Below are 72,089 nucleotides of genomic sequence, written 5' to 3' on the forward strand. Positions count from 1 at the left end.
GCATTTCGGGGTTTTTAGCTTCATTTTGATTGCAGATATTTAAAGAGGAAAAAAAGCCAATTTTAAAATGCTCATAACTCCTTAAATATTGACATTTCGGGGTTTTTAGCATCATTTTGATTGCAGATATTTAAATAGGAAAAATAGCCAATTTTAAAATGCTCATAACTCCTTAAATATTGACATTTCGGGGTTTTTAGCATCATTTTGATTGCAGATATTTAAAGAGGAAAAATAGCCAATTTTAAAATACTCATAACTCCTTAAATATTGACATTTCGGGGTTTTTAGCATCATTTTGATTGCAGATATTTAAAGAGGAAAAATAGCCAATTTTAAAATGCTCATATCTCCTTAAATATTGACATTTCGTGGTTTTTAGCATCATTTTTATTGCAGATATTTAAAGAGGAAAAATAGCCAATTTTAAAATGCTCATAACTCCTTAAATATTGACATTTCGGGGTTTTCAGCATAATTTTGATTGCAGATATTTAAAGAGGAAAAATAGCCAATTTTAAAATGCTCATAACTCCTTAAATATTGACATTTCGGGGTTTTAGCATCATTTTGATTGCAGATATTTAGAGAGGAAAAATAGCCAATTTTAAAATGCTCATAACTCCTTAAATATTGACATTTCGGGGTTTTTAGCATCATTTTGATTGCAGTTTCTTAAAGAGGAAAAATAGCCAACTTTAAAATGCTCATAACTCCTTAAATATTGACATTTCGGGGTTTTATAGCATTATTTTAATTGCAGATATTTAAAGAGGAAAATTAGCTTATTTTAAAATGCTCATAACTCCTTAAATATTGAAATTTCGGGGTTTTTAGCATCAATTTGATTGCAGATAGTTAAAGAGGAAAATAGCCAATTTTAAAATGCTCATAACTCCTTAAATATTGACATTTCGGTGTTTTTAGCATCAGTTTGATTGCGGATATTTAAAGAGGAAAAATAGCCAATTTTAAAATGCTCATAACTCCTTAAATATTGACATTTCGGGGTTTTCAGCATCATTTTGATCGCAGTTTCTTAATGAGGAATAATAGCCAATTTTAAAATGCTCATAACTCCTTACTGCAACTTTGAAAGCCCTTTGCCTTCGAACGATTTTTAACAGCTTTTATGAGTACAGTCACGTTTGAAGTGCTAGTCTGTGCACAGATGATTTTTGCAAGCACTTCAGGTTACAGATATGATTTTAGGGCTCTATTTTTACAAGTGAATTTGTCTTAAAGCCAATCTGCCTAGAAATGAGCTGCAAACAATTATTTTCTCCATTTATTTGAAAATAACGTTGAAAATCTCAATTTGCAATCAATTAATTCCCTGCCAACCACTGTGAAATGTCAATGATGATGATGCGCTTCCAATCCACACCGCTGGGTACTATTACCTACAATTGTGGTTCCTGATACTATCGGCGTGTGGTTAGTTGGATTGCCGGTGTTATTGTTAATGCAATGCAATTGCTTTGTTATTCGTTGTTGTTGTTGCTGTAATTCTGTTGCATATACTCCTCTATGTGGTCTCTGTTTTTACTTGTATATATGAGTGGATTTCATCTCTCTCTCTCTCTCTCTCTCTTCCTAAAAAACGTGCATTAGATTTATAAGAATATTTAACAATAAATTATTTGTAATGTTTTCTTGTTGTTGCCGCCACAGCCTCTTGCCTTCCCACAAGGCACTTTGCCGCAAATGATTGCACTTTGTTGTGCTCTTCACCAAAGCAGAGCGTAGCTATTGCGTAAATTTTCGATGGGCAATAGCGTCGACACCAACAACAGCAATTGAAATCTTGTTACTGTGGCTGCTATTAAATGCTTGTTGACCAACAAACGTTTTAATTTATTATTCGAAATTGTTGAAGACCTATTGCCTGTTCCAACAAAGCCGCTGACTGGATATATCAAAGCATTAAATGCCCATAGCTCGGCCTCAAACAATTTTCATTGTTCTATTGATTTCGTCATAATTTACTGTTAATTTATTAAAATGCATTACTTAGAACGTCGAACATGAACATGAAAATGGGTGTGAATAATTTATTTCAATTCCATAGTTTGTTTGACTTAGAACACGTTCTAACGTTTTTCATGATTATTATTTCTCACTAGGTGAGTATTACGATCGGAAACTTTAATAGCACTATTTAAAAAATTCACGGTCGTCTCAATGACTGTAACTTTTTCAAAAATTAAGAAAATGAGAAAGTTTTTCTTGTTTTAAATTAGGTACTTTATTCACTTTTTAAAACCCTAAAACATAAAACCAAAATTTATTTTTGTATAAAAAAAACAACAGTATGTGTTTTTCTTTTCGTTTTTTAAGTACTGCCCAAAAAAATTTAAAAATGGCTAGAAGCAAATACAGTACCTGAATAAAACAGTAAATTATCAGTGACTATCAAAACAACATATCACAGAAATGATTCCCGAGAAGTATTTCATACAGATTTATGTGATTTCATAATTATTTCTGTATACTAAGTCGGTTTTTTGAAACTGGATTAGTAGTAACAGTCTATAACGGATGAAGGCCGTGAAAAACTTCAGCCCGTACTGATCCACAAATTGTGAGAGAAATAAAAAACAACTATTTAGGAGTTCAACTGGATTGGTGAGAGAGCAATCATTGTATATAAGCTCGAGATCAGTGCGTAGACGAGTAGTGGCAGCTGGTCTGCATGCTCGTAAGACATCAAAAAACCATTTATATCTGAAAAAATCAAAAAAGCTTTCGGAAACGATAATATTAAGTGGAATCAAGCTCAATGGAAAAAACATTATTTCTGGAATGAGTCTACGTTTAATATTAAAGGCTCAGACGTGAAAAATTTTAGGGTGAGCAGACAAAAAAATGAAGGACTCAAGCCGCAGTGTTGCAAAGGTACAGTGAAGCATGAGGGAGGGTCAAAAATGGCGTGGCGCTGTTTTTCTTTCTATGGATTTGGGCCTATCCATAAAATAAAGGAAGTTGTGGATCGGTTTGTTTACAAAGATGTGTTGGACATCACGTTGTTCCCTTACGCTGAGTAAAATATTCGGCTGATTTGGGTGTTTCATCATGACAATGATCCCAAACTTGTATCAAAACATTTCAAATATTGGTTGCGGGAGTCAAAAATTGATGTTTTGTTACGGCCGGCACAATCACCTGACCTAAACTCCTTAGAAAACCTTTGGAGTATCGTAGACAGGAAGATCAAGAGATATTCGGAAATAAATAAGCACAACATTTTCTAAAGAATCCGGGGTGCCTGGGAAAGCACACCCAAGGATCAAATTGAGCGTGTTATAGATTCAATGCCTCGTAGGTGTGCAGCTGCTATCAAAAATAATGGTTATGCTATCGACTACTAGCCAAAATTTAATTATTTTAAAATAAAAAATAAAAAGTTGCTTTAGTTTTGACCAAGCAAAAATTGTGTCGTTTTAGTTTTCCAAATTTTTTTCGTTCAAAATTATTTTTGTATTTTTATTTTTAGTTTCTTAAAAGTGAATTAAACCCCTCATTTAAAACTGGAAAAATAATTAAGATTTGTTAATTTTTGTAAAAGTTACAGTACATTTATTGTCTTTGCGATTTAAGTTGCTTTAGTTTTGGCCACCAGTGTATTCTGCATCAGCGTAAATTTCTAAGACGATCCGTCTATTTGTCTGTCCGTCTGTCTGTTGTAATCACGCTATCTTTCGAACGAATTAAGATAGAAGGCTAAAATTTCGCACACATGTATAGTTTTCCAGTAGGCAGGTTAAGTTCGTGCTTTTTTACTTGTTTACTCTTTTATAGATATACCCTTGATATAACAAGCAGAAATGATATTAAGTTCAGTCATGTGAGAATGAACCATAGTCAGATCTGTCGCCAAAATGAAATTTGAATATTTCGTTATATGGGGCTATAACTATATTAAATATTGACCCACTGAGAAGCAAAAATGCCAAACAGAAAAATCCATCCAAGCTGATTTGGATGGAAATTTAAACCGAAACCATCAAAATACAAAAAATCAGGAGGAGCTCCACTTAAAAGTAGACGTACACTGAGAGCCGAAATTCGTCAATTTTCGCTGATTTGTTTGGAAATTAAGCCATAAACCTCCAAATCACCGAAAATCACAGATTCTAATTATATGGTTTTATATATATGCAGGGGCCGATATTTTCAATTTTTCACTACACAACTTCCTCCATAACAACTATCAATGACTGTGCAAATTTCAAAGCTTAATTTTTAATGGTGCAAGCTCCAACGTGGTTTCAAGAGTCAGACAGCTAAGCGAAATTTTTTAATATCCTCCATTTTAAGGCAGATGGTATCAAAATATATCTGACCTAATTTCAACATCAGATTTCAAAAATGTAAACATTAAACAAAACAAAAGTAACTGGGGTGTAATTTCACAAAGACTCAAAGTCCATTCTGCTGATGGCGACTATCAATGAATTTTTATTTTTTACAAAGGGAAAATAAAAAAAATTAAAGATAACCAAAAAAATGTTATCGAAATAAAGCTGACTGGCACATTACAACAAAATATCTATGTCGGTCAACTTAAACGTACGATTTATCGGCAAAGTGGGTATGTACAAATTTTTTAAAGATTTTCATATAAACTGATCGAAAAAAATTTTATTATTTGGAAATATCAATCATCAATAAACAAATACTCTAATCAAATAATTTGATATTTTTTAGGGTGGAAAATTTACTTTGGATCCTACTAAATTTGGAAATTAATTTGTTTTATACCCTACAACACTATGTGTTGGGGGTATTATAAGTTTGATTGGGCCAAAAATTATGTAACACCACGAAATATTGGTTTCCCATATAGGAAAGTATATATGGATCTTCCTATCTCGCCGAGATGAGTCGATCTAGCTATGTATGTCCGTCTGTCCATGTTAATTTGTAATCAAGCTACAGGTCGCAATTATGAACCGATCCTCACGAAATTGAAAATGGAGGTAGTGTTAGGGTCAGAATAGAATCCTATTGTTTTTGGAGATAATCGCACGATATTTAGGGGTTGAAATGGACCAAAAACAGAATATTTTCCTGATTTCGCAGTTGCTTTATAGGCTACAATTATGAACCAATCGACTTGAAAATTTACATGGAGTTAGAGTTCGGGACTGGGCAGAAACCTACCAATATGGGCGGCCCTCCGACGATAATTAGGTAAAATAGACCCTAACTTTTATGTTAGAAAATAGGAAAATTTCTACTAAACCGCTGATCACTTTTGACCATTAAAGTAATGCTAATAGCCGAGAAATCGGATATATAGCAAAATAGGTACAATATATATGTAAAAAAATTGATCTTATTTATTCTGCTTATAAATCAAGAACCATTGGGCCGATTTTCACAATTCCCATCAATTTGGAATGGTCTGTTGCCAGAAAAATAGAGATAGTATACCAATGAAAAAGTTATATCTTTTATTTCATTTTATCCATTTTTGTCATATTTTTTTTATCGCATGCGGTTTTTTCGATTTGACTAACAATTTTCAATTGAAAATTTTCTAAATTTTTACACCCCCCAACACTACGCTTTGAGGGTAATTATCGTCCGATCCTCACGAAATTTTGCATGGGGTTGGGTCGGAATTGAAGCCTATTGTTCTTTGGACGTACATTTAGAGGTTTAAATGGTTAAAAAAAATTAAGTTTTTCTAATCTTGTAGTCGTTCTATAGGCCACAATTGAAAACTAATCGACAGGGAATTTCGCATCGGAAGAGAGTTGAGGACAGGGAAGAAGTCTAGCATTTTGGATGATCATTGGATTATATTTAGCTGTAAAATGGCCCACAACTTTTGTGTGCAATTGTTTTGAATATTTAACAATACTACGGCTACTATGGCCAAATTCTCAGGGTCAAGAAGCTAAGGGTAACCTCTGGGCAGGGCTCTTTGACATTATTTCAAAAACGAAATATTTCAAAAAGTATTTGGATTTTGGATTTGGACTTCGAACATAGTGTAGTGTTGTGGGGTATCACATGGTGGTCCCCACCTTTGCTTACCTATTTAATATTGAAATTTGTAATACTATTTCCGATTGTGACTTTCTTAATTTCGACTTTTCAATAATTTTATTTATTTATTTATTTATTTTTTTTTTTTAAATATTTTTCCAGAGTACCAATTCATACATTACCCACACCTTGTGTTGCTCAGCGTTTCTTAACCCATTCACTTAGTCGCTTACTCATTTGTATATGCCCTTCTATACAATCACACCAAACGAAGTGTACAAAAAAATTTGAATTGCAATTAACTCATTTTCTTATCTTGAAAAAATATTTTTTGTTATTTCCTTTTCAGTAATTTCGTTTTGTTTTTTTTTTTCTTTTTTTCATTTCTTGTCGCGTCTTCTGTCTTAATGGGTGCCTTGTGTTGGTTGTTGAAATTCTGATAAGATACTGATAAGACCGAAGTAAAAGTAAACGTCTAACAGTTGGTTCTATGACTGTGCGTAATGGACATGTCTCAAATATTTATACATGCTTACAATGAAGACAGCACAGGCAGCGCAGATAATTTCATTAACCTTTTTTATTACACTGTGCAACAGAGTTCAAACCACTTCTAGGTGTTCGGAAAAATTTGGGAAGAAACCATTTGCGATTAATTTTCCTTTTTTTATAATCTCAGGTTAATGGCTAAGGAGGGAATATGTCATCTGATACGATCATAATGTGTCTCATCGAAATAAGTTTCAAACCTATATCCTCATATCGAAGTTTTTATACCCTCCACCATTCGGAAGAAACATTTTTTTTGTCAGTGGCGAATGTAACGATTCCGAACTTTAAATACAAAATTCGAAACAATTCCGGTGAAAAATACAATTCCGGTAAGATACCGTTGTATGGGGGCTATACTAAGACGTGGACCTGCATAGACAATTTTCCGTCATAGGTTGTAATACCCATTACGAACTTCGAATACGAAATTGGACGCAATTCTGGTGGCGCAAAAATCCTGGAAATACCGAATAACTCGGGGCAGCGTTATATAGGTACTATATTAAAACGTAGACCTATATAGACAATTGTCTTCCAGGGGGTAAAGTACTCAGAGGGAACTCCTTGTATGCAATTTCAGACTATTCCATTGAAAAATGTGGCTAGAATCATCAAAATGCCGAATATCGTGGACATATATAGAAAATTATTTTTCAGGGGGTAAAGTAGTCACAAAGAACACCTTGTGTAGAATTTCAGACAGAAAAATGTGGTTAAAATCATCAAAATGCCGGATATCGGGGGTAACGTTATATGGGGGCTATACGATATTGTGGACTATTATAGTCCATTCTTCAGACAAAAGACATATCGGTGGAAAATTTTAGCTTCCTATCTTAATTCGTTTTGACTCTACCGTAATTACAACAGACGGATAGACATAAGGACGGACAGGGCTAAATCGACTTAGAATTGTACGCTGATCAAGAATATATATACTTTGGTGGGTCAAAAATTATTATTTCGATAAGTTGCAAAACGGAATGATGAACTTAATATACCCTCCATATGGTGGAGGCTATAAAAATATTTATTGGGGCAACAGATATACCGCAATATTCCCCAAAGGTAAAAAATCGGTTGAATATGAAAAAATCTATTCAATTTGGCTGATATTACATATATGGTGAACAATAACCATACAATCGGATGAAGATGTGTATCGAAGAAATATAAAAATCTGAGCCGATCTCAATAAAATTTTTCAGATGTATTTTCGAGCAGTATTGGATGTCCGGTATCAAATATCATTGTTGTGGAGTCCATATTACGCACTTGAGGGACTTATAACCCCAAATCGGATGAAACATGTATATGGAAGCCATAGATTTATCTGTACCGATCATCACCAAATTTGATGTACTTGCTTCAAGACTGAATTTGGTCGGATGTGCCAAAAATTCACGCCATTTGGACTGATATTGGCCATTTGGTCCACAATAAACCTAAAATCGGATAAAGATATATCCTAATCTAAACCGATCTTTACAAAATTTTAGACACCAAATTCTGAGCTGTATCTGAAATCTGATACCAAAGATCATAGTTGTGGAGTGCATATTATGCATGTGAAGGACTTAAAACCCCAAATCGGATGAAATATATATATGGGAGCCATAGATTTATCTGTACCGATCTTCACCAAATTTGATGTACTTGCTTCAAGACTGAATTTGGTCGGATGTGCCAAAATTCACGCCATTTGGACTTATATTGGCCATTTGGTGCACAATAAACCTATAATCGGATAAAGATAAAATGGGATCTATATCCTAATCTAAACCGATTTTAGACACCAAATTCTGAGCTGTATCTGAAATCTGATACCAAAGATCATAGTTGTGGAGTGCATATTATGCATGTGAGGGACTTAAAACCCCAAATCGGATTAAACATATATATGGGATCTATAGCTATATCTGTATCGATCTTCACCAAATTTGATGTTCTTGCTTCAAGACTGAATTCGGTCGAATGTGCTAAAATTTAGGTAATTTGGACTGATATTGGCCATTTGGTGCTCAATTAACCTAACCAATTGGAGCTATACCTAAATTTGAACAAATTCTCACCAATTTCAATAAGGTTCGTTCTATGTTCTGGGCTAAACAAATATTGTTTGGAAAAGTTCGTCTCAATCAGTTAATAAATGGCATCTGCATATGGTTCACAAAAATGCATAGACAGACGGACTGACATGCATAAATCGACTCAGAAAGTGATTCTATGAAGATTCTCAAAAGTAACTATGGCCATGCTACAAACAAATGCACAAAGACATAATACCCTTAGCACTATGTGGTGTAGGGTATAAAAAGGGATGTATGGGTACAATCTTCTTAAGACTCACATCGATTTTGTCGATATCTGTCTCCAGATTGTGGTATACTATGTGAAATTCATTGTTCTTTATACCCTACACCACAAGGTGGTCAGGGTATTATGTCTTTGTGCATTTGTTTGTAACAGGCAAAAGGAAACGAGATAGACCCATAGTTCCTTTTGATGATCTGCATAGAATCACTTTCTGAGTTGATTTATGCATGTCAGCCCGTCTGTCCGTCCGTCCGTCCGTCCGTCTGTCCATGTATTCTTGTGAACAAAATGCAGGTCGCATTTATTATCCGATTGAGATTAAATTTTGCAAACAACATTTGTTTGGCCCAAGGACGAACCCTATTGAAATTGGAGATAATCGGTAAAAATTTAGATATAGCTCCCATATATATCTTCGTCCGATTTGCCTTTTATTGTGCACCAAACGTGTAATATCAGCCCGAATAGTATGGAATTTTGCACATACAACCAAATTAGGCCTGCAAACAAGTATGCCAAATTTTATTGAAATCGGTTCAGATATAGCTATAGCTCCCATATATAATGTTCATCCGATTTGTTATTTTTGTCCCCCGCAGCCGTAATATGCACTCTGTAACAGCAATATTTGGGGAAATATATCAAATGCAGCTCAGAAATACATTTGCTAAATTTTATCGAGATCGGTTCAGATTTGGATATAGCTCCCATATATAACTTCGTCCGATTTACCATTTATTGTGCACCAAACGTCTAGTATTTGTCCAAATGGTATGGAATTTGGCAAATACGACCGAATTTAGTCTAAAAGGTAGTATGCCAAATTTGGTGAAGATCGGTTCAGATATAGTTATAGCTCCCATATATATTGTTCATCCGATTTATTGTATTTGTTACCCACAACCGTAATATGCACTCCGTAACAACGATATTCAGGGAAATATATCAAATACAGCTCAGAAATATCTTTGCCAAATTTTATCGAGATCGGTTCAGATATGGATATAGTTCCCATATATATTTTATCCGATTTCAAATTAATTTCGCACCAAATGGGCAATACAAGTCCGAATTTAAAAGATACAAATGCTTCGGCATATTAAGTCCTTTGAATTTTAAATCATAATTATAATCATAGGGTGTATGATTGAATTCTCCCATAAAAACTTTTAATTATTAAGTGGAGCTCAGCTAAATTAGCAAAGTGGTGTAGGGTATCATAAAATCGGCCCCGCCCGACTTTAGGACTTTCTTTACTGGTTTCAATTAGTATTTTGCGAGATTTATTTATGTACTTATTCTGAACATTTATAATATATATTTTAAATAAAATCTACAAACAATCTCCATTATAAATTTGTTGTACAAAATTTACAATATTTTTTTTATTTAATTTAGAAATTTTTTATAAAAGTAATTTGTCACATATTTGTATATAACTTGACAAGTGAGAAAAATTTAAAACCATGAATACTACACACCTACATATATCATCGCCCATCTGTCACACTCCTATGTGTTATCATTGTCAACGAGATTACTGAACTTGACATGATGAGACGGAGCTGTTGCAGAATAATTGTTGCTACATGCGGTGCATTCACTGCCATTGTCCCTGCCATGGGAACATTCTTGAGCGTGACAACCACCGCCACCATTATTAGAACGATGATGATCACTTGATGTGGCCTTTGTGTTGCAATTGAAGAAGGGCATTTGTTGTCCGTTGTAGTAATATTGCCAAATTATGAAGGCTGGGATTGAAAAAAGGGAGAGAGAGAGAAAGAATTGAATTAAAAAGAAAAAAAATATGATGAAACATCTGCAATAATAATAATAATAATAATAATAATAATAATAATAATAATAATAATAATAATAATAATAATAATAATAATAATAATAATATAATAATAATAATAATAATAATAATAATAATAATAATAATAATAATAATAATAATAATAATAAGACTTCTTTCTTTGAAATGTCTGGAAATGTCCTTGAACAAGTATTTTTGAAAAAATAATTCTTAAAACTCCACGTTTAATCTTGACAATTTTTTTTTTACAATCCAAGTTTAATCCTTGAAAAAATATTCTTAAAATTGCATATTTGATCACTTAGGTGATCCTTTAAGAAATATTCTTAAAAATCCAACTATAATCCTTGAACAAATATTCTTAAAAATCCAACTTTAATCCTTGAACAAATATTCTTAAAAATTCACGTTTGATACTTGGAAAAATATTCATAAAATTTTACGTTTGATGATTTAAAAATCCACGTTGGATCCTTGGAAAAATATTCCTAAAAATCAACGTATAATTCTATTCGTAAAAATTCACGTTCAATCCTTAAAAAATATTCTTAAAAACCCATGTTTAATTCTTAAAAAATGTTCTTAAAAAATACTATTAAAAATCCATGTTTAATCGTTGAAAAAAAAATATTCTTAAAAATCTACGTTTAATACTTGAAAAAATATCCACAAAAATCCACGTTTAATCCTTAAAAAAATTTTTCTTAAAAATCCACGTTTAATCCTTGAAAAAAAATTAAAAATCCACGTTTAATCCTTAAAAGAATATTCTTAAAAATCCACGTTTCATCCTTAAAAAAAAATATTCTTAAAAATCCACGTTTAATTCTTGAAAAAATATTCAAAAAATCCTCATTTAATCCTTTAAAAAATATTCTTAAAAATCCACGTTTAATCCTTGAAAAAATATTCAAAAAATCCTCATTTAATCCTTTAAAAAATACTTTAAAAAGTTCACGTTTAATCCTTGAAAAATTATTCCCAAAAAATTCGATTTTAATACTTGAAAAAATATTGTTAAAAATCCACATTTAATTCTTGAAAAATATTCCAAAAAAATCCGCGTTTAATCCTTAAAAAAACATTCTTAAAAATCCACATTTAATCCTTGAAAAACTATTCTTAAAAATCCACATTTAATTCTTGGAAAAATATTCTTAAAAATCCACGCTTAAACCTTGAAAAAATCCTTGCATTTTTTAATCCTTTTTTTAATTTATTTAATTAATCCTTAAAAATTATTCTTATGAACCCATGATTAATCCTTAAAAAATACTTTTAAAAACCTATGTTTGATCCTTGAAAAAAAAAATTAAAAATCCACGTTTCATCCTTAAAAAAATATTCTTTAAAATCCACGTTTAATCCTTTAAAAAAATATTCAAAAAATCCTCATTTAATCCTTTAAAAAATATTCTTAAAAATCCACGTTTAATCCTTTAAAAAATATTTAAAAAATCCTCATTTAATCCTTTAAAAAATATTTTAAAAAGTCCACGTGTAATCCTTGAAAAAATATTCCCAAAAAATTCGATTTTAATACTTGAAAAAATATTGTTAAAAATCCACATTTAATCCTTGAAAAAATATTCCAACAAAATCTGCGTTTAATACTTGAAAAAAAAAAAAAACATTCTTAAATATCCACGTTTAATCCTTGAAAAAATATTCCAAAAAAATCCGCGTTTAATCCTTTATTAAATATATTTTTAAAAATCCATGTTTAATCGTTGAAAATATATTCTCAAAAAATCCACGTTTAACCCTTGAAAAAAATCCTTGCATTTTTTAATCTTTGTGGTTTTTTAATCCACGTTTGATCCTTGAAACAAATCCCTAAAAATCCACTTTTAATCCTTAATAATAATCTTTACAATCCACATTTGATCCTTGAAAAATAATCTGAAAACTCCATATTTGATCACATGGATTCCTTGAAAGTTAAGAAAACTATCGCCCAGACTAAACGGCCTTGGCTAGTATCTTGAAATTCTGCATCAGTCAGCCTTTGCAAGTGTCAGTTTTGCTCCATAGACGTAGGCCTGGTTTTTGGAAATTCGTTTTAAAAAGGTTCGAAAAGTACTTAAATTTACTAAAAATGGAAAACGTTGTTTTTGGAGAAACGAAGTGAACTAGAGCTATGAAATTTGGAATAAGAGTCATTGATGGAGTTCAAGATAGATGTACCAAAGGGTTTTTGAAAATCCGAACTTTTATGTCAAGAAAAGTTCAAAATTGGTACTAAACTTTAAAAGTGATACTTTTGATTTGGGGTGAACGGAAAAATATGGATTTTCGAATTTTTGTATTGGGATTCCTGTTAGTGGTAGGTTTGTGATAAAGAAGTGGTTTTGAAAATGAGTACAAATGCACGAAATGTACTAAATAGTACTATATATGGTATTAGGTGAACAGATAGTGCTTGAAATCTGTAATTTGATATTAAGGTCGTTGTTCATGTGTACCCTGTAGGGGATTTTGGAAATATGTGCAATAATTGTACCAAAATGTACCGAATGGTACTGCATTTGGTATTGGGATAGAGATAAAATCATGAAATTTGATATAGATGTCACTGTTTGTGTTTGGAGTTAAAAAATAGGAGTGGTCTTGAAATTTGTCTGAATGGTACTATATTTGGTATTTGATGTAGATAAAATTCTGAAATGTGATATTTAGATAATTGTTGGTATCTGAGGTTGAGATTTAAAGATGAATCTGGCAATGCGCCCAATGTTTGTACGAAAAGTACTAAATGGTACTAAATTCCGTATTGGGTAAAGGGATAGGGCGGGAGTCCTGAAATTTAATATTGAGATCTCCGTAAAGACATGGAAATGGCTTTGTAGATGTGTACTAAATAGTACTAAATTTGGTATTGAAATTAATATTGAGTGAATTTTTGATATTGTTGTTGAGTATTGCGCTGAAAAAGTACTGGGTGGTACTAAATTGGGTATTCGGTGAAGAGATAAGACTGAAATTCTGAAATTTGATAAAGATGTCACTTTTTGTATCAGTGGTTGAGAAATGTATTCTATAATTGTACCAAAAGTACTAAATTGTACTAAATTTGGTACTGGGTGAAGGAATAAAGCTGAAATCCTAAAGTTTGATATGGATGACACTGTTGGAGTCTGTAGATAAGATATGGAGGTGGTTTTGGAAATGAGTTCTTTAATTGTTCGAAAAGAACTAAGTTATACTAAATTTGGTATTTGGTAAAGGGATAGTGCTGGGTTCCTCAAATTTGATATTGAGGTCTCTGAAATTGTGAAATGGAGGTTTCTTTAAAATTTGTACTATAAGTGCACGAAAAGTACTAAATAGTACATAATTTTGTATTGGGTAAACAAAAAAGTCTGAAATTCTAAAATTTGACATTGAGCTCTCTGTTGGTGTTTGAAATTGAAATATGAAGGGGTTTTGAAAATGTGTACCATAATTGTACCAAAAGTACTAAATTGTCCTAAATTTGGTATTTGGTGAGGGAATATGGCTGAATCCTGAATTTGAATGACACAAAATGTGCCGTTAGGGGTTGGGATAGAGATGGGATTGTGAAATTTGGTATCGAAGTCACTGTTGGGGTCTAGGGTGGAGAGAAGGTGGAAATTCTAAATTCAGGTCACTGTTTGTTCCTGAGGTTTACATATGGAGACATTAAAATAGTTTTGGACAGATAAAGTGGATGCGACTCCATTGTGCAATGGTTTTACAATATCCTCCTCGGTAAACCTCACATTAGAAGATTTTGAAGCCTTTTTGGTGTAAAATGTAAAAATGTTCCTATTATTCTTTCCGAAAACGCAAAAACTTGAAAGACTTGAGACCTACGACCTACGTTTTCACGGGGCTTTAGAAATGTTTGGGAACTAGTTAACCTACCTATTGATAATCCACTGACCAATGACAGAATTGAAACAGCAATAATATAGCCAAGATTGGAGCTAGACTTCGGTGGAGCCGAAAACTGTTGGGCCGCCTCGTCATAGGATTCAACATTAACAATGCTAGCCTCAGGAGATTTCACAAGGATTTTTCTGAAATGAAAACAAGCCAATTTTTTTAATGTCAAAGAGGAACTCAATACACGAATTTCAATTTCATACTTACTCCTGCAGTTCTTTGGTTTCAACCAACTGCTGATCTCGGTAGGCATAAATCCATGCCTTACAAATCAAGCCATCCGTATCAGCTCTCATTTGCATCTGAGGTACATAGGACATTTTAATGATCCTTACCGCATAACCAGTTTTTTCACGCAATTCTTTGGAGATTTCAGACAAGCTTTTGCTAGAATTCCCTCGCAGCGTAATGAGAGTACAGAAGTCTGGGGAAAGACCCTTGACCACTATCACCGTACCTGACACCAAACCTTGACCATCTTGATCTGTTGCCAATATAATGAGCTCGGTTTGTTGTTGCGGCTGCAATAACATCCCCTTGGGATAGATTATACCCGTCTCTGGTTCAATATCAAAATACAAATTGTTACGCATACTATAACGTATTTTGCCATTTAAATTCAAATCCAAATCGGTGGCTTCAATTTTGATCAGATACTCAGGATATACGTCAAGTGGTACTTTACTGGCCGGATAACCAAGATAATCGCGTGAATATTTATATTTAAATTGTGGTGCATTGTCATTGATGTCATCTATTAGCAGATGTAACCACATTGTATCGGGTGAGTAAGATATGTCTTGGCTATAAATGTGTTCCAGGGGTTCTAAAGTTCGTGCTGATCGTGTGTGATTCAAAGGTAACGGATTTGGATTTGGTTGGGCGCCACAAATAAGTTTTAGTTGCACAATTATCTGGGCATCGGACATGTTCCGGAACATGGCATCCTCTCTGTCCACAGCCAAGAGATCCAATTTGTTTGTGGACTCATTGACATAGAGATATTCTAAAATTGAAATAAAGACAGCAAATAAAAAAGAAATTCCGATTTTGAACAAAGGAGGCCAGTTAAAATATTCTTTTAATAAAAAATGTCTAAAGAGTCACCTACCTTTTTCCTTTGGCCAAATATCGGCAATGTAAAATGTACAATTCTCATTAAATCGCATATCCCATAAACCATAGTAGCGTCTCTCCTCATCAACATGTTTAATCACCAAGGTTTTCTCCACCGTTACACCCTCGTAGATTTTGCACTGTTCCTTTTCACTGACTTTCAATACAGCCTGGGTTCTGGCCCATTCATGAGTTTCCAAATTTTCTGCACTAACATTGAACAAATAGTTACCAACTTCCAGGCTGCCGTACAACATCAATTCACCGGAAAATGGCTCAATAGATAACCGCTGGGCTAAGGTCTCTGAAATATTTTTGACCAAAGCTGAAGATTATCTTTCGATTATTTAAAAGAAATGAGTTCCTACCATTGCCAACCTCTAACATGTAATGGAACATGGCATTATTACTCTCACTGTAAGCTCTCACAGCACCCAGGGAACCAGTTGTGTTTGTAAACGTGGTGAACACATAATTGGTACTTGAAAAGGATGGCGGATTTAGTTCGGGCTTTATTGGGGCAGGACATTCTGAAACAAGATATATAAAAAATTTCGAAAAAATTTCATTACATTACATGTCATTAAGGATATATATGGGAGCTACATCCCCATCCAAACCGATCTCTAAAAAATTTGGCAAAACTAATTCCGAGCTCTATAAGATATCTGGTACCAAACATCATTGTTGTGGAGGGCATATTACGAATGTGAGGGACTTAAAGACCAAAAGGGATGAAAAATATATAATGGAGCCATAGCTATATCTGCACCGATTTTTACCAAGTTCGACGTAATTGCTTCTAGATTTAATTCGGTTGGATGTGCCAAAATTCAGGACACTTGGACTGATATTGGCCATTTGGTGCACAATTAATCCGAAATCGCTTGAAGATATATATGGGAGCTATATAGAAATCTGAACCGATCTCTATAAAATTTAGCAAAGGTATTTCTGTGATGTATCTGATATCTAGTACGAAATATAATTCTTGCGGAATGTATATTATGAATTTGAGGGACTTAAACACCAAATCGGATCAAACATATACATGAGAGCTATATTCATTTCAGGTTTCTGGTTGAGAGAAATATTTAGATATAGCAAGTTATAAAGAATCGCTGAATTGTTTCGCAAGTTATGAGAGATAAAAGTATTTAAAACTGTGACCCTATTGTGGGTGAGGTTTCGGAACGATTTGCAGACATATATATCATCTGTGTTAGCAAACATGTTTGTATGTGTGAAATTTGAAGAGATGCTTATTTCGTTTTCTTTGAGCGTTTTGTTTTTCAAAATCTTGAACCCTATGTGAGGCAGGTACCAGAAGAAATGGTCCGATATCTACCATCTTTATAAGAGATCTTGAGTTGATGGAAATATTGAGATATTCCAAGTCTGAATGGAATCGGATATTAATTTCGCGTTTTATGAGCCTCAAGGATATTCAAATTTGTTGACCCTTTTTGGGGGAGGTACCGGAAGGTCTGCGCCGATATATTCCATCTTCACAGCAGATATTGTGTTAGTAGAAATAATGGGATGTATGAAATATAAAGAGAACCGGATCCTTATTTCGGATTTTATAAACGTTTTTGTTATTCAAAACTGTGACCCTTTGTGGGGGAGGTACCAGAAGCAATGGTCCGATCTCTACCTTCTTTATAACAGACTTGTGTTGATAGAAAAATTGAAATGTGCCAAATTTGAACAGGATCGGATGGCGATTTCGCGATTTATGAGCTTCAGGGATATTCAAAATTGCGAACCATTGTGGGTTAGGTACCTGAAGGAGTGGACCGATATATTCCATCTTCACGGCAGAACTTGGGTTAGTTTAAATATTGTGATTTGCCCAATTTGCAGACAATCGTATCTATCTCTATGGGGGGAGGTACTTAATAGAGTGATCCATTTTCGCACCTGACCTAGCACTGGTTCAAGTATCGGGATTTCTAAAGTTGGATCAAAATCAGATTATCCTTTCTCTTTCTGTGCAGTATTTTTTTTCGACCCTTTGTGGGAGAATTAACAGAAAGAGTGGGCCGATGTTGCCCGTCACCGATTTCGATGTAAGTTTGATAATAATATTACGATATACCAGGTTTGGACCAAATTGGATTCTCACTTCGAGTGTTATCGTGCGCACCAGACAAACGGACGGACGGACAATACTAGATCGATTCCAAATGTCCTGAAACGGATTTGGTCCAAAGAGACCTAGGGTCTAAAACTGTTATTTCGACGAGGCACGTTTTGGCCGTATCAAATTATATATATACCCTCTATAGCCATATGACTGAGGGTATAAAAATTATAAATTTCATTTAAATAATCCGAATTTGTTCAATGTCCTTTAACGGATTATGTATATCAGATTCATGGTTTAAAAATGTACAATTTTTTAATATGATCTCTAGCAAGAGAAATATTTACATCCGTCAACTTCTTACCTTTTTTGGGGAGTTCTATGAAAATCATTAGAACATCAGCTACACTTGACGACGACCCCTTCAGCTTGGCATTCACATTCAACATTAAAATACTTCTTTCTTCCAAAATCATTTCCAGAATTGGATGTTTCAAGACCACATCAAGTTGCTGTGACGAGAGGTTCTGTTTCAGTTCAAAATTCTCAGCAACATCTGAAATTGAATAAAAATATATTTGTAAAAAAATTTGTAATTTCAAATTTAAGAGAGAGAGAGAGAAAAATCTACCTCCTTCCAATGAAAAGTCATAATTTCCCAAATTTTCCAAAGGTTTCAGATCAATGGCATCCATTGCCAAAATTTGGGTGTCATTAACCAAACGTAGCTTGCCCACAAGAGAGTGGCTGATAAAGACAGTTGTTACATTAGCACTTGTCGTTGCCGGCTTCTGAATAACAATTGTGGCATGCGCACTACGATTTCCCTCTTTGGCTTCCAATAATAAAATTATGGGCGATTTAAATTGGATATCTTTATCGATTTCCGTTGCCTTTAATTGAAGCTGAACTTGGCTATCGTTGACGATCAGAAGGCGAAACAAATGACTCGCTTCACCGCTTATATTAAACTCTCTTAAATGTGATGTGGTATTGGCATTGGCATGTGTGCCATCTGTTTGCAAACGAATAATTTCCAATTCCAATTTATGATCGGCCGTTAAATTGCCCGAATAAAGTGGTTTTTGAAATTTAAACATCTGTTGTTCAACGTTGTTGCTGCTTGTGTTCTCTGGCTTCTTTGGCAATTCCAAAACAATGTAGGTGATGGCCGCTAATTCTTTCCAGGAAGCTTTTAAAGTCAACTTAATATAGGCATCTGATCCAAAGGCGTCGAGAGTAAAATTCGGCTGAGTTCTAATGTGAACTTGAAACATCATATTTGAAACGCTAAACATATTTTGAGGATTTTCTAGCAGAGAAAATGTCATATCCTGTTTATACATAACGGGATAGAATATTATGGGCATCAGTTCCAGGTTTCCTTGTTCGTCAATGCGGCCGTCATAGTAAGTGCTCATGAAGTGGAAAAAAGCTGCAAAATAAAATTATTAAAAAATTTTCTTTAAAACAAAATGAAAATAACTTAAATATTTATATTTTTAATTTTCTAGGCCCCCATTATTTTTATACCCTACAACACTATGTGTTGGGGGTATTATAAGTTTGATTGGGCCAAAAATTATGTAACACCACGAAATATTGATTTCCCACATAGGAAAGTATATATGGATCTTTCTATCTCGCCGAGCTGAGTCGATCTAGCTATGTATGTCCGTCCGTCCGTCTGTCCGTCTGTCCGTCTGTCCGTCTGTCCATGTTATTTTGTAATCACTCTACAGGTCGCAATTATGGCCCGATCTTCACGAAATTTAGAATGGTGGTGGGGCTAGGGTCAGAATAGAACCCTATTTCTTTTGGAGATGATCGCCAAATGTTTAGGGGTTGAAATGGACCAAATACTGAAAAAATGTCGGATTTTGCAGAAGCTATACAGGTCGCAATTATAGACCAATCGGCGCGGAATTTCGCATGTAGCTAGAGTTTAGGGCGGGCAAGAAGCCTACCAATTTGGGTGGTCATCGGATAATATTTAGCGGGTAAAATAGGCCATATCTTTTTTGTTGAAAAACTTCAAAATTTTTCATTAAACCGCGAATATTTTAAGTCCCGGCGAAATCACAAAGCCATGAGAAGGTTACTTCTGATCTTTACAGTGATGTTAACATCCAACAAATCGGATATATAGCAAAATATGTGCGATATGTATGTCTATCAAAGAAGATATGCTTGAAAGATCTCACATATGTCGAGAACGGCTGAACTGATTTCGACAGTTCTCATTAATTCAGAATGGCCTCTTGGCAGGAAAGAAAAAACGTCTAAAAAATTGCATAACAATATCTCTCTAAAGATGAAAATATAGATTTTGTAATATTTTCTCATATTTTTTCCATTTTGTCATATTTTTGGCATATTTTCATTTTGAATTAAACATTTGGTAATATTTCTACAGCTAACAAAACTAAGTAGTTAGGATATCAGGATATCATATATAGATCGCATTTATGGCCCGATCCTTACGAAATTTTGCATGGGGATAAGATGAGGGTCAGAATAGAAGCCTACTCTTTTTGGAGATGATCGCCATATATTTAGGGGTTGAAATGGACCAAAAAACTGCAAAATTGTCAGCAGGTCGTAATTATCGCCCGATCCTCACGCACATTTGAATGGGGGTTACCGGACATTGCAAAAGCCAAGCAGTTTTGGATGGCCATCCAAAAATATTCAATGTGTAAAGGAGTTTGCCAACTTTTGTAGACAAAATACGAAATTGTCCATTCCAGTGACTTTTCGGAGAATTCACAAATACAGGAAAGATGCACTTCTGACTATTTTTTTAACGCTGATTTCGTTGAAGAATGTAGTCAAATGTCTGTATCTCATATAGATGCGTTTCAGTCAAAAACCAATAATAAATGTTAACCTTTTGCCACTTCTGAGAGATTATAGGTCTTTGGGAAATATTGGTTCCAGATCTAGGAATACCATTTACGTGCAACATCTACCAATAAATTGGAAATGAGCAAATTAGTTTAAGTTGCTATTATTCGAAAATTAGAGAACGAAACCTGATGGTTTTCTTTTATTATTTGTCACAATGTCTTGTGGAATTTATTCGAGTATCTCGCATATATAAACCGTATCGTTTATTATAGTGTTGTAGGGTATTCAACGGTCGGCCCCGCTCGACTGTAGCCTTTGCTTACTTGTTTTTTACTTAACAATTTTTATACCCTACAACACTATGTGTTGGGGGTATTATAAGTTTGATTGGGCCAGAATTTATGTAACACCTCGAAATATTATAGAAATATTATAGAAAAGTATATATGGATCTTCCTAGCTCACCGAGCTGAGTCGATCTAGCTATGTATGTCCGTCCGTCCGTCTGTCCATGTTAATTTGTAATCACTCTACAAGTCGCAATTATGGCCCGATCCTTACGAAAATTTGCACGATGGTGGGGTTAGGGTCAGAATAGAACCCTACTGCTTTTGGAGATGATCGCCAAATGTTTAGGGGTTGAAATGGACCAAATACTGAAAAAATGTCGGATTTTGCAGTAGCTATACAGGTCGCAATTATAGACCAATCGACGCGGAATTTCACATGTAGCTAGAGTTTAGGGAGGGGAAGAAGCCTACCAATTTGGGTGGTCATCGGATAATATTTAGCGGGTAAAATAGACCATATCTTTTGTGTTGAAAAAATTCAAATTTTTTCATTAAACCGCGAATATTTTAAATCCCGGCGAAATCACAAAGCCATGACAAGGTTACTTCTGATCTTTACATTGATTTTAACATCCATCAAAACGGATATATAGCAAAATATGTGCGATATATATGTCTATCAAAGAAGATATGCTTGAAAGATCTCATATATGTCGAGAACGGCTGAACTGATTTCGACAGTTCTCATTAATTCAAAATGGCCTCTTGGCAGGAAAGAAAAAAACGTCGAAAAAATTGCATAAAAATATCTCTCTAAAGATGAAAATATTGATTTTGTAATATTTTCTTATATTTTTTCAATTTTGTCATATTTTTGGCATATTTTCATTTTGAATTAAACATTTGGTAATATTTCTACAGCTAACAAAACTAAGTAGTTAGGATATCAGGATATCATATACAGATCGCATTTATGGCCCGATCCTTACGAAATTTTGTATGGGTATAAGATGAGGGTCAGAATAGAAGCCTACTCTTTTTGGAGATGATCGTCATATATTTAGGGGTTGAAATGGACCAAAAAACTGCAGGTCGTAATTATCGCCCGATCCTCACGCACATTTGAATGGGGGTTACCGGACATTGCAAAAACCAAGCAGTTTTGGATGGCCATCCAAAAATATTCAATGTGCGAAATAGTTTGCCAACTTTTGTTGACAAAATACGAAAATGTCCATTCCAGTGACTTTTTGGAGAATTCACAAATACAGGAAAGACGCTCTTCTGACTATTTCGTTGAAGAATATAGTCAAATGTCTGTATCTCATATAGATGCATTTCAGTCAAAAACCAATAATAAATGTTAATATTTGGCCACTTCTGAGAGATTATAGGTCTTTGAGAAATATTGGTTCCAGATCTAGGAAGACCATTTACGTGCAACATCTTCCAATAAATGGGAAATGAGCAAATAAGCTTAAGTTGGTATTATTCGAAAATTAGAGAACGAAACCTGATGGTTTATTTCATTATTTGTCACAATATCTTGTGGAATTCATTCGAGTATCTCGCCTATATAAACTGTATCACTTATTATAGTGTTGTAGGGTATTCAACGGTCGGCCCCGCTCGGCTGTAGCCTTTGCTTACTTGTTTTTTTCTATCTTTGAATATCTTAATATTTAAAAAAAAGCTCTTTGTTTTAAATTTGAATATTTTCTTTAAAAAATCGATTGATTATTATAATCCATGAGCCTTCCACTTATTTTATTTTTAATAAAATTTAGAAATTTTTCCCTACATTTTTTTTTGTTATATTTTTTATTATAAATTCTAAAAAAAGCTATTAAATTTCCATTTTTAATTTTATTTTCGTTAATAAAATTTAAAAGATCCTTTAATTTTTTCTATCTTTGAATATCTTAATATTTAAAAAAAAAAAAAAAAACTTTTTGTTTTAAATTTATATATTTTCTTAAAAAATATTTTCTTATTATAATCCATTAACCTTCCACTTACCCTGCAAATCGACCAACTCAACTACAATTGTGGCCACACTAAATTCAGCTATTTGTGAATGCTCCGCCTTCAGCTGCAGCTCCCATTTTTTGTGTTGAATTATAAATGCCGGATCAAACAGATCAGCATTCCATTCAATTTGTACGCTGCCATCTTTATTGTCGACAAATTCAAATCCTTCCGTTTGATTGCCAAATAGAGAATAGGCCACTTCGGGTGAATAGGATCCATTCGTAAGTTCCAGTCGTATAGGTTTCATGGAAAAATCTAAACCAATACTTCCCTTATACAGCTGTTGGGTAAAACGGGGTTTTATTGGCAAACGTTTGAGAGGGTCAGAACGTACAATGACCGTGGCATTGGAACTGCGCGGTGGTTCGCCATTGTCCTGCAAATATTGTTTTAATGAGATAATACACAATTACTCCGTAACGCAGAGATAACGGACAAAAATGAGACTCGTCTTAAAATATGTGTCTCATAAAAGACAAAAAGGTCCTCTTATAAAATAAAAAAAGGTCCTGTGATAGAAAACCAAATAAACTTGTCAGACATTTCATAGAAGACAACATTTCATCTCAAAGAAGAAAAATAATCAATAGGCCTCCATAAAAAAACAATATGTCTTCTAAATGAAGAATAATGGAACATCTTTTTAAAGATCTATAGATCCTCCAATAGAACACCAACGAAGTCTTGAAATTATCTAAAGAAATTAAGTTCAGAATTTTCTAACATTTAAGCGTGCAAAATATTGTAATGTTTTAAATGTCAATATCCCAATTGTGCTTTTGTGTTTTAAATGGCATGGCCTTAAAGGTGCTTGGCTAAAAAGAGAATGAAAAACACACAAATAACATTTCCTGAGTATCTGAATGATTCATCAAGCCAAACACGTCATTACTTCAAAACATCGATCAACTGCAATGAACTTCAGTATTTTGGAGACTTATAATGAAATTTGTATTACCAGCACTTATAGTTGTACTTAAGCAAAAACTTGGTAAGTAAAAAATCAGCGGTATTGTTACAAAAAACTATAGAATGGCCCCTGTGCCATAGAAAAATTAAAAAAGCGGGTTACGGATACCTTGGGGAATTTTGTGAAAATAAAAATATACATTATTTAAAGAAAGCCGGCCAGATTCGGATTTTATACCCGAAATGTCAAATTAATTCTAATTTGGTTGGGAATTGAGGCAGATACCTCCAAAATACCAAAAATTTAGGAGGAACCTTTACGTGGGGATCATACAAGGGGTTCAGGGGTTCACATTATGTTTTTTTTGGATCTAATTTAACCCAAAATGTTTTTCAAAAATTCGTTTTGAACAGAAATCGGTACAGAAGCCTTCAAAATAGGGAAAATCAGGAGGTACCTCTTTACATTGGGAGCTGTACCAAAAAGGTGGATCTAAATCTAATTTTTCGCAAGAATTTCAATTACCCACTGAGAATCCGAAATGTCAAATTAACAAGTAAAAAAGCAGTAAGTTCAACCGGGTCGAACATTAAATACCCTCCACCATTTAGAACGAATTTGGAAATTTTCAAAAGAATAAAATATAGAATATATAAGAATATATTTCGTACAGACGAAAACATGGACCTGCAGAGGTAATTTTTGTCATATTTTTGTCATATTTTTGTCAATATTTAAATACGAAACTTGAATCCGGTGAATAATGTAGTTGAAATCGTCAAAATACCGAATATAGGGAAGTATTGTTATATCGAGACTACGCGAAGACCTGGACCTGTATAGACATTTTTTTGTCACAGACTGTATTACCTATTAGGAACTTCAAATACGAAATTATAAACAATTTCGATGAATATTCTACCCAAAATCGTCAAATTACCGAATATAGGGAGGTACTAATATATGGGACCTATACGAAGACTTGAAGAATTGTACGCTGATTAAGAATATACAGGGTGAGATAAAAAACCTGCAACAAAATCAAACGCCATAATTTTTACATTTTTTTTTTAATATATTGAATGAAAGCAAAAAATGTCGGAAATAGCATCAAATTTTAAAATAAGTTAAGATTTGTTCGAACTGGTCACCTTTGGCACGAATTGTGTCTTCAAACGGCCAATGAAACCGTCACAATGAAGCGGCCAATGAAACCGTCAGCACCGTCGCACTCAGCTCGCGCGGCGGTATTAAAGCGTGATAGTGTTATTTCTTTTTATTTGACTGGAAAACCGTTAGAGCAGTGGATGGAAGAAAACAGCCGATGGTCGCTCTCCGCTCGTAGTAGTCGACCGTGGCATCAGAAAATGCCGAGTATTATCGCGAAAATATTCTGGAGGGTGTATTACAGCCTTGGGCACGCACCTTGGTTTCATTGGCCATTTAAAGACCATAATTCGTACCAAAGGTGACCAATTCGAACAAAATCTAAACTTATTCTAAAATTTGGTGCTACTTCCGACATTTTTGCTTTCATTCAAAAAAAATTAAAAAAAATTTAAAAATTATGGCTTTTGACTTTCTTGCAGTTTTTTTATCTCACCCTGTATGTACTATAATTGTAGGAAAACTAAAAAATAGTTCACAATTTATTATTGGGTGAAGGAATTGAGATGGGTTTAAAAATGTGTGCTATAGTTGTTCGAAATTTAAAAGTACTAAATTTGGTTGTTTAAGTTAGAATTGCAAATTGCCAAACGATCCAGAGAGCCTACGTTCGCTTAGTACGGACCGTAGAGAGATGCATTCTTGGGCTAAAAGGTTGCCTGCAACTTCCCCTTGGAGCCTACGTTCGCTTGGCTCGGACCGTAGGGAGAAAGCCTTCCTAGTCTGAAGATTTTCCCTACAACTCTCCTTGGGGCCTACGTTCGCACACCTCGGACCGTAGGTAGCTTTTCCAAGTCATTTCTCTACAACTCTCTCTGGGTACTCTCTCAGCCCGTGTTGCTGTTAGAGATTTCCTAGAAGCATCGGTGCTTCCAGCCACCTCGATGCATTGCGACTTGGCATTCATAGTGTCTCTCTTGCTAGCTACGGAGCTAACCGCATAAAAAAGGTAATCTGTCGACGCGGGTTGACAAACTCTCACAACATCTCAATAAACGGTCATTTATATTATATTTAAACTAATCCTTCTTTGTTTTATTTATTTATCTTTTTATTTCTACGGTTACGGTTTGTATGCCTGAGAGAGCATCAGCGTCTCATACGGAAAGAAACATTGGTATTGGGTGAAGGGATGAGATAGAATACTAAAATTTGATATTTAGATTCTTTATGGTATCTGTGTTTTGAGATTTGGCAATGATTGGTAATATACAATATAAGTTTTCGAAAAGTACTAAATGGTACTAAATCTGGTATTGGGTGAGGGTATAGTGCTGAAATCCTCAAATTTGATATTAAGATAACTGTTGGCATTTGAGATTGAAATTTCAAGGTGGTTTTGAAAATGCGTACTGTAATTGTATGAAAAGTACTTAATTTGGTGTTGAATGAAAGAATATAGCTCAAATCTCAAATTATATATTGAGGTAAATGGTGTTCAGATCTGGTGGTGGTTTTGCAAATGCCTACTATAATTGTTCGAAAAGTACAAAATGGTACTAATTTTTTATCACTTTGGGTGAAGCGATAAAGGGATATTCTGAAATTTGATTTGATATTTGATTCCTCATCTCTAAATTTTACCCAAATTTACATATCCAATCCAATAGGCTGTGATAAATTTCATGTAAGTTTCGAATTTTGAGCCAAACTTTTTAAAGCCTTTATATAGCCCTAGTAATATACAATGTGACTTAAGTATTTTGAGATATTATCCGCAACATTTAAACTAAATTGCTGCATAGGGAGTTTTGGATTATTCTAAAATTCATTGGTTTAAAATATGGGCCATGTCGGTATACACTCTTGTATATTCCATATATAAAGGGTTAACCCCGATGCCAAGTATCTCCTAAGTTTTTGTCATATATTTTCCTTTGAAATATTTTAATATTTTCCTATTCCTGAGTAACCTCTCTTTCAATTATATGTCTCTTTTCTCTATTATTGTGTGTGTGTGTGTCTTGTTTGAATTTTTCTATATAATTTTATTTTTTTTTTTTCTTACTTACAGTTGCTGTAATTACAAATTCAATTTGCTGCGGCAACTCCAAATAGATACGCTCCAATGTGACATTGGCAAAATAGGTCTTCTTATCAGCGCTGGTGACATTTTTCGTACCAACTGAGATGTGATATTGGGACGACGACGTCGATGTAAAATTGATTTGATTGTGTGTCAGATCGTCATCTTTGGCAGAGATTTCCAAAAGTGTTGTCAGCTCGAAACCAGAAAATATGGGTGTGGGCATGAAGAGCACATACTGGGATTGAGAGAACAGTGGGCTATAATAGTTGCCCTCTTTGAAAGGTTGAAAGAACACCTGGAAAGAGAAAGAGGCATGGTAAAAAAATATTGTTTATTGAATGTTGTCAGTTATGGTGGAGATCATTAATTATTCCCTACAACACTATATGTTGGGGGTATTATAAGTTTGATTGGACCAAAAATTATGTAACACCTCGAAATATTGGTTTCCCACATAGGAAAGTATATATGGATTTTCCTAGCTCGGCGAGCTGAGTCGATCTAGCTATGTATGTCCGTCCGTCCGTCTGTCCATGTTAATTTGTAATCACTCTACAGGTCGCAATTATGGCCCGATCTTCACGAAATTTAGAATGTAGGTGGGACTTGGACCAGAATACAACCCTATTGCTTTCGGAAATGATCGCCAAATGTTTAGGGGTTAAAATGGATCAAATACTGAAAAAATGTCGGATTTTGCAGTAGCTATACATGTCGCAATTATAGACCAATCGAAATTTCGCATGTAGATAGAGTTTAGGGAGGGGAGGAAGCCTACCAATTTGGGTGGTCATCGGATAATATTTAGCGGGTAAAATATACCATATCTTTTGTGTTGAAAAAAATTCAAAATTTTTCATTAAACCGTGAATATTTTAAATCCCGGCGAAATCACAAAGCCATTACAAGGTTACTTCTGACCTTTACATTGATGTTATTATCCAACAAATCGGATAAATAGCAAAATATGTGCGATATATATGTCTATCAAATGAGATATGCTTGAAAGATCTCTTATGTGTCGAGAACGGCTGAACTGATTTCGACAGTTCTCATTAATTCAGAATGGCCTCTTGGCAGGAAAGAAAAAACGTCTAAAAAAATCGCATAAAAATATCTCTCTAAAGATGAAAATATTGATTTTGTAAAATTGTTTCATATTTTTTTCAATGTTGTCATATTTTTGGCATATTTTCATTTTGAATTAAACATTTGGTAATATTTGTACAGCTAACAAAACTAAGTAGTTAGGATATCAGGATATCATATACAGATCTCATTTATGGCCCGATCCTTACGAAATTTTGCATGGGGATAAGATGAGGGTCAATAGAAGTCTACTCTTTTTGGAGATGATCGCCAAATGGACCAAAAAACTGCAAAATTGTCGGCAGGTCGTAATTATCGCCCGATCCTCACGCATATTTGAATGGGGGTTACCGCACATTGCAAAAGCCAAGCAGTTTTGGATGACCATCCAAAAATATTCAATGTGTGAAGGAGTTTGCCAACTTTTGTAGACAAAATACGAAAATGTCGATTCCAGTGACTTTTTGGAGAATTCACAAATACAGGAAAGACGCGCTTCCGACTATTTCGTTAACGCTGATTTCGTTGAAGAAAATAGTCAAATGGCTGTATCTCATATAGATGCGTTTCAGTCAAAAACCAATAATAAATGTTAATCTTTTGCCACTTCTGAGAGATTATAGGTCTTTGGGAATTATTGGTTCCAGATCTAGGAAGACCATTTACCTGCAGCATCTTCCAATAAATTGGAAATGAGCAAATTAGTTTAAGTTGCTATTATTCGAAAATTAGAGAACGAAACCTGATGGTTTTCTTGTATTATTTGTCACAATATCTTGTGGAATTTTGTCGAGTATTTCGCCTATATAAACTGTATGGTTTATTATAGTGTTGTAGGGTATTCAACGGTCGGCCCTGCTCGAATGTAGCCTTTGCTTACTTGTTTTTAATTTATTTTGGTTTTTTTTCTCTTTCAAGAAGAGCTGAAAGTTGCATTGCTCATATTTAAAAAAAATCATCTTCTCTTACCAAAATTCTCTCCTTTCCCGAACCACAATCCAAATTTATTTTCAATGAAATTCTTGCTGAGGTCTGTTCCTTGGCATAGTTTTGGAAATGTTCGGTGGTGAATATAATCAAATTTTGAGTTCCATTGCCCGCAATGGTGGTGGTATTACTAGAAGTGGTATTATCCAAACGAGCATCAATATACTTCACCTCAAACTCATTGTTTGAGGTTGACAGAATTCCATTTATTACGACATTTTCATAGATTTTAATGGTGCCATTTAAAGATAGATCTATGGGTTCATTAAACACCGAGGTGACCAACTCTTCATTGGAACAATCTGCAAAAATAGAAAAGTATTATTTTTATTTAAAATTAATTCTATTTCGGTCAAATTACCTATAATTTCATCAATTGCCTCGATTTTCGGAATGTTGCCTAAGCAAATGATAAAAATTGCAATGGGAATGTAGATTCCCATTTCTATTTCCGATACTTCCTCTTCTTTCCGAACTCTAACTTCAAATGAATTCTTTGCGGATGTCTCAAGATACAAACCGTGTTTCCGTTATCTGTGATTCATTTCGAACACCATTGATAACATATCACATTTATTTATTTTTTGTACACCAGGTACAATTTATCTCTTGAATTCCACAAGATCTGTAACACATTATAAATATATTTATATTGATGAGCACATTTTTCATGAGTATTTTACAATAATTTTTAATGTTGGAGTCATGTTTTGATTAACAACATAATCGAAAGTAACAAAAAAACCGAATTAGACGAAGTTTTACTTGAAATTCTGACTAAAATATTTTACAGCACATAAATAACAAGTAAGCAAAGGCTACAGTCAAGCGGGGCCGACCATTGAATACCCTACAACACTATAATAAACGATACAGTTTATATAGGCGAGAAACTCGAAAGAATTCCACAAGATATTGTGACAAATAATAAAAGAAAACCATCAGGTTTCAAATAACAGCAACTCATTTCCAATTTATTGGTAGATTTTGCACGTAAATGGTCTTCCTAGATCTGAAACCAATATTTTCAAAAGACCTATAATCTCTCAGAAGTGGCCAAATATTAACATTTATTATTGGTTTTTGACTGAAATGCATCTATATGAGATACAGACATTTGACTATATTCTTCAACGAAATAGTCGGAAGTGCGTCTTTCCTGTATTTGTGAATTCTCCAAAAAGTCACTGGAATGGACATTTTCGTATCTTGTCAAGAAAAGTTGGCAAACTATTTCGCACATTGAATATTTTTGGATGGCCATCCAAAACTGCTTGGTTTTTGCAATGTCCGGTAACCCCCATTCAAATGTGCGTGAGGATCGGGCGATAATTACGACCTGCTGACAATTTTGCAGTTTTTTGGTCCATTTCAACCCCTAAATATATGACGGTCATCTCCAAAAAGAGTAGGCTTCTATTCTGACCCTCATTTTATACCCATACAAAATTTCGTAAGGATCGGGCCATAAATGCGATCTGTATATGATATCCTGTTATCCTAACTACTTAGTTTTGTTAGCTGTAGAAATATTACCAAATGTTTAATTCAAAATGAAAATATGCCAAAAATATGACAAAATTAAAAAAAAAATATGAGAAAATTTTACAAAATCAAAATTTTCATCTTTAGAGAGATATTTTTATACGATTTTTTTTGACGTTTTTTCTTTCCTGCCAAGAGACCATTCTGAATTAATGAGAACTGTCGAAATCAGTTCAGCCGTTCTCGACATATAAGAGATCTTTCAAGCATATCTTCTTTGATAGACATATATATCGCACATATTTTGCTATATATGCGATTTGTTGAATGTTAACATCACTGTAAAGGTCAGAAGTAACCTTGTCATGGCTTTGTGAGTTCGCCGGGATATAAAATATTCGCGGTTTAATGAAAAATTTTGAATTTTTTCAACGAAAAAGATATGGTCTATTTTACCCGCTAAATATTATCCGATGACCACCCAAATTGGTAGGCTTCTTCCTCGCCCTAAACTCTAGCTACATGCAAAGTTCCGGGTCGATTGGTCTATAATTGCGACCTGTATAGCTACTGCAAAATCCGACATTTTTTCAATATTTGGTCCATTTCAATCCCTAAACATTTGGCGATGACCTCCAAAAGAAATAGGGTTCTATTCTGACCCTAGCCCCACCTCCATTCTAAATTTCGTGAAGATCGGGCCATAATTGCGACCTGTAGAGTGATTACAAATTAACATGGACAGACGGACGGACGGACATACATAGCTAGATCGACTCAACTCGGCGAGATAGGAAGATCCATGTATACTTTCTTATGTGGGAAATCAATATTTCGAGGTGTTACATAATTCTTGGCCCAATCAAACTTATAATACCCCCAACACATAGTGTTGTAGGGTATAAAAAGGATCATCCGACTTTGCTCTAACTTTTCAAATCCTAATATTTGTATCAGTGCTAGGCCAAGTGCGAATATGGACAATATCGATACACTCCATCAAGTACCGCCCCCACAAAGGGTCAAAATTTTAAAACATTATATCTCTTAAAAATTTTTATCTTCAAATTTCATACATCACAATATTTTTATTAACCCAAAGTCTGGTGTGAAGATGGAATATATCAGTCCACTCCATCTGGTACTTAACACAAAATTTGTCGAAATTTGTATTATCCATGAAGCTCATAAAGCGCAAAATTAACATTCGATCCCACTCAGACTTGGCACATCTCAATATTTCCATCAACACAAGATATGTTCTAAAGATGGTTGAGATCGGGCCATTTCTTCTGGTACCTTCCCCATAAAGGGTCAAAGTTTTGAATAGCCAAAACGATCATAAAATCCAAAATAAATATCCGGTTCTCTTGAGATTTCACACATCTCATTATTTTTACTAACACAAGATTTGCTTGGAGATATTTCCACTCCTTTTGGTACCTCCCCTACAAAGGGTCAAAATTTTTAATATCCACGAAGCTCATAAAATGCGAAATTTACATCCGATTCCATTCAGACTTGGTATATCTCAATATTCCCATCAACACATGATCTGTTATAAAAATGGTAGATATCGGACCATTTTTTCTGGCATATTCCACACATAGGGTTCAACATTTTGAAAAATAAAACGCTCAATGAAATCGATATAAACAACCAACTCTCTGCAATTTTCACACGTACAAACATTTTTGCTAACGCAAGATCTGTTGTGAAGATGATAGATATCTGCGAACACGTTCCGCAGATTGTCACAATTTTCAATATTTATATATGACATAACTTGCGAACAGCGACTCTTTACAACTCGATATGTCTAAAATATTCTCTCACCAGAAATCTGAGATGAATGTTGAATTTATGATATCGCATAAAAATGTTCGATTTTCTTGTAATTTTGCCTATACCAATATTTTTATCTGGATTAGATGGAGTATGAAAATGGAATACTTCGGTCGACTATATCTGCTACGTCACGCACATTTTTTACATTTTCTAAAAATTTTCACATATCTCATATAAAGTGAAGGAAGTAACCAATATGGTCCAAATCTGTCACGTCGCAATATTTATATCATATTTATTTAGGTCCGATACGAAATGGACAATAAAAGCATTTTTTAATCAATATCTGCAGTACGATGTGTGTATTACGTTATAACCAGTTGTTGTGTAAAGATATTGAGCTTTTAATGAATTTAAACTCCATCAAAACACTAAATGTTTAGCATACTTTTAGGCTTTATGTCACATTAATTCAATGGCTATTATTTATTGAGATTGTGTTAACGTTCAGAGATAAAATGGCAGAAAATTAAGTGTGAAATATATCTTCTGTTACTCGGATATGTTTGCCCGACGGCTTAGACGTAGTTGGGTGAATTTCTCTCGGCTCAAAAGTGTTTCTGTTGTGATCGCCTCGGAAATAATCAGATTACTATCGGTTGGATAGTGTTTGAGTTATTGTCGACTGGGAAGTAAATAGGTGAGTTTCTCGTTGTTCGCAAGCATTCCAATTATCGGCTTGGAGATTATCGAGTGAACTGTTCGTAATTCAATGTATTTGTGCTGTTGTCGGTTCGAAAGTATTTGGGTTCAGGTTCGCATAGATTTCGGTTGGCTTTGGGGAGCCTACTATGCTTGCGAAAAACATTGAGCATCCTTAACGCAATACTTCTGAATCATAACTTTACCCATTATTTGATGACTATATGGCAATATTTCGAATATATTAGTATCCTTTAATTTTCAAATTTTCAAGGCAACAGCAGAGACCCCCATTTCCAATTTATAGTAATTGGAATAATTTTATTTAAAATTTCTAAATAACCATAATCCCACGCTCTCTAATAACCATATTAGAATATTACGCCCCTTAAGGCATTTTTAGTTCGCTCTTAGCAGGCATTTCAAGGATTTTTGTTGGATTTTTAAACAAAGGCGCAAGTTTCATGCCAACTTATCCGAAGTGTTACAGATTCCAGAATTATCCCGTTTTTTGGTCCTTGAAAAAATATTTAAAAAAAAAATTTTGGAAAAATATTTTTTAGAAAACCCAAGCATCAGGTCCTCGAAAAAAAAATGACTTTAAAAAATTCTTGAAAATATATTTTTTTTAATTAAATCTTCGGGTCCTCAAAAAATGTTGCTTTAAAAAATGTTCTTTATTATTAAATCCATGTTTTTGGCCCTTGAAAAATATTCTTTATTAAGTCCAGGTGCTTGGTCATCAAAAAAATTCTTTAACAAATATTTTTCATTAAGCCCACTTTTTTGGTCCTTGAAAAAATATTCTTTCACATTTTTGGTCCTCGAAAGAATAGTCTCTTTTAAATTCACTTTTTGGTCCTTGAAAAATGTCCTTTAATGGAAAAAATATTTTTTAACAATCTACGTTTTTGGTCAATGAAAAAATATTCTTCAAAAAATCCACGTTTTTGGTCATTAATTTTTTTTTAATTCAACTTTTTACATTAATCCTTGAAAATTCTTTCTTTAAAAAATCCTCGTTTTGGTCCTTGCAAAAATATTTTTTAAATAATCCTTGGAAACATATTTTTTAGAAAAACCTAGTTTTTGGTCCTCGAAAAAAAAATCTTTAAAAAATCCTTGCAGAAATATTTTTTATTAAGCCCACGTTTTTGGTCCTCAAAGCAAATTTTTTAATCCTTTCAAAAAAAAAGTTTTTTTTAAATCCACGTTTTTGGTCCTTAAATAAAATTTGTTTTAATACTGCAAAAACTAGTTTTTGGTCTTTAAATAAAATTTGTTTTAATCCTGCAAAAAATAGTTTTTATTAAATCCACGTTTTTGGTCCTTAAATAAAATTTGTTTAATACTGCAAAAACTAGTTTTTGGTCTTTAAATAAAATTTGTTTTAATCCTGCAAAAAATAGTTTTTATTAAATCCACGTTTTTGATAATTAAATAAAATTAGTTTTAATCCTTAAAAAAATATTTTTTATTAAATCCACGTTTTGCATTAATCCTTAAAAATATTTTTTTTAAATTCTACGTTTTGCTTTAATCCTTAAAAATTGTTTCTTAAAAATCCACATTTTTGGTCCTTGACAATTTTTCTTTAAAAAATTCACGTTTTACTTTGTTCCTAGTTTTTTTTAAATCCTTCAAAAATTTTTTTAATAAACCACGTTTTTAGTCCTTAAATTTTTTTTAATCCACGTTTTGCATTAATCCTTTAAAAAAAATATTCTTTGGAAATACACCTTTTGGTCCCTGAAAAAATATATATTTTTTATAAAAAACTGTTTTCTTGTGTTCCTTTTTTAAAAATATTCTTTAAAAATTATTATCGACCTTTAAATGAAAATTCAAGAGAGTATAGAATTTGGCCTCAATAACGCAGTTGTTCGTTTCTGTTAGTAAAAGTTTCCAAAAACACTACTTTTTCCCGCATTGACCTAGAAATATTGACCTGGATGCCAAGATGCTAGCCGTTTTGACTAGATAGATATTTTAATTTTTTTATATATGACGGAATGGACCTAGGTCTCTCACACTTCTTTGATTGAACCCCAAATTCATCATATCTACAAAATTCCAATCCGGATTTTCAAATACCCTACATTTTCTCGCATTAATCCATAAAAGGTGACCTTACAAGTGACAAGAGCGTAGCCGTTTTGTATGTGAATTGAAGAGATAATCGGTCAGTGACATTTTAAAATGTTTTATATAAGACAGAAGGGACCCAGGGTTCCCATACTTCTTTTATTAAACCCCAAATTTCACATATCTACAAAATCTATGTTTTCTTTAGATTTTCAACAGATTTTATTTTTTAAAACATTTATTTTAATATTTATTAATTACTATTAAATTATTATACTACATTAAAACGACAAGACAAGTAAACTTGAAAATAAAATATAAAAGTAAGAATAAATAAAACAAAAAAAATATATTTTTTTTTTTGTTTTTGTAAATTTTCGATCTCGTTTGTTGTTGTTGGCCGAAAATAAAAAATTAAAAAATAATAATAAAATAAAAAAAAATAATAAAAACATAATATAGAACAACAAAAGATTTGCTTACAAATTATGTTTCATAAATTATGAAAAGCAAATATATAAAATATTTTAAATATCATTCGAATGGATGTTAGTTTTCTGGGCTTGGATGGAGAGAATAATGGACGAGGTTAGTGAAGGCTTTTACTTATCACAAATTTCTCTTTTTTTTTCAAACATCTCCAATTTAAAATATCCTATACTTGAGTGTACATAATTAAATCAAACACACATAAAATACATACATAAATGAGATAAAAACTTAATACTATTAACAATAATAATTATCATAATAATAATGAAGATATTTTTATAAAATTAAAAACACATTTAAGGATTGTTGCGATTTGTTACTGAGATTGGAAGCCTGTGTTTGGATGCTGGCGTCGCTTAATCGACCTCTAGTTTTCTAAAACTGCCCACAACGCCTGAATCAATTTCTCCCACATCATTGCCGGCAAAACTGGCAGCATCTTTTGTGATTTCGATTTGCATGTCATCCAAAGCCAAAATGGCAGCACGTTTTTGTTGCAGCTTCACCTTGAATTCCTTGATCATATCGGCCATGGGTACGGTGCCGCCATATTCTTTGGGTAAGATTGAGGGATCAATTTTGCTCTTCAAGGCATCAATGCTTTTGTGGACCTAAAGGGGAAAAACGAAGAATTAACAAAATATTTTCGGAAAAAAAGCCTTCAAATATGAACTTACAATAATTCTCTTTTTCAGCTTATCACTCAACATCGATACTGCCAACTCAATAATTCTGTTGGCATAGTGAGGTATGTTCAGGAAATGGGTTTCCTTGTGACGCATAGGTGTCGAGTTCTGAATACATTTCAAAATACTTCTCAAATCGGTGAGAGACCATAGGCTCACAAAACCCATATTCATGCCACTCTCATCGTTGACATAAACATAGCCAGCCACCTGGGAATCTTCATCGTCCAGCAGGGCCTCACAGATTAGCGAATGAATACGGGCCATTTGCACCGATGTATACTTGTAGGGATCAAATTTGGCCGCCACTGAGAAAATAATTTGACGTCCATGTTCATCGCGCTGTGGCAGCGGTACCAAATAACCATTATCGAAAATTTCACTCATAGCCGGATCTTCAATATCCAATTTGCTAAACCAATGGGGGAACAGCTGGCGAATGGTCAAATAACGTTCCAACATTTCACAAGCCGCCGGCACGGAGAATTTCTTGGTGCGCAAGAAACGCAAAAGGAAAATTGTATCGGTGCGACATTTTTTAATGTGTGGATGTTTGGAAATCCATTCACGGAACTGAGCCAAGGCCTGCTTGCGAATGTTGTCGTCTTCGTGTAGTTCCTCTTTGGCCACCGCCTTCAGTTCGGGACTTAGACTACAGACATAGGGATCGAACTCCTCGCCATCCTTGGGGCCGGACAAGTTGTGTTGTTGCATGACTTCGGTTTCCAACACTAGAATATGGTAGAAGCAAAAATGGAAAATTAATATTATAATTTTAATTTAATATGAATCAAAAAAAAATTAAAAGCTCAGAAATAATAGACATTTTTATACTTCAAACATGTTTGAGGTCTCTCTACCATGTCTCTCTCTCTCTCTGTTTCTCAAAAAGTATTTCAAATCTAAAATGTTTCTCCCATAAACAGTTATGCATATACCCTCAGCCATATGGCTAGAGAGAGAGTTTATATCATTTGATACGGCCAAATCGTGCCTCATCGAAATAATGGTTTTAGACTCTAAGTCTCTTTGGACCAAATCCGTTTCAAGACATTTGGAGTCGATCTAGCGACGTCAGTCTCTCAGTCCGTCTGGTTGGTGCGCACCATAACTCTCGAAGGGAGTATCCGATTTAGTCCAAACTTGATACATCGTAATATTATTATCGAACTTAGATCGATTTCGCCCATAAAAGATCGAAATTTTCAAAGAAAAAATGTTTTTCTGCACAGAAAGATAAAGGATAATCCAATTTTGCTCAAACTTTGCAAATCCTTATATCTGCATCAGCGCTAGGTCAGGTGCGAAAATGGACAATATCGATCCACTCCATTAAATACTTCCCGCATAAAGGGTCAACATTTTGAATAATTATAACTCTTATAAAAAAAGTGCCCGATTGTCTTCAAATTACACAGATCACAATATTTCTATTAACCCAAGGTCTGGTGTTAACATGGAAATAATTAGTCCATTCCTTCCTCCCCCACAAAGGGTAAAAATTTTGAGTATCCATGAAGCTCATAAAATGCGAAATTAACTTCCGATTCCATTTAGAACTGGCACATATCAATATTTCTATCAACACAAGATCTGTTATAAAAATGGTAGAGATCGGGCCATTCCTTCTGGTACCTCCCCCGCCAAAGTTTCGAATAACCAAAACGATTATAAAATCCAAAGTAAGCATCCGATTCTCTCCATATTTCACACATCCCATAATTTTTACTAACACAAGATATGCTGTGAAGATGGAATATGTTGGTCCATTCCTTCTGGTACCTCCCCCAAAAACGGTCAAAATTTTGAATATCTATGAAGCTCATAAAACTCGAAATTAGCAAGATTTTGAAAAACAAAACACTCAAAGAAAGCCAAATGAGGCTCCAACCCCCTTCAAATTTCACACATACATACATTTTTGCTAACACAAGCTCTACTGTGAAGATGATATAAATCTGCGATCCCCTTCTGGTGCCTCACCCACAAAGAGTCGCAACTTTTTTCTATCATAACTTGCGAAAAAAATCTTTACAACTTGATATATCTAAATATTTCTCTTACAAACCTGAGATGAATATGAATTTTTTGATTTCGCATAAAATTGGATATAAATATTCGATTTTCTTGTAATTTTGCCCACACCAATATTTTCATCTGTATACGAAAATGGAATACTTCGGCCGACTATATCTTGTACCTCACGCACATTTTAACATTTTTATAAAAACAATCACATATCTTATACAAAGTGAAGGAAGTAACCAAAATATAGACCAAACCTGGCACGTCGCAATATTTTTATAATACTTAATTAGGTCCGATACGAAAGGGTCAATATTGGCCCATTCCTTCGGAACCTACTCCATGGAGGGTCAAGCATTCGAATAATCGTCACAGAAGTCAAAATATATTTAAATAATCGAACATTGGCTGAGGGTATACATCTGTCGTCAAGACCGACTGATATTTTTTTAAAATTTTTAATTTAATTTCAATCGAAACTACTTCAGAGACAATAGACATTTTTATACTTCAAACATGTTTGAAGTCTCTCTAGCATGTCTCTCCACCTGATTGTATTTCTCAGAAAGTATAGTTTCAAATCGAAAATGTTGATTAAAATGTATCTCCCATAATTATGATAAATAGTTTTATGCATGTTTTAATATAAAATTAAAAAAATAGATTGTAATTCAACTTTTCACAACGCAAACCGAAAGAGTTCCATGACTTAACAAGTAGATTTTCATTCATAATTTTCCATGCTTTTTTATTCGACTTTAATTGAAAGTCAGAAATGCAAATAACAGAAATATTTTCTGAATTTCAAATATGTTTTTTTTTTTTTGTGATGTCTGCCAAGCCACAAGGTTATTAAGCACGTTCTATTTGCCAATTTGCATGTAAAACTGACAAATACACAGACACTGTTGCAGAAATTCTTGAATATTTGAAATAGTAACTATTTACGCCGAAGATTCAAACGTTTCACGTGCTCCCACACGAAAATGATCGATGTTATTTATTTGCAAAATACATGCCAAATCACGTGTTACATTTGAAAAATATGTAACAAGATTTGAACTTGAAAATATAGGTTGCCCTTGCCCTTTTAAAGCTCAAAGTATTGAACTGATTTAGACAAGTAACAAAACAAACAAGTTTAATGACCATTTGCATACGAAAAATGTTAAAAAAAAAATTCATACCCCAGCGCGTAGGTAGCTGACTAATACCATCAGGGGTTCGAAACATAACTGCCTCAAACTAGTCTTTTGATTATGGTTCATTGGGGGGGGGCTTTGTTTGAACCGGCGAACTTTATGTTAAAGATGAGAAAAGATAATCAAAAATGTAGGTTAATGTTTCGTGTCGGAGCGAATGTCAAATAGATGAAGGTCATTGCAAAATGCATTCGTGGTTGGCTATATGGAATATGGGATTGGTTAATTTGTATTGTTTGATGGATGTCTTTTGTGAGAAACACATTTTGGATAAAATCATGAACAAATTAGTTATTAATTAATTTTAGGTAAACAAAAGAGGTCACAACGAGGTTAATTTAAATGGGTATCTTGAATTCGAATTAGTTGGATATGCCAATTTTTCAAGTTTTTACCAAATTTCTGATTTAAATATGGTATCAGAGAGAAAATTTCATTATGAAAAATATTCTTAAAATCAATGATTAAAAAAAAAATATTTTTTAAAAACTCCACGATTACAATAAAAACAATAACGTTTTTAAAAATATTTTGTTGTTGCAAAATGATCAGGCTTTATCGCTTTATTGTTGTTTTTAAAAAAACAACGTTTGTTTATTAGTGAAGAACGATGGTAATGTTTACCAGGGGGAAGGCAGGGAATACCTACTACGGTATCACGAACAAACAAGCCAACACTGTTCTGTTATTAAAAATATTCAAATAAATTTAGTTTTTTAGAAAAAAAATTCAAAGAAATCTATTTTTATAAAAATATTCATAAAAAATTGTCCATTATAGAAAATACTCATAGAAATTCAAGTCAAAATAATTTTTTTAATAAATTTACGACTATAAAAAATATTTATATATACATATTTTTTATAGTCGTAGATTTATTAAGAATATTATTTTGACCTGAATTTCTATGAGTATTTTCTATAATGGACAATTTTTTATGATTATTTTTATAAAAATAGATTTTCTTGAGATGTTTTTTTTATATTCCTTAACAAAAACAAATATTTATGAAAACAATTAAACATCAGGGTGAGATGAAAAACTGCAACAAGATTGCTGTCATTACTAAGCCACTCGTCCGACAGCTATTAAAATTATTCCAGTGACAGCTCATTATATTGTTTACAATCATACAAAAGCATTTTGGTGAGAATTTTCCAGAAAAAAAGTTATTCATGATGGAATTCAAGTGTGATAGTGTGATTTCTTTATATTTGGCTAGAAAACCACATGGGGCTTTCGTTAGAGCACTCCAGCATTTAAATGTGAATAAATCTTTTGTGTCTCGTACCAACGCTCGTTACCGTGATACGCGTCGCAGTTGCCGAAAAATGGCTTGTGAGCTGAGCATATCGCAATATTCCATTCGGCAAATATTGAAAAATGAGCTCGGGGAAAAGCCATTTAAATTCCAAAAAATGCAAGAAATTACTCCGCAATAGAAAGAAAATAGACTCAAAAGGTCTAAAGAGTTGCTTCGCTAGGCCGAAAGTGGTGAACTGCCGAATTTGGCTTTCTCCGATGAGAAAACATTCGTTGTCCAACAGTTTGTAAACAAACAAAATGATCGTGTTTACTTGCCAAAGGGGCCAGCTGAAAATGTGCACCTTCGATTGGCCACCAGAACTCAAGAGCCGGTCATGGTTATGGTGTGGGCCGCCATAACAGCCGATGGTCGCTCTCCGCTCGTATTAATCGACCGTGGCACAGAATAAATGCCGAATATTATGGCGAAAATATTCTGGAGGGTGCATTAAAGCCTTGGGAACGCAAACATTTTGGCCGCAAACCTTGGACATTCCAACAGGACTCAGCACCATCCCACTCAGCACGCGCCAACCAAGAATGGTTACAAAATGAGGTTCCTCGCTTCATTTCTAGCGCACAATGGCCAATGATCTGCAGTATTTTGGAAAACAAGGTTATCGCTAAAAAAAAATAAAAAGTGTGGATCACCTCAAGCAAGCGCTTTGCCGGGAATGGGCCAAAATGCCGCAGAACAACATTCGGGCAGCGTGTGACGGTTTCATTGGCCGTTTGTAGGCCATAATTCGTGCCAAAGGTGACAAATTCGAACAAATCTAAACTTATTCTAAAATTTGATGCTATTTCCGACATTTTTTGCTTTCATTCAATAAAATTTAAAAAAAAATGTAAATATGACGTTTGACTTTGTTGCAGTTTTTTTATCTCACCCTGTACATATTAATATTCATAAAAATTCACTTTTTCTAATATTCTTAAACCGAAACCAACGTTTATGACAACAATTTTTATTATTTTGAAAATTAAAAAGCTATGATAATGAAAAATATGAATTAATACTTTTAAAAATCAGCGAAATAAAAAAATATTAAACAATCCACGATTAAAAAAACAATGTTTGCAAATCCTATAAAGTCACTTATTTTATAAATATTTCATTTTTATAGCATAGCTATAAACAGAATATAAGTTCTAAAAATTCTTTAAATAGTCGCATTAAATATTCCAAAATTTTAAATATTCTCTTTAAATATTTGATTTTCAGCCAGTTTTAATTCCAAACTAGTTTGAGTTAAAAATAACATCATGCGATCAATAACCCAGTCAGAATGTTTCCATAATGTGGCCTTTGAGCATACATCTCAAATGAGTGTTTTTATTTTAACAACTCATGTACTCAATGCTACGCTCTTTGCTCAGAGACATTATCCCCTGTCAAAAAAAGAGGCACAGACACCCTTTTCTAGGACATGATGTAACGATGGCTTTGCTTTATTTCTTTTGAGCGATAACTAAGGTAAGGTGATTCGACAGTAATTTGGCAAATTGGAGTAGAAAAATCCCCCAAAGCTAAACTGTCAGTTTGAAATGAAAAACAAAATGTTGAAAAAATAACTTGTCATCCAAACCAAAACGAAACCGCAAGATAAGGCAATGTGTGGACAATCCACAGTGACCAAAAATAGTTGTGCTATACCAAAAAAAGGAAAAAACAACAACAACGCTCATACAAACACAAAAGCTCATGGCGGCGTACCATAACAGCTGAAGATGTGTGAAGGTCGTTCATTTTTTAGTTGATTACAGAATCAGGGTACCCATGCGCTTTAATTGGGTTAAATGCGTATTGACTTTTGTTATACGTCTTCAATATGGCCAATAATATTCAGCTTTTTTGTGTGAATGGTTTCCCTTGTGCTAATTTATTTTTTTGTTTATTTTCCTCTTTTTTTTTTGTTGTCGACTTTTTGGGCAATAATTTTAATCAGTTTTTTTTTAATATCTTTAATTGGTATTTTTTGCAAATTGTCTGACTTTAATCGCAGGGAGGTATATCACATATTTTATTATTTTTTTGCATAATTTTATCATATATTAACCTTGATTTGTCTGCTGCTTGTTTGTTTTGCTTGTCATTTTCTTGAATTTTAGGCGTTATTTTGTAATGTTAGGGTGGGTTATTTTTAAAATACTACGGTTTTTTGGATCATTAAATATAGATTTTATAAGACTTCGTTTAAGGGAATTTACCACGATCCCCTAAATTGAGTTGTTAAATTTAATTTAAAACCAGTAAAGAAAGTCCTAAAGTCGGGCGGGGCCGATTTTATGATACCCTACACCACTTTGCTAATTTAGTTGAGCTCCACTTAATGCTTAAAAGTTTTTATGGGAGAATTCAATCATACACCCTATGATTATAATTATGATTTAAAATTCAAAGGACTTAATATGCCGAAGCATTTGTATCTTTTAAATTCGGACTTGTATTGCCCATTTGGTGCGAAATTAATTTGAAATCGGATAAAAATATATATGGGAACTATATCCAAATCTGAACCGATCTCGATAAAATTTGGCAAAGATATTTCTGATCTGTATTTGATATATTTCCCTGAATATCGTTGTTATGGAGTGCATATTACGGCTGTGGGTAACAAATACAATAAATCGGATGAACAATATATATGGGAGCTATAACTATATCTGAACCGATCTTCACCAAATTTGGCATACTACCTTCTAGACTCAATTCGGTCGTATGTGCCAAATTCCATTCCATTTGGACAAATATTAGACGTTTGGTGCACATTAATGGTAAATCGGATGAAGTTATATATGGGAGCTATATCCAAATCTGAACCGATCTCGATAAAATTTAGCAAAGGTATTTCTGAGCTACATTTGATATATTTCCCCAAATATTGTTGTTACAGAGTGCATATTACGGCTGCGGAGGACAAAAATAACAAATCGGATGAACAATATATATGGGAGCTACAGCTATATCTGAACCGATTTCGATAAAATTTGGCATACTTATTTTCAGGCCTAATTTGGTTGTATGTGCAAAATTCCATACTATTCGGGCTGATATTACACGTTTGGTGCACAATAAAAGGCAAATCGGACGAAGATATATATGGGAGCTATATCTAAATTTTTACCGATTATCTCCAATTTCAATAGGGTTCGTCCTTGGGCCAAACAAATGTTGTTTGCAAAATTTCATCTCAATCGGATAATAAATGCGACCTGCATTTTGTTCACAAGAATACATGGACAGACGGACGGACGGACGGATAGACGGACTGACATGCATAAATCAACTCAGAAAGTGATTCTATGCAGATCATCAAAAGGAACTATGGGTCTATCTCGTTTCCTTTTGCCTGTTACAAACAAATGCACAAAGACATAATACCCTGACCACCTTGTGGTGTAGGGTATAAAAATACTTCAGAGATAATATATTAACTTTATAAAAAAAAACAAGTAAAAAACATTAAGTTCGGCCGGGCCGAACTTTTAAAACCCTCCACCTTTGGGTAAAGAAAAACATTTTATATAAAAGTATCCGAATTCAAACGTGTTCCACTTTAATCTACAAAATACCAGTAATACCGCTTGGATAATGCTGTAAAACTTTTCAAAGAAACAAGAAAGTGGGCGAGCCCGTTATATGGGGGGCCATACCAAAACGGAAAACTCTATAGACAATTTTATACTTCAAGGATTGTCATCTACTAAATTTTCTTAAAAATCAAATTTTAAACAATTTCGTGGGTAAATAAGACTAGAATTATCAATATACCGAATATCGGCGGGTATCGTTATATGTGCGCTACAGGAAAATTTTCTACCCTCGGAACTAGAACCCATTATGAAGTATAAATACCAATTTTTGGACAAATCCGTGAGAAATGTGTCAAAAATCTTCAAAATACTGAATATCGGGAGGTATCATTATGTGGAGGCTATACGAAAATGTGGACCTATACATACTATCTTGCGCCACAGGAGCTTGAATCCATTACGAACTACAAATTTTACAAAAATTTTGACAAATCCGTGGAAAAATGTGGCAAAAATCATCAAAATGTCGAATATTAGGAGGAACCGTTATATGGGGGCTATACAAAAACGTGGGCTTATACATACTATGTTCCGCCACAGGATCTAGAACCCATTATGACCTACAAATACTAATTATTAAGAAAATTCCTAGAAAAAATCATCAAAATACCGAATATCGGGAGGTACTGTAATATGGGAGTTATACAAAAACGTGGACCTACATATACAATGTTTCGGAACAAGAACCCATTACGACGTAAAAATACTAAGTTTTAGTCAAATCCGTAAAAAAAAATGTGGAAAACATCGTCATAATACCCGATATATCTCATTTTCAATACCAACCATCCTAGACACAATACAAATGTGGGCTGTATCGTGGTTTCAACAGAGAGACGGGCTGACGGGCATCTTTAAATCGACTTAGAATTTTATGCTGATCATGAATACATGTACTTTATGGCGTTTACGACGAATATTTAGGGATATTATAAGCAAGTACACCCTTCTTTTCAAGGTGAGGGTGTAAAACATGGAAAATTTTAACGGAAAATTAAAAAAAAATCTTGAAGTTCCATCCATTTAATAGCACTTAAAAGAAAATCATAAACACAGCTATTTTAACAGGTTTTTAAAGTATTTTTTTTAACTTATTTTTTTTTTAAAGTTCTTTGAACTTTTAAAATCGGTATCTATAATGGTTTCGTACAAAAAATCCACTTGAATTTCAAAAGTTATCCGTGAAAGTGATTTTTTAAAATTTTAAAAAGATTTTGTTTTTTTTTTTAAATATAGAAAATATTAACTTGGCTTTTTTTTTAATTTTTTCCATTTTGAAGCAATGGGCTAATTTTTTTTTTTTTTTTTCTTGTGGAAAAGTTATTTTCAAGAGCTTAAACGTGACTTGTAAAACCTTAGGGGTCGTCTTTTTCAGTTGCATTTTCCTATTTAAACTCCTAACAATTACCGCAAAAGTTGACAGCATAAACCCCACAACAATTGGCTAATTACAAAATGAGAGTGGGAGTCGTCGTCATCATAATTTCATTGAACTCTCACTCGCTCTCACACTCTTTACCTCTTCCGGTTTTACTCATCCAACTGTTACACATGGGCAAACTGTGAGAGTATGACAGCCAAGTTTGTGTCTTAAGTCTTTCCATTCAAATTAAAGTGCACGAAAAAAACGTGTTCGTTGCTTAAGTCTTTTGTAGAGTGCAGTTGATATATTTTTTGGTTTTTATTTTCTGTTTTACAATTTCTTATTAGCCTTGAGAATTACCACCGCTGAACGACGATTGGCTTTTATTGGTATGCATAGTTTTTTTTTCTTTGTCTCGTCATGGTTGTCTTTGTTGTTGTTGTCGTTGGTATTGAGATTGTTTGCTATTATTTATATGAGGACGGCAGTCTCATGAATGTATACCACAAAAAAAAATGAAACACAACAAAACTTGAAAGAAGTCAATAAACTAAAACCAATATTTTTTTTATACACATTATTACATCATTTCACACATGTTTGCATAATAATGAACGAAGAATTGAATGAGTGGCGGGCTTAATATTTTTTGGTTTAAATAAAAAAGATGTCTGGCGTTTTGAATTTTTCTTTGAAAAATCATAAATGCAAACTTTTGAAGACAAAGATTATTAAACTTACATTTACAATGGGTTTATTTTTGTTGCAAATTCTTAAAAATAAAGTGGGAGAGGATTCGATATGACACATTTTATGAAAATTCACAATTATAATAGGTTCTTGAAAAACATTTATATAAAATATTTTCCCCGATTATAAAGCCTACATGGAGTATTTATATTCAAAAATCTATAATTATTAAAAATATTTTAAGTATTTTAAATAAATCCATAATTATAGAGATTTCTGAAAAATCCACTATTGAAAAGAGACTTAGAGAAAAATATCTAAAAACTCGCAAAGGGCTCTTTAAAAAAATAAATATGTTTTAAAAATATCTATCTATAAAATTCCGATAAAGAATCCTTGACAAGTAACCCTGTTTTTAATAGATCCGCAAAAATAAAGATATTTTGAAAAAAATCAAAAAATCCACTATTAGAGTCTTTAAAAACTATATTTAAAAAAAAAACTCTCTCGAAAGTGAAATAACTTTGAAAATATGAGATTCATTCACAAAGATCTACAAAATTCACGATTTATAAAGAGTCTTCGAAAAATTATCCTTATTTAACAAACATTTGCTGGAGGCTAAACATCTACGAAATTCACAAGTTCACATCTACAAAATTCACGATGTAAAGAGTCCTCCTCATTGTTCAGTCATTTAAGGCTAAATCATCTGAGATAACGTCAATTGAAAAGTTAACTTTTATACCTTCAAAAATCTCTTTTAAATCCAAGTTTATATCCCTTGCAAAGCCCACATTACAACTTTAAGAAACCACCTAAAAACAACATTTATTTACTTCAGAAGCTTGTTTAATAAAAGGCAACGTTTTTATTAAAAAAGTAAAAATGTCAATTTATATTATTGGGACATTGCTATTGGGACATCCTTGCGAATTTTTAAAAATTATAGTTTCAGTCTTTGATATTTTTTTTTCAAAATTCCCCATTTATGTCACATGAGAAATTGACTGAGAGAGTCCACGTTGATATCACAAAGAAATTCTTTTTAAAAGTTCTCGTTTATATCTTCGAACTGGCCTTAAAATTCCACGTTAATATCCTGGAGAAATTCTTCAAAAATATCCACGTTCATTATTTTGAAAAGTCCTTAAATTTACAGTTTTTTTTTTTTTAAGGAATTTTCTTTAAACATCCATGCAATTTCTTAAAAAAAAAACCTTGAAACATTTCTTAAGAGTCCACGTTTATATCCTTGAGAAAGGCATGTAACAAAATAAGTCTTTATATGAGAAATAATTAAGAAACCACGTTTATATTCTTAAAATTTTTTAAAAAAATCTATGATTATATCCTTAAAAACTTTCTTAAAAACCAGACGGTCATACTCTTGATAATTCATTAAAATTGTTCTTACAATTCACCTTTATATTTGTGAAAAACATTTTGACGTTTGTATCCTTGAAAACTTCCTGAGGAGTATACGTTTAGATCTCTTGAAAAAATTACACCAAGAATCTTTAAAATGTCCATGTCCACTAAAAATGCTTAAAAAAGTATCATAAGAGTCTAGGTTTATGCTCTTCCTTTTACATTCCTTTTAAAGTCTATGTAAAAATTCCACTTTTATGTCCTCGGAAAATTCCTTAAAAAGTCCATGTCAAAATTCCATTTTTATGTCCTCGAAAAATTCCTTAAAAAGTTCACGTCTATGTCCTCGACAAATTCTTTAAAAAGTCTACTTTTATGTCCTCGAAAAATTCCTTAAAAAGTCCACGTTTATGTCCTTAAAAAGTCCACGTTTATATCCTCGAAAGATTCCCTAAAAAGTCCACTTTTATGTCCTCGAAACATTCCTTATAAAAGTCTACGTTTATTTCCTCGAAAAATTCTTTAAAAAGTCCACTTTTATTCCCTCGAAAAATTCCTTAAAAAGTCCAAAGATTCCCTAAAAAGTACACTTTTATGTCCTGGAAAAATTTCTTAAAAAAGTCCACGTTTATTTCCCCGAAAATTCCTTAAAAAGTCCACTTTTATGTCCTTAAAAAAAAGTCCAAAAAGAAGTATATTTTAATATTACTTTACAATTCCTTGAAAAATCCAAGGTTATATTCCATTAAATATTCCTGAAAAATTCCTTCAAAAACCAACGTTTAATAAAGCATTGTATATCCTTAAAATATTGCGTTAAAATATTGTTAAATCCTTGAGAAATGCTTTAAAAATTACATTGAATATTCGTAAAATATTCCTTTCGAAATGCCGCACTCTTATACATAACACCATTGGATTGAACATCCTGTTAAAATCCGTTTAAATCTCCATATTTGTATTGCATTAACCATATTTGAAAAACACTCTCAAAAATTCAAAATACTCGCTTGATTTACCAAAAAGTCCTTTGAATATCCTTTTCTGGTTAGTTTCCTGTGTACCCCTCATAATTGCACCACTCCAATAATCTCCATGTCAATATGACTAATTGCACGTTTTCTCATTCATGTATGATGACATGGGCATTACTTCAACCTCTTCCAGAAAGAGTTGGCTGCTCATTCCCCTCTCTCTCTCTCTCGAACAATTCGAATTAGATCAGTGTCAATAAAAAATACATCAAGGTTAGGTTACACACCATGCAGTGTGACCCATAATGTTTAGATTGCATTATATTTGTTGTTGTATTTCTGGGTATTGTCAGGTTCGATTTTGCCTTTGTGTAACTGTCGAGCATGTGTATTTAACCCTGAACGTGATGAGCTTTACATTTTTAATTTATTTACCAAAAGGCCTTTTTATTGGCTAGAGAGAGGGAGGGAGGTAGGGAAGTGCAAGTAAAGCAAAACTGATGGTCAACGTCAAATACAATTGTTGTCAACAAACCAAAAAAAAATATTACACCAGCTAATTTGTTGATTGAAGGAGAGAGATAGATGTAGGGAGAGATATTTGGAAAAAAGAGAGTGAGAGAGAAAAAAATTATACTACAAAAATCTTAATTTTTTATGCATTTGCCATCTAAATAAACGCCTGAGCCTAAAGTAATTTGTCGGTCCAGACAAAAACATTGTGTTTGCACAGACATGAATAAATGAATACATTTTTTTAATGTGTTTAGTTGAAAAATAGGCTGTTTGATTTATGGCTTTTGAATCAGTTTTGTTTTTTAATTTAATTATAAAATAAATTAAAAAAAATAACAAAAAAATAAAAAATAGTTATTCCCTACCCGAAATCTGAAGGCTCCCTCTTCACATCCCTCTTACCATCTTGCCATAATAATTTCAAATACGAATATTCAATCAGTGACAATGGAAAATTTGTCAAACAGCTAGATTTGTAACAAAACAATGAGATAGCTCTTTTCTATCTTATTAATTGAGCTGTTTTGACGTAAAAATGTGTGTGTGTGTTTTTTTTTTTTTCAAATATCTTAAATTGTTTTATAAACAAACAAGACAGACAAAAAAAATCCGTAATCCTCCAGACAAAATAGTACTGTGTTTATTTTAGGTCTTATGAAGTGCTTTAAGAAACAATTGGTAAACAAATAAATGATTCATGTTCAAAATATTCTATTTTGAGTTTGACTAATTGAAGTTCTGAAAATAAATAGCTATTGAAGAAAAGTATATGAATAAACAAAGAAACAATAACAACACATAACATAATATGTATTGGAAAGTTTTTTTTTTTTAGATGATTGGGATTAATATTTTAAATAGCATTTCAGTTTTGTGATATTGCACTATGGAATTGAGGAGGTACTGAATTTGATAATCTCTCATCATTTTCCTACTTCTGTGAACAACAATTCAAAACCATGTATATCCCTCATATAACGATACGTCCCATATATTCGGTATTTTGATGATTTTAGGTACATTATTCACCGTATTTTTTTCATATTTCGTATTTGAATATTGTAATGGCTTTTGACAAAAGTTGCCTATGCAGATCCACTTTTTCGTAAAGACGTGCTATATTCGGTATTTCTAAGATTTTAACAGAATTTTTAATGGATTTCATTTTTTGAAAATTTCAAAACTCTTTCCAAATGGTGGAAGGCATTTAAAGTTCGCCTCGGCTGCTTTGATGATTTTAGGTACATTATTCACCGGATTTTTTTCATATTTCGTATTTGAATATTGTAATGACTTTTGACAAAAGTTGCCTATGCAGATCCACTTTTTCGTAAAGACGTGCTATATTCGGTATTTTTAAGATTTTAAAAGAATTTTTAACGGATTTTATTTTTTTGAAAATTTCAAAATTCGTTCCAAATGGTGGAAGGTATTCAAAGTTCGCCCGGCTGCTTTTTTAATTGTTTTAACTAATCATACCCTTGGACATATAGTTTCATAAAAATAAGGATTTTAAGATTCGCAATATATTCTTCTAGGTCTTTTCATCCACAATTCGTGGACTTTTTAAAGATATTTTTAAAAATATTTTTTTTTTTTTTTTGAAAATAAATCGAGGATTTTTTAAGATGCTATCAAGGGCATTCCAAAAAAAAAACATTTCCATGGCATTTTTAAAATAATTTCTAAGGACTTCTCGGCTATTACAAGGAATTTCCGACTGTAAATCGTGATCTTGATTTTGAGGGGAATATGGTCTATAAATCGTCGAATTTTTACGAATATTTTTTAATCCATAAATCGCACATTTTTAATAATTTTTTTTGAAAGATATATAAAACTCGTGAATTTTTAATAAATATTTTTTTTTTTTTGAATTTTCGGGAATATTTTCTAAAAATATTTTTGAAGGCCTTGGCTTTTTTTACCTTCAGCCATACGGCTAAAAAGGGTATATATCATTTGATACACCCAAAACGCGCTTCATCGAAATAACGGTTTCAGACATAGAACCCTTTGGACCAAATCCGTTTCAGGACAGTTAGAGTCGCTCTAGGGGTATCCGTTCGTCCGCCTGTATGTCCTGAAGGAATTGTCTGATTTGATCCAGACTTGGTGCATCGTTATATTAATGTCAAACTTAGATCGAATTCGGAGATGGACAATATCGGTCCACTGCGTCTGGTACCTCCCCCACAAAGGGACAGAATTTTGAATAATTATATCTCATTTTTTATGCTAAAATTTCACATATTCCAATATTTCTCTATTTTTTTATTTTTATTTCAATAAAATATCTGCGGAGCAGATGGTAGATATCGATTCACGGGGTCAACATTTTGAATAGCCATGAATCTCATAAAAAACATCAGATTCAAATTTCACACATTCCCATATTTTTATATTGTTTTTTGATAACTCAAAGACCTGGTGTGAAAATGGAATATATCGGACTACACCTTCTGGTACCTTCACCACAACTAGTAAATACTTTGAATATTTTTTCCTTATAAAATGTAAAATAAGAATCCGATTCTCTTCAAATTTCACAAATTCCAATATTTCGGCTAAGGTGATAGATATAGGTTCACACCTTCTGGTAACTCCCCCATAAAGGGTCATTTTCAATACTTATGTCTCTCATAACCTGCGAAGCAAGTCAGAGATTCATTTCAAGCTTTGTATATCTACATATCTTTCACAGCCACACATCTGCTGTAAATATGGAATTTATCGGCTCACACCTTCTCGTACCTCCCCTACAAAAGGTTAAAATTATAGTTAACAATTATTCCCAAAAAATTGGTAATTGATGTCTGATTTTCTTCAAATTTTAAACATTCCAATACTATGGGAATACTATGTCCACAATATCCGATACCCCAAGCATATTTCAATATTTTCCATTTTCATGTGTCACATGAATGAAGTAATCGATATAGTCCAAATCAGGCACGTTGTACTATTAATGTCAGATTTATTTCAGTTGAGGAGTGGATAATATTGGCCCACTCCTTCGGTAACTCCTTCATAAAGGGTCAATATTTTAAATAATCACAACGTAAGTTAAAATGTATTTAATAAACTGATATAGGCTTAGGGTATAGATCTGTCGGCAAAGATGACGGATGCTTTTTAACTCATTTTTTCAAGAAATTAGAATGGGATGGTTTATTTATTTTTTAATAAAATCAAAACAATACGATTCTAAATTCTATTCGGATTCTTCCCTATTATTTTTATTCCCTATTATTATTATTTCCAATATTATCTGAATAATAGAAGATATTCCATAATTCTATGATCATGAATAATGTATTTGTGCTAAAAGAAGGACCAGGTTAAAAACTTTTTGGAGTGGAAATAATTTTGCGGGAATATTCATGAACTTACAACTGAAAAAATATTTTTTTTAAACATGAAATTTTGCGACAATATTCCTGATTCAAAACTCACACAAAAACATAAAATATGGTTTTTATTCAAAATCTATCTGATAAAAACATTTTGAGCCCTGTCAGACTACCGTTGTCCAAAAAAAAAAAACAAAAATTGTATGTCTTATTTACATTCCACTTCAAAAATATGGTCATTTGAAACCTATAATTACCCCTACTTTACTTTCATTTTCAATTCAACACGATAGCATTATCAAAGAAATGGAGCAGAAAACAGTGGGAGGAACTTTGTTTCAAATTTTTTTTTCTGTATTTCTTTGGATTAATTCAACTACAAACGAAACGCATTCAAAACCGCTATTCGAATTCAAAAGAGCATGACAAAAAAAAATAAATGATTTAGGGTTAAGCAACAAAAAAAACCATGGTGGATATATTTAAATTTGAAATGCAGACAGATAGCCAACGACCGTCAAACTACCTGGCTTACAGAAGCTGGAAAAGTCAATCTTTTTAGAGGTGGAGGAGGAACAGAAAAAAATATTTCCGGTTTAGAAGGAAAAAAACCAAACCAATGGAACCCATTATGTTTGTTTGCGTTTTTTCTGTATTTTTTTTTTTTCCTTCTTCCACGACGAGTTTGTGCTGCAACATCTGGTGGGTAGGAAAATTTTTCGGAAAGTGAAAGTGAAACATAAGATGTCTGCATAGAAAAATCGTGGCCGATGATGATGAAAAGTCATCATTAGTGCTGGGGTATTATCTAAATTAATAAGGAAAAAATTAAGCCACAAAATATGAGGGCACTTTTTTTTGGCTTTTTTTTTACTTCATTAAGTCTTGTGAGGTAATAAAGTTTTTTTATTGCAGTGTTTCTGTTTCTTTTTTTTTTCAACACACACGATTACTTAATTTGAAACTCACTTTTGAAGTTGTTTATTATTTATTTTTTGGTTTTTAGTCGTTGAGAGATGGCCTCAGGGGGAATTTTACGCAATCTTTTGCTGGCTGTTGGTGTATTGGTGTCACACAATGTGTTAATTATGATTTTTTTTCTCCCGGTATTTTTGTGAATTTAGTTTTCCAAGGGGAGTTCTTTTTTTCAAAAACTGAACTTTTGTTAGTTTGGCTTTTCTTTATTTCCACATTAAATTTAATTTTTGGTTTGTTTTTTTTTTCGTATTATTTTCTTGTGCCTTATTTCACTTGTTAATTTGTTGAGGTTTCGGGCCAAACTAACCGATGTTGCGGCATTGAAAATATATTTAACAAAAATCCACTTCGCAGCACCTCAAATGTCTGGTTGTTGGTATGGATGGCAGGCAGGCTGGCTAGGTAGCAGCTAGTTGGCTGGTTGCCGCCGTTGGCTCTCGGCAGACAAACAAACAAACAAAAAAAAATACACTCAAAAATGCTCACAAACAAAAATCCACTCAAATTGGAGGAGAAATTATTGGGGTCTTAAATAATTAAAAAAACGATTTTGAGTATTAATAGACAAAAGCCAGAGAGAAGTCATATTTTAACTCATATTTTGGGGGGACTTAGGGCTTCAAACAACCCATAATTATCTTTTGAAGTAATTGATGACAAGCTCTTTTTTTTTTTTTGACAAATCTTGTATTTTATTTAGATTTTTTCCTTCGTTGACGTTAACTAGCCAATTAGAATAACAACAACAGAGTATCACTAACGCTGACCCAAGTTCAAAACCCAAATTGTATTTAAGAACAATAAACCAGACTAGGTGCTGCATAACGAGGTACAAACGCAGGGTATATATTTAAATGATTTATTACACAAAATTTAGAATATTTCGAATTGCGTTTCAGCTACTCGATTGCAATATTCAGCGAAGATTTTTTTAAATAGTTCTTATAAATAAATATTGAAAGAAACCAAGTAAGAAGGCAATAAGTTCGGTCGGGCCGAATTTTGAATACCCTTCACCATAGTGGAAGGAATTTGAAAATTTTCCAAAAATAAAATTCTGTTAAAATCTTAAAAATACCAAATATAGCCGTTATATTGGGGTCAATACGATGACGTGCGTGATCTGCATGGGCAACTTATGTCGTATGCCATTACAATATTCAAATACAAAATTTGAAAAAAAAATCCGGTGAATAATGTAGCTAAAATCATCACAATATCGAATATGTCGGGTATCGGGGCTATACGAAGGGTATCGGGGCTATACGAAGACCTGACAATTTTTTGTCATACGCTGTAGTACTGGTTACAAACTTCAAATACGAAATTTCAAACAATTTTGGTGAATTTTGTACCTAAAATCCGCAAAATACAGAATATAAGGTATGTACTGATATATGGGGCCAGTACGAAGACCAGGACCTGCATAGACAATTTTCTGCCATAGACTGTAGTTCCCACTTCAAACTCTAAATGCGAAACTTGAAACAACTCCGGTGAATAATTTCGCTAAAATCATCAAAATACCGAATATTGGGAGATACCGTTATATGGAGGCTATGCATAAACTTTTTTTTATACCCTGCAACATAGTATGGAGGGTACATTCAGTTTGTCATTCCGTTTGTAACACCTTGAAATATACATTTTAGACCCCAAGAAGTATATATTATGTCGATTTAGCAATGTCCGTCCGTCTATCCATCTGTCCGTCTGTGGAAATCCCTCTAGCTTCCGAACGAAATGAAGTAGATTGATAAAATTTTACTTAAATGTATATTATGTCTGCAGGACTTTTGGTATTGAAAATGGGCCATGTAGGTTCACGTTTTGAAATAGCTCCCATTTAACGGTACCTCCCGATATTCGGTATTTTGATGATTTTAGCGACATTATTCACCGGAATTGTTTCAAATTTGGTATTTGAGGTTCGAAAGGGATACTACAACCTAAGACAGAAAATTGCCTCTGCAGGTCCACGTCTTCGTATAGTCCCCATATAACGGTACCATCTGATATACGGTATTTTGATGATTTTTGCGACATTATTCACCGGAATTGTTTCAAAGTTAGAGATGGGCAATATCGGTCCACTCCTTCTGGTACCTCCACCACAAAAGGTCGAAATTTTCAAAAAATATATTTTCTGCACAGAAAGAGAAACGATAACCCGATTTTGCTCCAACTTTGCAAATCCAAATATTTGCGTCAGTGCTGGATCAGGTGCGAAAATGGACAATATCGGTCCACTCTATCAAGTACCTACCCCACAAAGAGTCAACATTTTGAATGATTACAACGCTTATAAAATGTGATATAAGAGACCGACTGTCTTCAAATTTCACACATTCCATTATTTTTACTAACACAATATTTGTTGTGAAGATGGGATATGTCGGTCCTCTCCTTCTGCTACCTCCCCCTCACAGAGGGTCAAACTTTTGAATATCCATGGAGCTCATAAAATGCGGAATTAACATCCGATCTCATTCAGACTTGGCACATCTCAATATTTCCATCAACACAAGATATCTTATAGAGATGGTAAAGATCAGACCATTTCTTCTGGTACCTCTTCCCGTGGGGTTCAAGATTTTGAGAAACCAAACGCTCAAAGTAAGCCAAATAAGCATTCAACTCTCTTCAAATTTCCCACATATAAACATTTTTGCTAACACAAGATGGGTTGTGAGGATGATATATAGCTGCGAACCCCTTCTGGTACCTCACCCACAAAGGGTCAAAATTTTACAGATCGGCGATTCTTTACAATTTTCTATATCTAAATATTTCTCTCAACCCGAAACTTGGGATGAATATGGATTTTATGATGAAGTTACCAATATAGACCAAACCTGGCATGTCGCAATATTTTATTTATTTAGGTCCGATATGAAATGGAAAATATTGGCCTATTCCTTCAGAACCCACTCCATAGAGAATCAAGAGTTTGAATAATCATAACAGATGTCAAAATATATTTATTAAATAATCGAACATTGGCTGGGGGGTATACTTCTGTCGCCAAAACCGACTAATATTTTTAAAATTGTTTATTTTTTACAAGTTTAGAACTAAGTCTGTAATAGGGCTATACAATTTCTTGCTTACAATATCCGTACCTTGTTAATTTTAAAATATCTTAAAATAAAACTTTCTAATATTAAATCAATTCTAATAATATATTCAACGGTATACCATGACCTATTGGATTTGCGTGTAGAAGTACCTTAACAAACTTTATATTAATTACCTCATATTTTATTAATTTCTAATAAGTGTTTAAAAATAAAAAATGCTTAGAAAGGTTGTTAAAAAAAACAAAACAACAACACAAACAGAAAGTGTGTGACTTGTGCTGACATCTTCCATTTTTGATGATCTGAGCGCGTTCCCATTTAATTGGAGTGAATTAATGGCATTTTTGTAGTAGGTATTTGGATGTATGGAGACAATATAAGTAAATAAGTGAAAATGCACCGAAACAATTAGTCTTGAGGCTATGTTTCAATGTCGTCACACAGAAGACATAATTTCACTCAGAAAAAGAGAAAAACGTGTAATATGTTACATTATTTTATAATTTTTCCGATTTTATCCTACAATATGCAACATATTTTTTTATACCCTCTACCATACTATGGAGGGTAGATTAACTTTGTCATTCCGTTTGTAACTCCTCGAAATACTCATGTCACACCCAACAAAGTATATATATTCTTGATCAGCGTAAAATTCTAAGACGATTTAGCCATGTCCGTCTGTCTGTCTCTTTGTCCGTCTGTCTGTCTGTTGTAATCACGCTATCTTTCGAATGAATTGAGATAGATGGCTAAAATTTTGCACACATGTTTAGTTTTCCAGTAGGCAGGTTAAGTTCTTAAATGTAGGTCCACGTCTTCGTATAGCCCCCATATAACGGTACCCCCCTATATTCGGTATTTTAATGATTTTAGCGACATTATTCACCGGAATTGTTTCAAATTTGGTATTTGAAGTTCGAAATGGATACTACACCCTAAGACAGAAAATTGTCTGTGCAAGTCCACGTCTTCATATAGCCTCCATATAACGGTACCTCCCGATATTCGGTATTTTAATGAATTTAGCGACATTATTCACCGGAATTGTTTCAAATTTGGTATTTGCAGTTCGAATTGGATACTACACCCTAAGACAGAAAATTGTCTATGCAGGTCCAGGTCTTCGCACAGCTCCGATATAACGGTACCTTCCTATATACGATATTTTGATGATGATTCACCGTTTATTTCAAGTTTCGAATTTGCATATGGTAATGGCTTATGACAAACAATGCCTATGTAGGCCCACATCGTATACACCTCAATATAACGGCTATATTTGGTATTTTTAAAATTTTAACAGAATGTTTTAATGATTTTATTTTCTGAAAATTTCCAAATTCGTTCCAAATGGTGGAGGGTATTCAAAGTTCGGCCCGTCCGAACTTACTACTTTTTAACTTGTTTAATACATAAAAAGCTACTGTAATTACTGACTGACTGGCCTAGAATCAACGTCCAGACGAAACGGTTAAATGTAGAATCTTAAATTATTTCACAGGGGCCAGTCTTGGTGCGTAGGCGTGTGATAAGGTTGGGTTTTCGGAAATTCGTACTGAAATGGTACGAATAGTACTAAAATGTACATAAAATTCAATGCTTCTTTTCGGCCAAAATGGATGAGAATTGAATGAAATATGGAATGGGAGTCACTGATTATTTGCAGGATAGATGTACCAAAAGGGTTTTTGGAAGCTCGAACTTTAAGGTACGAAAAGATGGAACTAAACTTCAAAAATGGTACCATTAGGTATCATGTGAACGTATAGAGGTAATCACTGGAAATTCGGTATGAGAAACCGGATTGGAAAGTAAGTTCGATATGAATGATGATACGATAATGTAGGTCGTTTTGGAAATGGGTACTAGGTGTGCAAACTGTACTAAATGGTACTAAATTTGGAGCAATTTGGTTTAGGATGAACGAATGGAGCTCGAACTTTGAAATTTCATATTGTTGTTGGTAGCTTTGTGATAAAGCTGTGTTTTTTTTTTTTTTTTTTTTTTTTTTGAAATTTGTACTACAAGTTCAGAAAAAGTACTAAAAAGTACTATATTTGGTAACATTTGGTATTGGGTGAACAGAAAGTGCATGAAATCTGAAATTTTGTATTAGGGTCGCTGGTCATGTATAGTCTGGTCATAGGGAGCTGGTTTCGGAAATGTGTACTATAATTGCGTGAAAAACACTGAGTGACACTATATTTGGTATAGGCTGAAGGGATAGACATAAAAATTCTGAAATTTGAATTTTTCGATTACTGATGGTATCTGTGTTGGAGATTTGGCGGAAAGTATTAAATACTGCTAAAATTTGGTGCTCGGTGAAGGAATAGACCTGAAATTTTATATTGAAGATTATGTTGGTATCTGTAATTGAGATATGAAAGTAGTTTCGAAAAGGTGTATTTGCACGACAAATACTAAATGGTACTTAATTTGGTATTGGGTAAAGGGATAAGGCTGGAATCCTCAAATTTGATATTTAGGTCACTGTTGCCATCTGGAATTTAGATATGGAGGTGGTTTTGATATTGAGTGAATGTATAGTGCTGGAATTCCGAAGTTGATATCTAGAATTGATATATAGAAGTTGTTTTGGATATCTGTACTATAATTGTTCGAAAAGTACTAAGTGGTACTAAATTTGGTATTGGGTGTAGGGATAAGGCTGGAATCCTCAAATTTAATGTTGAGGTCAATTTTGGTATCTGGAAATGAGATATGGAGGTGGTTTTGGTATTGAGTGAATTTATAGAGCTGGAATTCCGATATTGATATTAATATTGTGGTCTCTGTTGGCATCTGAAATTGAGATATGTAAGTAGTTTTGGAAATGTGTACTATAATTGTTAAAAAAAGTACTAAGTGGTACTAAATTGGGTATTGGGTGAAGGAATAAGGCTGGAATCCTCAAAATTTAATGTTGAGGTCAATGTTGGTATCTGGAAATGAGATATGGAGGTGGTTTTGGTATTGAGTGAATGTATAGAGCTCTAAGTGGTACCAAATTTGGTATTGGGTAAAGGGGTAGAGTTGAAATCCTCAAATTTGGAATTGAGATCTCGCTTGGTATCTGAATTTGAGTTATGGTGATTTTGGCAATGTGTACTATAATTGTACAAAAAGTACTAAATGGTACTAAATTTGGCATTGGGTGACGGAATATACTTAAAATTCTAAATTTCTTCTGATACTAAATTGGGTATTGAGTGAAGGGATAGTGCTGGAGTCCCGAATTGGTATCTAGTTGTGGTTTTACAAGTGCGTACTATAATTGTTCGAAAAGTACTAAATGGTACTAATTGTTGGGTTCTATCTTAAGACAGGCTTTAAAAGGTGCTTTATCGGTAGGAACTCTTCAAAGTTCTTCTATCATTAAAAATTTCTCAGAAGACCTTCCTGAGGCCTATATCAACAAAAACTCTTTTGTCTTCTTAAGTCTTTTGACTTAAGAAGACCTCTCAAAGGGCTTTAAAAACGTACTGTATGTTCAACTCTTTTTTTATACCCTACACCACAAGGTGGTCAGGGTATTATGTCTTTGTGCATTTGTTTGTAACAGGCAAAAGGAAACGAGATAGACCCATAGTTCCTTTTGATGATCTGCATATAATCACATTCTGAGTCGATTTATGCATGTCCGTCCGTCCGTCTGTCCGTCCGTCCGTCCGTCTGTCCATGTATTTTTGTAAACAAAGTACAGGTCGCATTTATTGCCCGATCCAGATGAAATTTTGCACAGATCATTTGTTTGGCCCAAGGACGAACCCTATTGAAATTGGAGATAATCGGTCAAAATTTAGATATAGCTCCCATATATATGTTCGTCCGATTTGCCTTTTATTGTGCACCAAACGTGTAATATCAGCCCGAATTGTATGGAATTTTGCAAATACACCCAAATTAGGCCTGAAAATATGTATGCCAAATTTGATCGAAATCGGTTCAGATATAGCTATAGCTCCCATATATATTGTTCATCCGATTTGTTATTTTAGTCCACCGCCGCCGTAATATGCACTTTGCAACAACAATATTTGGGGAAACATATCAAATACAGCTCAGAAATACATTTGCTAAATTTTATCGAGATCGGTTCAGATTTGGATATAGCTCCCATATATAACTTCGTCCGATTTACCTTTTATTGTGCACCAAACGTCTAATATTTGTCCAAATGGGATGGAATTTGGCACTTACGACCGAATTGAGTCTAGAAGCTAGTATGTCAAATTTGGTGAAGATCGGTTCGGATATAGCTATAGCTTCCATATATATTATTCATCCGATTTGTTATATTTGTTACCCACAACCGTGATATGCACTCCGTAACAACGATATTCAGGGAAATATATCAAATACAGCTCAGAAATATCTTTGCCAAATTTTATCGAGATCGGTTCAGATTTGGATATAGCTCCCATATATATCTTTATCCGATTTCAAATTAATTGTGCACCAAATGGGCAATTCCGACTTTTAAAAGATACAAATGCTTCGGCATATTTAGTCCTTTGAACTTTAAATTATAATTATAATCATAGCGTGTATGATTGAATTATCTCATAAAAACTTTTAATTGTTATGTGGAGCTCTACTAAATTAGCAAAGTGGTGAAGGGTATCATAAAGTCGGCCCCGCCCGACTTTAAGACTTTCTTTACTGGTTTAACGATGATATTTATATTTTAGTGAGAGTGCGTGTGTGCTGCATTTGTTAGTTATGACTCACTTATTTTAATTTCGAAAATAATGGAGTGGAAACAGTTAAAGTATGATGGGTTATGCTTAGGTTCGATGGGAATTGCAACACTTGCATTTGACGGCATCGTGGCTCTGACCGCAGCCAAAATTTTCGTCATCACTTTGTGTTATAGACATGGGCATTTAGTCAATTTATTTCTATATTTAGACATACAATTGTTTATAATTGGTATTTAATTTTTTTAAATAAATAAATTTCATGTTGGACTCTCCTTTCCTCCCAAAAAAAGTATTTTTAAATCGGCCCCTTTTCTGACGTGTCAGCCAAAGTGGATTGCGTAGTTTTTGTGTGTGTGTGTGTGTTTGTGTCACAACCACAATTATGATTTATGCCATGATAACTATTTTGTTTTTTTAGTTTATTTCCCTCCCCTTCAACCTTTTGTGGCTAGTGGTTTTCAAGTTCATCATTATTAACCCCTTTGGCCGGGGGTATGATGAGAGATAATGTTTTGTTTTTAATTGTTGCTATATTATTTGGCTGTATGACTTTCAGATGTTCCAGATTCCAAAATTTCATTTTAATGAGCCTTTAAAGTACATACATTTCAAAACAATTTCGGTTGGAGATTATCAAACGAAAATTGACTGTGGATTACTATTCGAAAAATTTAATTGCATTCCAGGAAAACTAATGGCGTTTTTTTTAATTGGCTTATTTTGATTTTCCTATAATTACTTACCCGAGAATTTTTTGTATCGGAAAATTGCCGTTATTAAAGTCATGCATGTGGACATATTAAAAAATAATATTAAATTACCTTATTATTGGTTCCCAAACTCTTCGGAATATCGATTTAATTATATTCATCTCGTCCAACGACCTTTCCCTTGGCTATTCAGAAAAAAAATAAAATATATTTTTTAAAACATTGAACTAATTTATCCACCAGGGATTTAGACACCGCCATTGTCTCGGGTTATTAATAATTTCCAATATTCCCAAAAAAAAATCTGTTTTACTTTATTGCAACAACAACCATGACGTTTCAATACTATAATACACATCACGTACCAATTTCTTATAAGGTTTACAACACCAAAAAACCAAACTATAAAACAAAGAAAATAAAAGCCCACAAAAACTCATCATCGGAAAGATAACCAGTAACTAGGGAGGAAACGAACGAACGATCATGGCCTTCACATGATTCCAAAAAAAAAAATAAAATAAAATAAAACGAATGGTTTCACTAACTAAGGAAAAAACACAAAAAAACGTAAAATAGTGTTAAAAACTCAAATTACAACAAAAGCAAGACAGACCAACAAAAAAAAGTATCGTTAAAGCTCGAAATAAGAAGCAGCAACGCTAAACGCTCAAAGCAGAAGAAACGCAAAGAATTGTGCAATTGCACATGCGCACACCACGACCGGCAAACCGTCTATTTGCTAGCAAAATTGTAGTAGTATGCAGGTAGACTGGCAGGCAAAGCATAGCAGAAGCAGCAACATCTGATCATATACGAGGGTAGATTTAAAAGTTAATGAGACCTTGTGGTAAATCTTTGAATTAAGAGAAATTTAATCAAATTAATTTTGTATGTTCTGTCTGCAGGACTTTTGGTATTGAAAATGAGCTTCATAGGTCCAGGTTTAGATATAGCCCCCATATAACTCCTACCTCCCTATATACGGCATTTTGATGATTTTAGCGACATTGTTCACCGGTATTGTTTCAAATTTCGAAATGAAAGTTCCTGACTACAGCCTGTGACAGGCTTCGTATAGCCCACATATAACTGTACCTCCCTATACTCGGTATTTTGATGATTTTAGCGACATTATTCACCCGAATTGTTTAACATTTCGTATATGAAGTTCCTAATGGGTATTACAGTCTATGGCACAAAATTATCTATGCAGGTCCAGGTCTTCGTATAGCCATATATCGGTAAATCGGAAAAAAAAGATATAGGGAGGATCTTTTTTTAAGATTTTATGTACAAATTTCGTATTTGAACTTCCTAATAGGTACTATACCCGGTCCAGCCCTTTTTTATATGCCCATACAACGGGACCTCCCTATCTTCGGTATTTTGCTAGTTTTAGCTACATTACTCACTGGATTTGTTTCAAACTTCGTATTTGAATATTGTAATGGCCTCGTCTTCGTATGGAACTCAATAAACCGGCAAATCCCTATATTCGGTATTTTTAAGATTTTAACAGAATTTTTAACGGATTTTATTTATTTATTTATTTATTATTTTTTTTTTTTTGAAACTTTCCAAATTTGTTCCAAATGTTCCGATAGCCTCGTCTTCGTATAGACCTCAATAAACCGGCAAATCCCTATATTCGGTATTTTTAAGATTTTAATAGAATTTTTAATTTTTTTTATTTAAATATTAATTTTTTTTTTTTTTTGAAACTTTCCAAATTTGTTCCAAATGGTGGTGGTTATTCAAGATTCGACCCGGCCGAAATTACTGCTATTTTACTTCTTAGTACTCAAAATGCCCAATTTGTTCAGTTTGACCAAAAATTTTAGTTAAAACTTCATACATCGTACTAAATTCTCAGGTCAAGGTCTTTAATTCTTTCATTTTGAAATTTAACTGGGAGAATATTTATAAAACCATTGCACAATGAACCGACATCCACTTTTTCTGTCCGAAAGTATTTCAACGTCTCCATATGCAAACCTCCGAATACCGAACAGTGACCTCAATACCAAATTTCAGGATTTAAGCTCTATCTCTTCATCCAATACCAAATTAAGTAACGCTTAGTACTTTTCGAACAATTATAGTAAGCATTACCAAATCCAAATAATCCTTCTCTCAAAAGTATATACCAAGAGTGGCCTTCATATCAAATTTTAGAATTTCAGTTCTATCCTAAGATCCAATCACAAATGTATTACCATACTTTGCGTACAGTTGTACTACTCATGTTCAAAGCCTCCTTCCCATATATTCCATCTTCCTCCACCGTCGAAACCAATAGTGACCTCAATATCAAATTTCAGAATTTCAGCTCTATCCCTCCACCCAATACCAAATTTAGTAACATTTAGTAAGCATATCCAAAACAATCTACTTCTCTCCACCAACAGTTCTACTTATCCACCAACAGTTGTCCAAAATTAGTACCATTTTGTACTTTTTGAACAATTATTGTACGCGTTTGTAAAACCACCACCATTTACCAACAGAGATCTCAATTTCAAATTTTGGGACTCCAGCTCTATCCCAATACCCAATTTAGTATCACTTAGCACTTTTCGGACAAATATTGTTCACATTTCTTAAACCACCTCCATATCTTAACCACAGACACCGACAGTGACACCAATATCAAATTTTAGAATTGTAACTATATTCCGTCACCTAATGTAAAATTTTGTACCATTTAGTACTTTTGGTACAATAATAGTACACATTCCCAAAACCAGCTCCATATCTCAATTTCAGATACCAAGAGAGATCTGAATACCAAATGTAAGTATTCAAGCCCTATTCCTTCACCCAATACCAAAATTTAGTACCATTTAGTAATTTTCGTACAAAAATAGGACTCATTTGCCAAACCACAACCAGATCTCTACACCAGATACTAACTGAGATCACAATATCAAATTTGGGGATTCCATTTCTATTCCTTCACCCAATACCCAATTTAGTATCACTTAGTACTTTTTGAACAAATAATAGTACACATTTCCAAAACCACATCCATATCTAAAGCACAGATACCATTAGTAATCTAAATATTGAATTTCAGAATGTTATATCTATTCCCTCAATCAATACCATATTTAGTACTTATCGTACAATTATAGTACACATTTCCAAAATCACCTCGATATCTCAATTCCATATACCAATAGAGATCGTAATATGAAATTTGAGGATTCCTGCCCTAACCAAATTAAGTACCATTTACCACTTTCCGTATAAATATAAGACACATTTCCAAACCATTGCAGAATTTTTTCTCTATTCCTTTACCCCATACCAAATGTAGTACGATTAAGTACTTTTCCCACAAATTTTCCTACAAACACAGCTTCCATCAGTAATCTAAATATCAAATTTATTCAAAACTTTAACCCTTTGTAGAGGAGGTACCAAAAGGAATGGTCCGATCTCTACCATCTTTACAACAGGTTTTGTGTTGATAGAAATATTGAGATGTGCCAAGTCTAAATGGAATCGGAAGTTAACTTCGCGTTTTATGAGCTTCATGGATATGCAAAATTTTGACCCTTTGTGCTACCAGAAGGAGTGGACCCATATATTCCATCTTCACACTAGATCTTGGTACATCGTAATATTATTGTAAAACTTATATCGGGTTCGAAGATGGGCAATATCGGTTCAATTTTTCTGGTACCTCCCCCACAGAATGTCGAAATTTTCAAACAAAAATATTTTACTGCACAAAAAGGAAAAGGATAATCCTATTTTGCTCCAACTATGCAAATCTTAATTTTTGCATCAGTGCTAGTGAGATGCGAAAATGGACAATATCGGTCCACTCCATCAAGATGTAAGAGTCCGATTGTCTTCAAATTAAACACATCACAATATTTTTATTAATCCAAGGTCTGGTGTGAAAATGGAATATATCGGTCTACTACTATATTTCACACATCCCATTATTACTACTAACATACGATCTGTGAAGATGGGATATACCTGCCCAACAATTCGAAAAATCATAACAGAAGTCAAAATAGGGTAAGTGTGCCTAAGTTCGGCATGTCCCAGTAGTCGGCACTTTTTATTTTTAAGCCCAAATAAATGAAACTTTTATAACTAAATGTATTTTGTTTACTTCAAATATATTGTCAGCTATCTTTGTGCACAATTTGGCTAAGAAAAGATGATTTATTCTAATAAAAATTAAATGTTTGTCTGTGAAGGTCCTCAACAATTCATATTCTTAAGAAAAGTACAATAAAGACGTCGAATCAGTTCAACTAAACAAAAATATTATATTTTAATGAATTAATTTATTATTATTATTAATTATTCTTACAAAAAAATTGGTATGCCGACTGTTGGAAAATGCCATACCGACAATTGACAAGGGGTGCCGACTACTGGCAAAAAAGCATTGTTTTAATAAAACTACAAATTTATGAAATTTAATAAAAAGTTATTAAAACTTTATTTATTATTGCAAAAACTATACAAAATTTCGAATCTGAATAAATTAACATTGTAATAATTGAAAAGTCCACTCAGAATGGTGAGCGATTAAAAACGCGAAAATCCTAAAAGTGCCGACTACTGGTACACTTACCCTATATATAAATAATCGAACATTGGCTGAAGGTATACATCTGTAGGCAAAACCGATAGATACGTCTTAAATTGTTTTTTTTTTTTTTTTTTGAAAATTTCGGCCTTTTGTAGGGGAGGTACCAGAAGGAGTGGGCCTATACCGCCCATCTCTGAACTCGATCTAAGTTTGATAATAACATTATGATGTACCAAGTTTGGACCAAATCGGATACTCCCTTCGAGAGTTATAGTGCACACCAGCCAGACAGACAGATGAACGTCGGTAGGACATCGCTAGATCGACTCCAAATGTCCTGATACGAGTTTGGTCCAAAGAGACCTACGGTCTTAAACCGTTATTTCGATGAGTCTCGTTTTGGCCGTACCAAATGATATACACCCTCTCTAGCAATATGGCTAAGAGTATAAAAAACTTTAAAAAAACAAGTTAAAAAGTTTCGGTCGGTTTTGCCGACAGATGTATACCCTCAGCCAATGTTCGATTATTTTAAAATCTTTTGACTTGTGGTTTGATTGATAAAATGTTTAAACCTTTATGCAGTTGGTTCCGAAGGAATTGGTCAATATTAGCCATTTTTTGTCGGACCTAAATAAATATAATATAAATATTGCGACGTGCTAGGTTTGGACTGTGTTGTTTTAATGGAAATTTTGGGATGTACCAAGTCATGAATAGAATCGGATGTCAATTTCGCTTTTTGTGAGCTTCATGGATTTTCAAAATTTTGAGCCTTTGTGGGGGGGGAGGTACCAGAATGAGTGGATCGATATATCCCATCTTCACAACTGATCTTTTGTTAGTGGAAATAATGGGATGTGTGAAATATAAAGAGAGCCTGACTTCAGGTTTTATAAATGTTTTGGTTATTCAAAACTTTGGCCCCTTGTGGGGGAGATACCAGAAGAAGTGGACCGATATATTACATCTTAACGCCAGATTTTTGATTTAGGAAAATGTTGGAATGTGTGAAATTTTAAGACAGTCGGATTCTAACATCACATTATAATTATTCAAAATGTTTACCCTTTGTGGTGGAGGTACTTCATGGAGTGGATAAATAATATCCATTTTTGTACCAGACCTAGAACTGACGAAAATATTAGGATTTGCCAAGTTGGAGCAAACCCGGATTACCGCTTCTCTTTCTGCGCAGAAAAAATATTTTTTTTTTTTTTTGAAAAATTTGACCTTGTATGGGGGAGTTACCATAAATAGTGGACCGATATTGTCCATTTTAACACCAGAACGTGGGTTAATATAAATATTGGGATGTGTGAAATTTGAAGACAATCGGGCTCTTACATAAAATTTTATGAGAGTTGTAATTATTCAAAAATTTGACCATTTGTGGGGGAGGTACTTGATGGAGTGGACCGATATTGTCCATTTTCACACTTAACCTAGCACGGATGCAAATATTAGGATATGCAAAGTTGTAACAAAACCAGATTATCCTTTCTCTTTCTGTGCACAAAATATTTTTTTGAAAATTTCGACCTTTTGTGGGGGAGGTACCAGAGGGAGTGGACCGATATATTCTATCTTAACACCAGAGCTTGGGTTAATATAAATATTGGATTTGTGTGAAATTTGAAGACAATCGGACTCTTACATCACATTTTATGAGAGTTCCAATTATTCAAAATTTTGACCATTTGTGGGGGAGGTACTTGATGGAGTGGACCGATATTGTCCATTTTCACACTTAACCTAGCACTGACGCAAATATTGAGATTTGCAAAGTTGGAGCAAAATCGGATTATCGTTTCCCTTTCTGTGCAAAAAATAATTTTGTTTGAAAATTTCGACCTTTTGTGGGGGAGGTACCAGAAGGAGTGGACCGATATTGCCCATCTCCGAACTCGATCTAAGTTTGACAAAAATATTACGATGTACCAAGTTTGAACCAAATCGGATATTACCTTCGAGAGTTATCGTGCGTACCAGCCAGACAGACAGACAGACGGACGGACGGACATCGCTAGATCGACTCCAAATGTTCTGAAACGGATTTGATCCAAAGAGACCTAGAGTCTAAAACCGTTATTTCGACTAGGCACGTTTTGACCGTATCAAATGATATATACCCTCTGTAGCCATATGGCTGAGGGTATAATAACAAACAACTATTACGACATTGCCTCATTAGTTAGTTGTAACATATCAACATTGATATATATCAATTGATATACTACCGAAAAAATAAGCGCATATCCACATTTTTTTATTAACTACCAAAACCAAAAAGATACAACAATATTATATAATAATTACATACAGAGCAAATAATCCATCGACCTTAAATGTGGTCAATGTTCTCCTTTCCTATACATATATGTATTTCTTGTCCGGCGTTACAACTAAAGAACTCCAACCATAACAGCAATGATAATAATGTATGTAGACGAGATTTCGTTAATAACAATCGAGGTGGTATTTTAAAACTGTATTGATGTAATAACTACATTTATTTTTTTTGTCTTCGACTATTGAACAATTTTTGTTTAACTACACTGAACTGCGGCAATAATATTGTATGCCTGCGCGCATCATGCTCCCAGCAGGCAGAGATCATTAAATTGAAATATTTATTGTGACTATTGTCTTAAAGTTTGCGGAAGTTTTGAAAAACAAAAAAGGATAAAATTGAAAGGTGCAAAAGAACAATAAAAACATATACATATTTCCTTGCAAAAGGTATCGCATGAAATGCCTTACACTGTGCCACAAAAATTTCCTACATTTTCTGAAGGAGAAATAATAATAGTCAACTCGACTGTAAAGTAATTCTGGTTCCCATGCACAATTATTAGCCGTAAGACCGGATATATTTTTAATCCGGTGCTGATTCTACAAAACAAGTAAAAATATAGTAAGTACGGCCGGGTCGAACTTTGAATACCCTCCACCATTTAGAACGAATTTGAAAAATTTCAAAAAAAAAATAACATTCTCCAAAAATTCTGTTATTAGGGCCTGTAAGCCATTACCATATTCAAATTCGAAACTTGAAATAAACGTTGAATAATGTAGCCAAAATCATCAAAATACCGTACATAGGGAGGTACCGTTATATAGGAGCTATACGAAGACCTGGACCTGCATAGACAATTTTCTGTCACAGGCTGTAGCTTCCAGTACGAACTTCAAATACGACATCTCAAACAATTTCGGTACATATTGTACCTAAAATCTCCAAAATACCGAATATAAGGAGGTACTGATATATGGGGCCTATATGAAGACCTGGACCTGCATGGGCAATTTTCTGTCACAGACTGTAGTTCCCATTACGAACTCTAAATACGTAATTTGAAACTACTACGGTGAATAATGACGCTAAAATCATCAAAATACCGAATATTGGGAGGTTCCGTTATATGGGGGCTATACGAAGACGTGGACCTGCATAGACAATTTTCTGTCATAGGCTGAAGTATCCATTTGAAACTTCAAACAGCAAATTTGAAACAATTCCAGTGAATAATGCCGCTAAAATCATCAAAATACCGAAATTAGGGAGGTACCGTTATATGGGGGCTATATGAAAACGTGGACCTACATGGCCCATTTACGAACTTAACCTGTCTACTGGAAAAATAAACATGTGTGCAAAATTTTAGCCATCTATCTCAATTCATTCGAAAGATAGCGTGATTACAACAGACAGACGGACAGACAGAAGAGAAGAGAAGAGAAGAGTATCGGCATTTTGAAAGCTTACATCACAAAGTAACCTAAGTAATTTGAAAATTTCAGATTAACATTCCTTGGAATCCGTTAATTTTTGATACAGATAGCTATACCAGTATTATTTTGCATAATTAACCCTCAACTGAGTCAGTCTTTTTGGTTAAGAACTCCCTTAAAAAGGGATCATAGCATTCTTCAAAAAATGTATTTATCCTACTTAGGTCCCAGGTAACGTGAAAAGTCTAAATCATATTTAAACCCCAAGAATTCAAATCCTCTAAAACCTCATTTTAGTTTTGAAGCCATATTTATATGTCTATGCATGGTATCCCTTCAATGCAATGGATAATGGATATGACAATTTTAATCCGAATCCAGAAAGTGGGTGATCTCGTTGTATGGGGGCCATACCAAAACGGGAACCTCTATAGACAATTTTATACTTCAAGAATTGTCATCTACCAAATCTTCTTAAATACCAAATTTGAAACAATTTAGTGGGTAAAATAAAATGTGACTAGGATTATCAAAATACCGAGTATCGGTGGGTATGTGCGCTATATGAAAACGTATACCTTTACATACAATGTTCCTCCACCGGAGCTAGAACCCATTACGAATCACAAATACCAATTTTTAAACCAATCGGTGGAAAAATGTGGCAAATATCATCAAAAACGTGGACATAGAATGATGTGCCAGCGGAGCTAGAACTCATTGCGACCTACAAATACCAATTTTTAGATTAATTCGTGAAAAAAAACGGGGCGCAAATCATCAAAATACCAATGGCCCATTTCCGGCGAAGCGCTAGCTTGAGGTGATCGACACTTTGGTATTTATGAGTGCCAACCTTGCTTTCCAAAATACTCCAGACACAATAGTCCAACGGATTGGTATCCGGAGATTTTTGATGGCCATTGTGCGGTGGAAATGAAGCGAGGAACCTCATTTTGTAAACATTATTGGGTGGCGCCTGCTGAGTCCTGTTGGAATGTCCAAGGTCTGCGGAAAAAAAGGTTTGCGTGCCCAAGGCTTTAATACACTGATCCCACGGTCGATTAATACGACCGGAGAGCGACCATCGGCAGTTATGGTGGCCCACACCATCACCAGGCCGGGGCTTGAGTTCTGGTGGCCAACTGAGGGTGCACATTTTCAGCTGACCTCTTTGGCAAGTAAACACGATCATTTTGTTTGTTTACAAACTGCTGGACCACGAATGTTTTCTCATCAGAGAAAACCAAATTCGGCAGTTCACCACTTTCAAGCAACTCGTTAGCTCTTTTGAGTCTATTTTCTTTCTGTAGCGGTGTAAGTTCTTGCACTTTTTAGAATTTCAATGGCTTTACCCCGAACTCATTTTTCAATATTTGCCGAATGGAATATTGCGATATGTTAAGCTCACTATCCATTATTCAGCCACTGCAACGCGGCTTTCAATCAGGTCGCTTCTTTACTTTTCGAACCATTTCTGCTGATGTTGCTGTATTCTTCCGTCCACTTCCTTGACGTCGGG

At 33.6% G+C, this 72,089-nt stretch overlaps 2 protein-coding genes across 2 annotated transcripts; both read right to left on the reverse strand.

Annotated features, from left to right (window-relative positions):
* Nucleotides 1-10,218: 10,218 nt before the first annotated feature.
* LOC101889132 (uncharacterized) lies at nt 10,219-29,669 on the reverse strand. The gene is made up of 11 exons (XM_059118936.1): nt 29,519-29,669; nt 29,140-29,459; nt 27,065-27,376; nt 22,964-23,351; nt 18,436-19,239; nt 18,169-18,360; nt 16,084-16,245; nt 15,711-16,019; nt 14,807-15,605; nt 14,579-14,733; nt 10,219-10,622 (listed from the first exon to the last, which is right to left on the reverse strand). The coding sequence occupies exons 1-11, from the start codon at nt 29,598-29,600 to the stop codon at nt 10,381-10,383; spliced, it is 3,765 nt and encodes a 1,254-aa protein (XP_058974919.1). The 5' UTR covers nt 29,601-29,669; the 3' UTR covers nt 10,219-10,380.
* A 5,768-nt stretch (nt 29,670-35,437) lies between these two features.
* On the reverse strand, nt 35,438-54,097 carry LOC131801015 (clavesin-1-like). Its single transcript, XM_059118937.1, has 3 exons — nt 53,761-54,097; nt 36,387-37,126; nt 35,438-36,320 (listed from the first exon to the last, which is right to left on the reverse strand). Coding segments are annotated over exons 1-3 (996 nt in total). The 5' UTR covers nt 53,762-54,097; the 3' UTR covers nt 35,438-36,065.
* Nucleotides 54,098-72,089: the final 17,992 nt, after the last annotated feature.

The sequence above is a fragment of the Musca domestica genome, unplaced genomic scaffold (assembly GCF_030504385.1).
Source record: "Musca domestica strain aabys unplaced genomic scaffold, Musca_domestica.polishedcontigs.V.1.1 138, whole genome shotgun sequence".
In the NCBI taxonomy this organism is placed as follows: Eukaryota; Metazoa; Arthropoda; class Insecta; order Diptera; family Muscidae; genus Musca; species Musca domestica.

Excerpts from the sequence above, each read along its gene's own strand:
- LOC131801015 (XM_059118937.1), bottom strand. Across the intron at positions 36,321-36,386 it reads AGCTGAAAAAGAGAATTATT|GTCCACAAAAGCATTGATGC; the intron begins GTAAGTTCATAT and ends TTTCCCCTTTAG.
- LOC101889132 (XM_059118936.1), bottom strand. The coding sequence starts at position 29,600 with ATGGGAATCTACATTCCCATTGCAATTTTTATCATTTGCTTAGGCAAC. Across the intron at positions 27,377-29,139 it reads CGGGAAAGGAGAGAATTTTG|GTGTTCTTTCAACCTTTCAA; the intron begins GTAAGAGAAGAT and ends TTCTCTTTCCAG. Across the intron at positions 10,623-14,578 it reads GGTCAGTGGATTATCAATAG|CCTTCATAATTTGGCAATAT; the intron begins GTAGGTTAACTA and ends TTTCAATCCCAG.